General features: G+C 31.3%; 5 protein-coding genes, 1 non-coding gene and 1 pseudogene across 6 annotated transcripts; 4 read left to right on the top strand and 3 right to left on the bottom strand.

Moving 5' to 3' along the window:
- Nucleotides 1–5,475: 5,475 nt before the first annotated feature.
- Nucleotides 5,476–7,244, bottom strand: LOC110269016 (topless-related protein 1-like). Its single transcript, XM_088503794.1, has 8 exons — nt 7,165–7,244; nt 6,923–7,067; nt 6,697–6,806; nt 6,421–6,586; nt 6,193–6,302; nt 6,028–6,097; nt 5,852–5,925; nt 5,476–5,541 (listed from the first exon to the last, which is right to left on the bottom strand). The coding sequence occupies exons 2-8, from the start codon at nt 7,017–7,019 to the stop codon at nt 5,476–5,478; spliced, it is 693 nt and encodes a 230-aa protein (XP_088359920.1). The 5' UTR covers nt 7,020–7,067; nt 7,165–7,244.
- Nucleotides 7,245–13,510: 6,266 nt separating this feature from the next.
- On the bottom strand, nt 13,511–15,052 carry LOC107625853 (non-specific lipid-transfer protein 1). The gene is made up of 2 exons (XM_088503831.1): nt 14,614–15,052; nt 13,511–13,652 (listed from the first exon to the last, which is right to left on the bottom strand). The coding sequence occupies exons 1-2, from the start codon at nt 14,955–14,957 to the stop codon at nt 13,643–13,645; spliced, it is 354 nt and encodes a 117-aa protein (XP_088359957.1). The 5' UTR covers nt 14,958–15,052; the 3' UTR covers nt 13,511–13,642.
- Nucleotides 15,053–18,731: 3,679 nt separating this feature from the next.
- On the top strand, nt 18,732–20,547 carry LOC148575265 (uncharacterized; annotated as a pseudogene).
- A 2,219-nt stretch (nt 20,548–22,766) lies between these two features.
- Nucleotides 22,767–22,838, top strand: TRNAT-GGU (transfer RNA threonine (anticodon GGU)). Its single transcript has one exon. It is a non-coding gene; the product is annotated as a tRNA-Thr (tRNA).
- A 15,086-nt stretch (nt 22,839–37,924) lies between these two features.
- LOC107628504 (non-specific lipid-transfer protein 1) lies at nt 37,925–39,021 on the bottom strand. Its single transcript, XM_016331149.3, has 2 exons — nt 38,573–39,021; nt 37,925–38,252 (listed from the first exon to the last, which is right to left on the bottom strand). Exons 1-2 carry the CDS (start codon nt 38,914–38,916, stop codon nt 38,243–38,245), a joined length of 354 nt encoding a protein of 117 aa, XP_016186635.1. The 5' UTR covers nt 38,917–39,021; the 3' UTR covers nt 37,925–38,242.
- Nucleotides 39,022–51,280: 12,259 nt separating this feature from the next.
- LOC107628505 (cationic peroxidase 1-like) lies at nt 51,281–53,580 on the top strand. The gene is made up of 4 exons (XM_016331150.3): nt 51,281–51,556; nt 52,106–52,297; nt 52,373–52,538; nt 53,192–53,580. The coding sequence occupies exons 1-4, from the start codon at nt 51,332–51,334 to the stop codon at nt 53,578–53,580; spliced, it is 972 nt and encodes a 323-aa protein (XP_016186636.1). The 5' UTR covers nt 51,281–51,331.
- Nucleotides 53,581–55,404: 1,824 nt separating this feature from the next.
- LOC107628506 (peroxidase P7-like) lies at nt 55,405–57,694 on the top strand. The gene is made up of 3 exons (XM_016331151.3): nt 55,405–55,632; nt 56,175–56,369; nt 57,131–57,694. Exons 1-3 carry the CDS (start codon nt 55,405–55,407, stop codon nt 57,692–57,694), a joined length of 987 nt encoding a protein of 328 aa, XP_016186637.1.
- The last annotated feature ends 14,395 nt before the right edge of the window (nt 57,695–72,089 follow it).

A 72,089-nucleotide genomic window follows, 5' to 3' on the forward strand; every position in this document is an offset into this window, starting at 1 on the left:
CTTAATCATCAATGGTGACACTCAGGAACAACTGCAAACACTATGGTAAAATTTATGATTCTGAAAATCAGATTTGATTAACTGGTTGAACCAATCCAGCCATGAATCAAAAGTTAATTAAGACAGTTTAATCTGTATGGTAAAATTGGTGTCACTAAAATCGGCTATGAACTGTTGAATCGGCCGATCAGATCGGACTGAAAATCAGCCGATTCTTCCAAAACGACGCTATTTAATTTCTTTATAACAAAAAAAAAAGCTTCAATAATCAATAGTGTTGAGCTCCTTCTTTCTCCTTCTCCATTCTTCAAAACTCAACTCAACCTCAAAGTCCTCTCAACCAAAGATAAAGTTAAAAACCCTATCCTTAGCCGTCGTCCGTCCGTGTGTCGTTGAGCTACTACCGTCGTCTGTCCGTCAAGCCACTGCCATCGTTTGTCGCACGCAACCCTTCCCTCCTCGTCATGTTCTTGAAGTCTCCAACCCCTGCTCTCTCCTTTCGTGAGCTCGACCCATCCGTCGTCTTCATCTTCTCGCTGTCCTTCTTACCGTCGTGTGGTCGGTGTCGTTTGTCACGACAACACACCCTACTAAAAGACCCAGACTTCGATGGTCAGTTCACTGCTCACTTTTTTTGCGTTTTTTTTATGCATTGTTCAATGATTATTTAAATGTTTTTGTGTTTTAATTTTTTATTGAATGATTCTTTGATTACTGATGAGCTCTAATTTTGTTGTGTTGCTATTTTTTTGTGTTTTGATTTTTTATTGAATGAGCTCTAGTTCTGCCATGTTACTCTGGTTCTGCTGTGTAGCTATTTTGTGTGTTCTTAATTTTTTATTGAATAATTATTTTGCTGATGATTGATTATTCAAGGTCTTGTGTTAATTGATTATTGAATTTTGATTATTGATCATGATTAGTGATGTGCTGCTAGTTTTGTTGCGCTGTGTTTTACTGTTTTGTGATTTAATTGTGTTTAGATTGGGATTGTCTTGATCATTTATTGATTTCAATTATGGATGACGGTATCAATCAAGAAGTATTTACCGATAATAATACATATGTGTGTATTCATCATAAATCTTTTATCTCTATTTAAGCCTTAAAATGTAAGATAAATCTATTTTTCTCTACGGTCTGATTTTTATTTATTTATTTTTAAAAATATTTTTTTATTATATATTTTGCTATTTCTATTGCGTTGATTCATAATAGTCTGATTAATTTTTCATGAATTCTTTGTTCTATGGGTAAAGAAAGATTAAATTAAGGTAATTAGACGTATTATTTGTGTCATAAATCATAATTTTTTAATATATTAAAGGCTGATGTAGAAGAAATTGTGTTTAGATTGTGATTGATAGAAGAAGAAAATATGAATTTATAACTGATTGAATATGAATCTAAATTCAATAAATTTTCACTTAAATAGTTGTTATGTTTATCATCTAAATTTAATGAATTGTTGATTTATATTTTATTTAGGTCATTGAATTATTCTAAAAAATTTTGTTTCGTCCTTGAGCCATTGTGCTTGTTTGCATAGGATCAGAATTTTTTAGTTTTATTATTTCTTGATTCATCTATAAGTCCTACTAGTTATGTTTGGTGGCTGTGAAAAGTATGCTTCAGTTTTGTATATGTTACAGCAATAAAAGTTAATTCAGTCAAAAAAATTAAGTTTGAGATTCCTCACTTTATTGAGGCAATTAAGAATATTATTATAGTTTATTTATAATTTATTTATTATTTTATTATAAAATAATTTTTTGGTTAAATTATAATTAGACTAATAAAATAATAAATCAATAATTAAAATAGTTCAATAATCAGTTAAATTTTAGAATTTTGGATAAAACCGACCGATAATGACAAAAATTTAGTAGCGATTTTTATAACCACAACTAAATAGAAAGATTGCGGGAGTTTATCCGATGTTTTACGATTGTACGGTAAAATATCATGATTTAGTGACAATTATTACCTAACTGTCACAAAAAATTATATATTCGCACATAAAATACAAGAAGTTATTATCTATCCATCATTATCACCCATATGTAACTTCTGGTAGGTTGAGAACGAATATTTATTTGTGTTTGAATTATGATTAAAATTTTATTTATCATGTTTTACTAGTTAATTTTAATTGATTTTAGTACTTAGAAAAAAAAAAGTTAGGCAGGCTAGTTGTGTGGCGGTCGTCAATCCGCCTTAAAGCGAGGTGAGTTAGCTTTTTTAATATTTTAATTTATTTTTATACAATGAAAATAAGGTACATAATGTTCTTAGACTAACAAAGAAATAATACTGACTTTAGTCATTTTGGATCGGAAAAAGACAAAAGAAGTGCACACCACACAATGAGCAAGAGCGTTTCTTTCATTGTCAATCTGGTTGGCTGATTGATATGCTTTTAATTCCTTGCCCATAACTCTGCACACTTCAAACACATGCTTGGAAGAAAACAGTGCTGCCCCTTTAATTGCTACCTTACTAGTTACTCCTGTAGGTTAGGTTATTCTTGACTTGCTTCCATCTGTGGCAACTTTTTGAGCCTTGTTCATATACACATGTAGCAAATAAATTCTTAGCTTGTGTTTGACCAACGAGAAAGGACTCGTGTTTTCTTACTACGAAAAAATCATTTTTAATAGTAAATTTTGACTGTACTATAGCCAATGTTGTCAGAACCGGACCGACCCGGCCGGTCGGACCGGAAAACCGGTGAACCGGTGCTATAACCGGTTCGGGCGAGACATATAACCGGACAAGGAATCAAACCGGAATGACCCGGATTGAACCGGCCGGGTTTGGTAAGAACCGGAGAACCGGCGGGTTTCATTTAACCCGGGCCGGTTCGAACCTTTTTTTTTTTTTTTCCTTTTCGCTGGAAACGACGTCGTTTCCTAATAAAAATAAAAAGAGCTGCTGCTGAAACTAACCCTAGCCTCCATCCGTCTCATACCCTCATTCACTGCATCTATCCCCTGTTTCCCCCTTTCCCTTCCCAAACGGTTACTTTGGCCATGAGAGCTGACAGCTGAGAGATAGAGAGTCTGCTACTCTGCTTCAGTTCGTCGCCGGCGCGGAGACCCAGCAGCCAGCAGCCAGCAGCTTCAGCCAGAGTTCGTGCGCCACTCACCACCGCGAAGAAGCAGTCGCCTCCTCGTCGCCTACTGCCTCCAGGTCGTCAGTCGTGAGTCGCCACCTCCTGTCTCCCTCTTCTCTGCTCTGCTCGTCCCTCCATCCCTCCAGGGTCCAGCCGTCCAGCCGTCCAGGTATGTAGTTTTAATTTTTTTCATTTTTTGAAGTTAATTTTCAATAATTTATTACCGAACTACTACTGAATACTGATAGTTAGAAACTTATAATTAATTGATTATTGTAGATTGATTATGTATGCTGGTTTCTGTTTGATTTCTGTTAGAATTTACCCAAATTGGTTGTTCACATATGTTTGATACTTTGATTTCTGTTTGATTTTTGTATGTTTTCAATACTTCCACATGTTTTTCTGTTTGATTTTTGTATGTTGGCATTACTTTCACATGTTTTTCTGTTTGATTTAGTACTGATAGTCAGAATTAATTGATTATTGTAGATTGATTCTGTATGTTGGCAGATGAGAACATGAATACTTCCACATGTTTTTCTGTTTGATTATCCATTGTTGTTAGATTGTTATTGTTATCTGTTATAGTGTTATATATGTTGGTTGCTGTTGTATATTATTCTTAGTAGTTAGTGGATTGTTGTTGTGGATTATTCTTGGAGATTAGTGTTATATATGTTTGCACACACAGGACACTCCTTGATCCTGTTTTTTTAAGCACTTGTTTGGCTAAGCCTTTGATTGCAGTCACATATAGCTTGAGTAAGGTGTCAGAGTTCATAGCTCCAATTAGGATTGTTAGACTCACAAGGGATAGAAAACAAGATTGTGATTTGGTGTGTGGAAAACAGGTGACTTGATAGTATGTCCAGAAGGAACAACTTGTAGGGAGCCATATCTATTAAGATTCAGCTCATTGTTTGCTGAGTTGCTGATGAAATAGTTTCTGTGGCTATGAATGCTCATGTCAGCATGTTCTATGGGACCACAGCGGCAGGCTTGAAGTGTTGGACCCATCTTCTTCTTCATGAATCCTCGGCCATGTTACCACATTCACATTATGTTTATTTTTAGGATTTGAGACTTAATGTTTATTAAAATGTTATTGGAGATATGTTTTTTAACTGTTAATTTTTAAGTTTTTAGCTATTTTATACGTTTTACTTATGTGGGACCGGGTTAACCGGTTCAACCAGTGACCCACCGGTTGAACCAATAACCCAGTGACCCAGTAATCTGACCGGTTCGATCACCGGTTCGGTTCTGACAACTATGACTATAGCTCTGATTTAACTTATATTTTTATGATAATTATATATTTATTATTATTATTATTATATATTATTATAATAATAATTATATATTTTTTATAATTATTAAAAATTTTTTTATCGATAATTATATAATTACTATTAAAATATTTTATCAACAAACATAAGCCAGTTAGTTAATTAATATTTAATTATTGTTAAAAAATAATGTTTTTTAATAGTGCATTTTTCTTTTTTTTTTAATTAGAAAAATAGTCACCGGATAAATGATCAATATTATGTGTATGGTTATTGACTATGTATTTAGATATATAGGGTTTTGTCCAACTTCTAAAAATTTAGAAAAAATAATTATATAATATACACTACAACATTTTTAAGTTGAGGCAACACTTTTGGACCTAAGGCAACGTTTTTGGGCGGCGTTGCATATGCAGCCGTTGCCTTAGATCAAGACAACACTTTTTTGTTTCAAAAGCAACGCTTTTGAGAGCAACACTTGGTAAGTGTTGCCTTTGGTTGAAAAACAACAACACTTCAAAGGTGTGTTTGAGACAACACTTTTATAATGTTGTCTTTTCTCATATTTTGACCACTACTAAAAAATGTTACCTATTTGCAATAAAATTCAACCCTTTTTATGTGTTGCTTATAAGTTTGAATTTGTAATACTTTAAAGTGTTGCCTATTAGTTTTGAATATACAACCTTTTAAAGCATTGCCTTTTTTTTTTGAATATGCAACCTATACAAGTGTTGTCTTTTCTTTTGGATATGCAACCTATACAAGTGTTACTTTTTCTTTTGGATATGCAACCATACAAGTGTTGTCTAATATTCAAAATATGCAACTAATAAAAGAATTGCCTTTTTGATAAAAATAAAAATTACTTTTGTAATAAAAATACAAAAAAATAAAATTTACAATAAAATTTTTTGTTCATACATGTGTAATTATTTTAAAATTTACAATAAAATGGGAAACAAGTAACAACAAATTTCTAACACAATTTTTGCCACTAAGTCTAAAAACACGTTACATGAACATAAATCTAGGTGGTTTTCAACGAGGATCAAGAAATAAAAGCTAGATAATATTCACCCCTACATCCAGAATCACCAATCCACAAGACTCCCCAAAAGCATTATAAGCCTGTAACAATAATAGAAAATCAGGGGGGAAGTTATGTTCGTAATTCCACCTTTTTTTTTAATTCCAACTCTGAATAGTGCTATGTTTTTTTCATTCCAAATAATAATAATAAAGGTTTAGGGAATAGTACTAGAATAACATACATGCTTTTAGAGTCTTCCAATCAATGAAATTTCACTCCTTAATTAAAGGTACAGATACTTGACAAGCAATAAATAAATTTTGTAAGCATTGCAAATGGTTATAAGTAAAATCTAATGTAAGAAGATATAATTATCCAATGTGTATGCATGCAAATGTTTGTGTCTACCTCCAGGTGCTGTCGTACTTCACCGCCACCATGATAAGAGTATATTTGAACAATGTGCTTTGAGTAAGCAACTCCTGTTTGTTGAACAAAGTCATATTAATGATTGGTTGCGTTGACTTCAGAAAGTATACATTAGAGAATATCATAAACGAATAATTTAAAAATTTTCAACTTACCGAATAAAGCACCATCTGGACTCCAAATCACACGGTTGACAGAAACACCTGGATCTTTGATAAGAGCAGCCTGAATTACACATATATAGCTTTATTTCAGTAACTATAAGTTACAAGTATCCGGGCTTGGTATAAAAATTCATGTATAAAGGAGAAAAGGGGAACCTGAAATGGCATTGAACAGGCACTAAGATCCCAAACTTTGAAATTCCTCAAGACCAACCACTCCCTAGAACCCACTTCCCACAAAGCAATGTCCCCAACATTTGTACCAACTGATACATTGCATGAAAAGAAGGAAGAACTTATGTTTAGCTGAGAACAATAACATCAAATACACACAATTAACTCAAGTGAAAAACACTATTGAAAGGTCTTAGAAAGGCAGCAGACCAAGAAGTATAGTCTGTTGAACTGGATAGAAGTCCATGCTCATAGGAGATGAATCTTGGTTAAGAGTCCGCATAATAGTCTTTGGCAAGTCATATGGTGCATTAAAAGCCTGGCCATGACCATGACCTGGGAACGTGGCTGACAACACATTGACAGGAAGATTTACCTGCACAACATGATGAAAAGTTGATGCCAGAAATGTGAGTTGTAAAAATTTGTATAGATAAGAATTACAAGACCACTAGTGATTTTTTTCCCTAAGTGTTATCAGATTACCTCATCCGACATTCCCATTGGTCTTGTTCTCTTAGAGACATGATTTGAATCTCCAGATGGGTAGTCAACAGAAGGATTAGTTGGAGGGGTCCTAGGGTCCTTCAAAGCAGCTTAAATAAGACAATGAAACTTGTCAGAAGTAAGAGATTGAATTTAGAACCATAGCCAATTAGATGTTAAAACCACTACAAACTCGAGAATAGCAGGCCGCAAGAAAATGTATTACCAGGGATTGATGGTGCACCAAGACCTATAGCAGTACCAAGACCTATAGTGGCTCCTCCAGAAACTACAGCATGTGCTACAATGGTAGGATTTGACATCCAACCAGCCAGGGGTGTTGGCACAGGTGCTGGAGTAGGTTGAAAAGGCTATACACATTAACCACAGAATAGTCCAGCACCAAAATAAGAACCAAAAGATAACAATATGTAATGCCTACAAAACCAAATCAGTAAAGTAGCCCACCCCATGTGCACCAAGAGGAGGAAACCCTCCAGCCTTTGGCAAGGATCCTAGTAGTGGATTATTAGCAGGAGATGGAGCTCTTGCACCATTGGGTTGTCCACATGAGTGATCCACAAATCACTGAAAGGTGAAACTTGACATTTAGTTAGTTAGTATATTACTATATCAAGGATCATAAATAGAAAACCTTGGTACCAGAGCATATGGTCGTACAATGCAAACATTAAAACATATAAGAAGGGAAGGCAAAGGATAACATATCCACTGATTACCTCAGCTGCTACCACAAGTAACCTGCACATATACCAATGAAGCTTAGTTTTTATTATTGAGATGCATAAAATCTCTTCAATATAACAGTATTATCTTAAAGCTATACTGTTATAGAAAAGCAATACATTTTTTATACAAGTTATGTTCAATTAAGTTAATTGCCAAACACTTAGACCACTATATGTATATCACTTAGCTCAGAATTTAAGAAATTAATACCACTGAACCTGGAACTTGAAGATTTGTGCGCAAAATGAAAAAATCTCCTCAGTGTTTTTCATCAGAAGAAAGAAAACCTTGGCAGGAGCATCAGCAACTCTGAAAGCTTCTGCTGTTGCCCGTACTAACCACAAGCTAGGAAAAACATTGAAAATTCAGCACAAGAAATTCAGAAAATACACACATCATGATGATGAAAGTGAAAATAGAAAGAAAAGGAAAAATACACAGTACATACAGTTGTTTCTGAACATGTTTGGGCCTCGAACCTCAAAGCATAGCATTATATGCTAGCAACTCGAAAAAGCATATTCAATAAGCACATACACTAGACCCTCTCAAAGAACATATATACATCCTAAACACATTCCTCAATTTCCCCAATTTGAGAATAGAATTAGCTTCCTAAGATTACAGAGGAGAAAAAATCCTAACCTAAGACATGATTACAGCGAGCAGTAAGGATTACAGCAGAGACAGCTCAGGCAGAGCAGCGAGGACGTGAGGCATTGGCGAGCCGACGACAACCATCAAGCAGCGATGACGACCAGAGACGACTCAGGTAGCGCAAGGCGGAAAAGAGGGATTACAGCAGCGGCGGATCCGGCAGCGCAGGTAGAAATGGCAATGGCAGTGCAAGTCAGAGATTTCAAAATGGCAGAGAAGAGATTTCAAAATGGCGGAGAAGAGCAGAAGTTTCAGCTAACAAAAAAGCTTTTCATCAGCTTAGTAAAATGCCATACATGAATGTGCATTGTGAAGAACAGAGGGAAATCGATTCTCCCATAAAAATTAATTCATGTGAATTAGTTATATATAATTAGTGCACTATCAATATTTCCAAACTTTTTATTGATAAATAAACTGAAGATAACTCAAACCACTGATTGTGTAGAGGAGTAAGACAATGTTCTTAAAAATAAACAGAATAGAGCAAGTGCAGCACCTTGTAATCTTTTTTTCATCATTCATCTTTTTTTGAAGCTCACCATTAGTAACACTTCTTTGATAATCTTCAGAGGAAAACACAGAGCCATAAGATGCCTGTGTTCAAAGATTGGCAACTAAGCACTCCCAAACACAAAACAGAACAACAAAATACAAACCTAAGAATGCAATACTATTTTATAAAAATTATGAAACAATTAAACTATAATCACATTGCTAAATTGTGATTACTCAAAAAAGAAACAACAATTTAAATCAAACCTAAGAGGTATTTGAAGGTGAGCGACAAATCGGTAAAGTCTTTGTCCTTCGACATGATCGAGCTCGAAACTGCAAAAATAATGAAAAGAAGAAAAGGATTATGTGAGCTTCTTCAATTGATTAAACTGAAAGAGATGTGCGTGGAGAGAGAGAGAGATGTATACTGGAACTATTGTTATTAATTCAACTAAATTAATCAAGTAGTATGTAAAATCAATCTACAAGCCTTCAACGACGACGATGGAGGAAGAGATGCTGAGGACCAAGGCTGAGGCGAGAGGCTTGAGTGAAAGAGGAGAACGGCGGAGAGTTGTTGATTTGCCTGAGAGGATAGAGCACGGCACCACGGCGGAGCAGAGCAAAGGTTTCAGAAAGGCGCGAGCAGAAAAACACGACGGAGCAGAGCAGAACAAGGCGTGAGCTCGAGTAATGAGAAACATGACGACGACGAGCAGAGAAGAGGGATTACAGTAGTGGCAGATCTGGCAGCGCAAGGTAGAAACAACAACAACAGCGCAAGGCAGAGACGGTGCTGGAGGTGAAGAAAGTGGCGGTGGCAACTTCTCTCTCCGTCATCTTCTTCTCCTTCTTTCTCTTCTTCCTCGTTTGATGGCAGTTCTCCCTTTCTTTTCTTCTCTTTATCACTCTCTGTCTCTCTCCCCTCACCGTGCATTTTTTCCTTCTGTCTTCTCTTTTTCCCGTGCAATGGAGAACCCTAATCCTCTGATCTTCTAATCGTAATTAATTTTGTATTTTATTTTATTTTTTGTTATTAAGTTGGATTTGTTTTATTTTAAAATTGATAGAAAATGATAATCAAAGTTAAAATATGTATTAAAGATAAAATTTATTTTTTAGAAGAGGCATTAAAAACTTTAGACAACACTTAAAAATAAAGTTTAAAATAAATTTAAAGACAACTCTTATAAAAAGTAAGATATTAACTTTATAATAATTGCTTCTGTATATTTGATGGGGCAACACTTAATAAGTGTTTTTTAATTTATCAAAGACATCACTTATAGTGTGTTGATTTAAAATATGTTGTTATAGTTCTATTTTTTTGTCACTAGTATAAAGTATTGTCTATATATATTTTAGACAACATTTTTAAAGTGTTGTTTTGAACATATGTTGCAATAGACAAAAAATGTTGTAGTGATAATATTAGTATTTTTATAATTAAAAAGTTTAAAATGTAATCATTGTTAATCTCGTTTTTTTAAAATAAAAATAGAATCTAGTATGAGAAACTTTTATGGCATATATAAAGTTTCATACTGACTAAAAATAAAAAGTACGGTATCTTTTATAAGAGTGACATAACTTTTATTACTTAAGCTAATTTTTTAAGTTAATTATTAGGCATATTTAATTTATAATATAGTGTTAAAACAAAGTTAAAATTGGTATTAGGTCATCCCTATATACTCACACCATATATATATAAAAATAAAGTCGTAATAGCCTTGACAATCCTTATTAGTCAAGCTAGCTTTTGAGATTAGATTTATACACTTTTATCAAAAAAGTAAACTGTTATAATATAAAATATATATTAAAAATAAATAAAATAATATATTTATATAAAAATATATAGTGCTAATTTTTAGTTTGTTTATAAAACTTTTGAAAGAAAAAAATATATATAATGTTGACTGAAATACAAGATAATTTTAAAAAATATAACAGTGACTTAACATTATTTATATTTCATATATATAAGAAGAGATAAAATATACTAAATCAAACTTCAAAAGACTACCAATCATTTAAAATTTTATGGGCATAAATGCAAACTCTTTATTATATTATGATAATCTTTTTGGTTAAAGTTGTAAATTCTCTCATCAATACGACGATCATATCATTATAAAATGAGTTCAGAAGACAACTTTTAGCATATTTTTGTGTGCAAATAATAATTTATTGATTAATAATAAATTTTTAAATAAAATTTAGATCTATAATAAAATAGTCATTAGTTTATCGAATTAAAAGATATTATAAAAAATTTAATTGAATAAACCAAGTCAAAATAATACAAAATTAAAAGGATGAATTTTAGTTTGATTTTTAAAATTAAATGTGTATATCAATTTAGTTCCTAAAATTTTAAAATGTACAATTAAATCTACGAATTGAAAATCATAAATTTCGGTTAGTCCATATTTGTTCTGTCGCCTTCAATTTATTATTATGATGGAGTTTAAGTGTACGAAAATGGTCGGAAGTCAGTTTAATTGGGGTAAAAAACAGTCAGAATTTATTTGTTGTTTTTTTAATATTTTTACCAATTTTGGCTATAATAAGTATTGTATAATTTTAAATATAATAAATATATAATTACAAATACTATATATATAATTATAAATATTAAATTAAATAAAGTAATTTTCGTTATTATCTTATTATCGTAAGTGTATTACTGCACTCGAATAATGTAACTTCACGAAAATAACAATAATGTTTGAGTATAAAGTGTAATTTTCATGCGTAGTAACTTTCTTTTTAGCAAGGGTGTAACTTAGTCAAACTAACTAGAGTGGTTAATAGGAGCTAACTAGGATTAGAAATCTGTTATAACTAATTGGTTAGGTGGTTAATTATTAGTTAGTTGTAACTTGGCAGAGTATAGGTATGATTTGTAATACTCTTCATTCAATAGTTGATGTCTGTTTCATTCAATAGTTATTAGAAATCTTATACTTTTGATACTTATTCTTATGTTCTAATCATTTTAGAAAAGAGGTAACTACCAAATCGGTACTCGGAAGATTCTGGCGCTGACAAAATGGTACCTGACTTTTGTTATTGACAAAATAGTCCCTAAAAGATTTTAAAATTTGACAAGCGTGTCCCCGAGCTCGCCGGAACAAATTTCCGGCAAGCACAATGCTGACATGGCCACCGTATTTTGGTGACCTGGCAAGCCACCTCCCAAACCCTAATTCCTCCTTCCCCAACACAAACTCCCTTTCCTCTTCCTCCCCATCGCAGCCCACCCCCTACCCAACGCAACCCCCTCCCCCTCCCTCCCATCGCAACCCCCTTTTCTCTTCCTCCCCATCGCAGCCCTCTTCCTTCTCCCTCCCTCTCATATCATCTCATCTCATCTCATTTCTGCAATGAAGAAGAACAAAAATCTGATACCTCAAAATCACATCCCTTCACAGCATTCACAAACCAAAACGAGAATTTGAGAAGAAGAAGAAGAAAAAGAAGAAGAAGGAATAATGGATCTAGCACTAGAGGAGCTGCAAGACGTTCTACCTCATAACCCTAACCCTAATTTTTCCTCTCTGATTCGCAATCCTCCCACACTCACTCTTCACACACCCATTTCTCACTCAATTTCAGAACTCTTATCAGGACTCTTTCCAGGCTAACCATGAATGGACTCTTCTCCTCACAATCCAGTTCTGCTATCTTCTCTTCCTCTTCGCCTTCTCTCTCCTCTCCATCACCGCTGTCGTCTTCACCGTCGCTTCCCTCTACACCAACAAAGATGTCTCCTTTTTCTCCACCGTCTTCGCAATCTCCAAAGTCTTCAAGCGTTTTATTCATCACTTACCTCTGAGTCACGCTTTTGATGTTCATCTATAATTTTGTCTTCGTGATTTCCTTGGTTTTGCTTATTATAGCAATTGATATCCTTCTCTTCCTCTGCTGTTTTTTGCGGTTATTGTGAATGTGTTGGTCATTGTGAATCTGGATGTATGATCAAAAGAAAAGAAATTTGAGGGGTTTGTAACTGAATTTTTTTTCTTCTTTTTCTATATGTGTCTTTATATGATTTGCGATGAGAGGAAGAGGGAAGGGGGCTGCGATGGAGAGGAAAAGGGAAGGAAGAGTGTGCGTTAGGGGGCTGTGATGGGGAGGAAGAGAAAAGGGGGTTGCGATGGGAGGGAGGGGGAGGGGGTTGCGTTGGGTAGGGGGTGGGCTGCAATGGGGAGGAAGAGGAAAGGGAAAAGGGAAGGGAGAGTGTGCGTTAGGGGGCTGCGATGGGGAGAAAGAGAAAAGGGGGTTGCGATGGGAGGGAGGGGGAGGGGGTTGCGTTGGGTAGGGGGTGGGCTGCGATGGGGAGGAAGAGGAAAGGGAGTCTGCGTTGGGGAAGGAGGAATTAGGGTTTGGGAGGTGGCTTGCCAGGTCACCAAAATACGGTGGCCATGTCAGCATTGTGCTTGCCGGAAATTTGTTCCGGCGAGCTCGGGGACACGCTTGTCAAATTTTAAAATCTTTTAGGGACTATTTTGTCAATAACAAAAGTCAGGTACCATTTTGTCAGCGCCAAAATCTTTCGGGTACCGATTTAGTAGTTACCTCTTTTAGAAAAAAATTAAACTTATATGAAGACATTTTCCTTTAAGGAATTTTATTCACTTACCCTAATAAGTATTAATAATTAACCTCTTTAATGTTCAATATAAATTGTGAGAGAAGAACTAATAATAATTTGCAAAACTTAAAGCGAAAAATATTAGAGAAGAATTATTACTACTAACACATGTGACATTACATTGACCGAAAGAAATTAAACAAATTACATAGCACACCATGATGATAACTAAACCCAAATTCAAATGCCATGAAACACTGGGAAAATCTTATAGACTCACGCAAGTGGAGCCCACGTAATAACCTTTCCCTTTTTTTTATTCTCGGTAAATAAAGCATGCTATGAAAATGGTCATAAGATATATAATATAATCTCTCAGTAGAAACTGGCTATGATCCGCTTTCATTCTTCTCCATCACATATGAAACACTTGAGAATTTAATTGATGCTGCAATGTTGAAGAAACCCAACACACACACAGACAAAATCAAGTCAATTTATTACCAATTTTTTCAAACAAATATAATTAGTAATGATGTTGACTGAACATGTGATTAATAAGTAGAGTAATATTTTATGATGGTGACTATATATATATAGAAAAAGTATCATATACAATTAATGTTTTTTAAGATTTCTCAACCTAAATTTATTCATTCGATCATCATATTATATATTTTTTAAAAATTATTTTTAGTAGAAGGGAAATGTATATAACGGCTAAATATTTTATATATTAGTGATTATCAATGAATGAAATTCTTTATTCTACTGTGATGATAATGTAATAGACCCAGCATAAAAAGTAAATCTGTTTATGTGTGAATTCAGTCCGATTAATCGTACATATAAAAGGTCCACATCATTAAAAGTGGTTAAAATTTTATTAAATCGTTTAAAAGGTCACCTGATTTTAGAAAAAGATCTAGATTAAACTATTATTTTTCAATTTTAAGATGAAAATAGAAAATGATACTGTAGGTTTAATTAATAATTACAGAAATGTTCGAAGACAATAAAAACCAATGTAAATTAGTCTAAAATTATCTTATTTTAAATTTATTAATTATTTTTAAAATAATTTTAAATTATTATCTTTCTAGCATTTTTATAAGAAGAGAAAGTTAAGGTTTATTAAAATCTGACTAACACTTAATTAAGTAAAAAAGCGAATAATTTGACACTATTAAATATAATTTTATATTATTAAAAAAGGAGGAGTGCTAGAGGATCAGTAACTTTTATAATTTGTAGTCATCAATGATGATTTTAATGGTGTGAGATTTTATCCAATTGTTCATTTTTTTTTGTTGGTTAGTTACATGCTGGCCAGAATTTGAAAAAGTTGCTCACTCTAAATTTTTTTTTAAAATATTAATGATAATTAATTAGTGACTAATTATACGTACGTATTGCAGTTGGTGGAGGGGCTAATCTTGTATGGGATGTTAACACCACATTTGGAAGGGAGTGAGCCAGCATTGGCAAGATTAATGCCGGGGACTTGACCGGCCGATGTTTTAAGGCAAGTGCACACGGTCTTGCGGTCGGCGGGAGTCCTGGCACCGGCAAGGACATTCTTGACCCCTTGGCAACATGCCAGTGGCGGGGCTCCCCCGCGCTGCAGGTATGCGAGGCAAGGTGCCAAGGAAACGGTCACGGTGCCACATGAGATGGCACCGTGGACCATCGGTGCACTCAACAATGCCATGCACACCATAAGAACAACGCATGTAACCCTAATGCTGGCCATGATGATGAGTGATTGAGACTTGATAGAGAATGAAAAGAAAACAAGTGTTTTTTATTGAGGGTGATTGGTTGGTTGCACTTGGGTGAATGCTAGTGGTGCAAAGTGTAGGGTTTATATAGAAGGTTTTGGAGTGGGGGTTTTAAATGTGAAAGATAAGGCATGTAAATGAATGTGGTGGTGGTTGTGCTCAATTCAATGCTTTCTTTCGTACATGGTCTTATCTTTCAGCACCTGGCTTCATATTAGCCGTTCATTATGGTCATCTATTAAATTTGTTAAATATATAATTGTTTATTAATTAGTTTAAATTTTTTACATAAATAATTTTATAATAAAATTAGATAAATTATTACTGATTGAACCATACTCATAATTAAGTGTAAAAAAAATACAAATTCAAAAAGACATATAAAATATGGAAAAGTCTAGGAAGACAGCAACTTTGTTAAATTCTGGCCAGCATGTAATCAGTAAAGAAAAGTGAGCCATTAGATGAAACTTCACATCCATCTCACACCATTAAAACCATTATTGATAGCTATTTGATGGCTACAAATCACAAAATTACTGGCCCCTAGCATTATATATGAAGTATACTTAATCTTTTAAAATAACCATTATTATGTAAATTTTCTCTTGATCTGTAGACATCTTTAAAGATCAGATCTACACACACAAAAAAGTAGTTTGAAAAATGCATTATGTTTTTTTCCCAAACGAACTGAATATTTTTATTATTTGTAAGTACAAATAATAAATAGGTCAAATTGGATCAGACTTTATTTTTATCTGATCAGATTTGTAATATAGAAAATTATCTGATGAGTTTGATATGTAATATATCATATATAGGCTACTTTTTAGTATTGAGATTGGTTTGCTATATATGGAAAATTTAGTCTGATCTAAAGTTCATTAAAATGTCTGATATTTTTTATTTAAAAAAATTAAAAACTTCTATAATATTTTTTTAATATTAATTGTAAGTTGCTTCAAAATAGTACCAGTATCTAATTAATTTAAAATGGACGACATGTAGTTTCATTATCAGAAGCTTTATTTGATCGACAATACCATCGTTTGTTTTATATTATGGGTATTTTTTTTTATTTAAAATTTTCTAAGTCAAGTTTGAGTGTTTGACATAATGCGAAGTGTGAAGTCAGATAATATATATGGATATATATGTACAGAAAAGGAAAAAAAAAAGAAATTAATAGCATATATTTCTTGAATTGAAGTTGCAAGAGATCAGATCAATGCTATTATTGGTTTTTTTTCCCCTCACCGACGTGAGCAATAGACTCACTAGTTTTTACTAGTTAGCTACTGGATAGTCACTACTCACTAAAAAAAAACGGTTACCTAAAACCTAACTATCACTGGTTTGGAGTAAAAGGAATACAAATTAAATACAATGTGATTACGTGAATAATAACTAATTCAAATATAAATATTACGTATATAAAAAAATTAAAAATTAATTATTAAATCAGTTATTATATATTATTTTATATATTTTTTATTTATATTTTATATTTTATATTTTAAAATATATTTTATATGAAAAACTAATTTAATTGTGGACACATACTATAAATATTTTTATAATGTATTACTAAAATACACCATTTCCAAATGTATTTACAATAAATGTATAAATAATTGAACACATTAATTATTTAGATAGTATTTGTGAACTAAATTTTACTGCTATCTTTTCGTAATAAAGACAGTAATAGTCACGAGCTCGCTGTTCCCATCTTTGAATGACAGATGGAGTTGGGTGAATTATTTTCCCATCATGTTCCATCTTGATTAAATTTTTATGACATTTGATGTAAAATCACGCTATTTAATTTGCATATGGATTTATGAGTGGTGTTGGACTCTGATATGGGAGAGAGAGGTATTTCACAATTTTGTGGTGTCAGTAAAACCACAATTCGGATCCTGCGAGTTTCCATTACTAAACGTACGGTCCGATTTGATGCAGTCTGGACACGCATCGCAGCAGCTTCTCTCCTAACGGTGCCCTGAAACTAAACAAAGACTCATGCAATCCATTCTCATTATCCGGTTACAATCACTTTCAGATTTCACTTTCAACTTCGCTCCCACCTTCTTCTTCTTCCTTTCTCCGTTTAAATTTTTTAAAAAAAAATTTATATTTCGTAATTATAATTATTATTGTTAGGTGGCTAATTATTATTGTTGTGGTTAGAAATTGAATTTAGGAATTATTATCATTTTTATCAGATATAGGTTTTTTTTAATTTTTTTAATATTTTATAATTAAAATTATTATTGTTAGAAAGTTTATTATTATTGTTGTTATTGTTAGAAGCTGAATAGAAATGTGTATTATTTTTGTACTCTATCATTTAAAATAATACATTTTCAAAAGTACTCTATTATCCATTTTTCTTACTCTACTAAATAATAACAGAAATCATACTAACAAATTTTTGGGTTACATACCATGAAGGAGAAAAATACAAATGCAGAGAACCAGAGGAAGAAGACGAGCAAGCTTGAAGAAGAACACGGAATCTGATATTTTCAATAAACCTAAATCGGACCTACCATTTACTATTGGCAGATTCAAATTAATATTTAAAAAAGGGAACTCGGACCCTACGATTTCATTTTCAGCTTGATAAAAAATATATATATACAAAACGCACGGTCCGTTTTGCATTGTTAAAATTCAAATTCCAGCCATCAACAAGTCGTACCCTCAGACTTGTTTGTTTATTTTTGCTTAACAAAGAACTCGGACCCTCCAAGTTCTTTCACCTAAAAATGACATAAAGCTGCCCCACCTTCTTGTCTATTTCTCACTATTTCCATATCCGGAGAAAGCACACTAACGGGTTCCATAACTAAAAAATTGAGCCGTAAAATCATTGATATATCTTGTTTAATAACTTAAAGATTTAGAAAATTGCATTGGTTCATGATATGGGTTAATTTTTTTGGATATGGGATAAAAATTGGTGTAATCCTTTAATATTAGAAGTTATGGTGTTTTACAAAATTTTGGGGGTATAGAATTCGCAGAGTGCGAATTGCCAAATCAATTTATTTTTAATTTATAAAAACAATACACAGACTACGTATTGTATTATTTTAATATTAAATTATAATACGCGGTCTGCGTATTGTAAATACACAGTTTGCATATTATCAGTACAATACGTATTCTGCATATTGTGTTTGCCCAGAACAGCGTTTCCATAACACTGTAAAATTATATTTTTTGTAACATTAACGTAAAACTCACTTTCCTCTTTCATATTAAAATAAAAAAAATCTCATGATATTAAAATTTTACGTAAAAGGTATAGAAGAGTTGAATATTTCTTATCTCAATGTCTCTAAATAAAGAAAAAAAAAGGGTAAAAATCACAGATAAACCAATGGGGGAAATTTGTTACATGAATAAGCCAAACGAAAAAGAGATCCACGAATCAGCCAAACCCTATTTATATACAATTCGAACCTAATTGGTTCGAACCCTATTTACCCATAATTCGAACCTAATAGGTTCGAACTTCAACTTTATAATTCGAACCTAATTGGTTCGAATTACGTTCAATTACGTGCATCAAATAATTCGAACCTAATTGGTTTGAATTATGAGTGATTGTGCTATATAAGGAGTTCGAATCAAGCAGATTCGAATCACTTATCCTTTTTCATACCCCACCAAATCCCAGAGAAAACGACCCAGATTCGATCTGAGAAATAGTAGAACCGAAGACTCAGCTGATGGGGGACGATCCTGCAAGGCTGTACCGGTTGGATGGGGTTGCTCATATAGCCGGGGTCATCAACGACGAGGTTAGTACATAGAAAAGTTTCTGCACACGGTTTATTTGAGTTAGTGGTTTTGCATGTGGTTTTAGCGGTTCTATATGTGAGTGGTTTATCGGGGTGGCATTGCAAATAGTTTAGCTTAGAGGTTATTGCATGCGGTTTTGGGGGCGGTTTTTGGTAAGTGGGTTTTTGTAAGTGGTTTTATATGCGCTTCTGTGAATAGTTTATGTAAGTGGTTTATGTTAGGTGATTTTGTTAGTGGTTTGTTGTAGTGGTATTGCAAATGGTTTAATTTAGTGGTTTTGCATGCGGTTTAGTTGGTGGTTTAGGGTAAGTGGTTTATTGTACGTGGTTTAATAATGCGGTCCATTTAATGCGCAGCTACAGCGATGCATCAGGAGCATGCGGCGGCAACAAGGCATGCCACTCGATGAGCGTTATTTATTTGTGCAGTGTTCTTCCTGTTACTTTTATTTAAATAAGTAGACATCGAATGTTTCTGTATAGCCAGTTGGCGTGACAACATCGGTATTTATTTGTGCAGTTTATCTAGATGCCTTATAGCTCTCCCGAGGTACTTCAGGTTGTGCATCCGGAGGTGTTGGAGCCTCGACACATGGCAATGTGGCGTTCTGTCACGTCACTGATATACTTTGCCGTCGTAGAGTGGCATCAGGTTGACAGGGTGCTACCGCAGTTCGGTGGTGTGCAACCCCTCCCGCGTCCCGCCCTGAACATCGACTTTCTGATGTCGAAGGACGGGAGAGGCGGTGATCGTTGGTTCCCGTCCGCCTTACCGGATTGGCATATTCATTGGGAGACCCGTGCGGACCACGTCCTCCGGTTCGATGTTGTTGCCGATCCTGGACCTTCGCACGCCTATCTAGACTGGTGGAGCCAGCATGGGAAGAGGTACTTGTCACCCGATATTCATCTGGGGGATCCGAGGGGCATTCCTATTCCTGTCGAGGCGTCACAGAGAGGTCCTGGTCGAGTTCTTGACATGGATCGAGTCGACGACGTCCCTGATAGGCGTCGGGTTGAGAGGAGAGCTCGTGTCGGGACACGACGGAGCCAGCGTGAGTGGAGGTGGCTGGAGCGGGCTATCGACGAGGCTGATGAGGCAGGTAGGGGTGGTCATCGAGGACGAGGGCGTGGAGGCAGACGGAGGGCACCCGTCGAGGGCCAGGACGGTCGTGAGGCTGGTGGCCTTGGTGGACAGGGGTACGCCACCAGAGATCCTGCTCCCCATGCTGAGGCTGGACTTGGGGAGGTGCCGCTGGGAGATTACTTAGTTGGAGTTCCACCTTACGACCCCACACCTCAGGAGAGTAGGCCATGGGTGAGTCCAGGCAGCACGTTTTCAGACCTACTTGCCGGTGTTGGGTTTGACGGGGATCTTGGATCCCCCTTCTTTGATGACATCAATGCCATCATGCATGATGATGAGGTTGTCCCTGGGCGGAGTCAGACGACGAGGACACAAGCATCGTTAGATGTCGATCTGAATGAGCCGCCCTCCGTTCCTCCTCCTGAGTATTTCGCTTTGGGTGGTACCCCAGCGTCGGCACATACTGCTGGGTCACATTCAGTTGCCGGGCCGTCCTCATCCCGAGCGGTACATGTCCAGCCTAGGACGCCTGCACAGCCAGCCCCGCAGGACGAGGACGAGGACGAGGAGATTGAGGATCAGGAGCCGTTTATCCGGAGAGGTCAGAGGACACAGGTTCCACGTCGTTGGTTCACGGGGTCGCATCTTTTTAGATGATTTATGTGCCTAGTTGTATGTTACCCATGTTCGTCTATGTATTTTGTTACCAGTGTTACTTTGTATCCACCTTTAGATGTATGTCTGTGTTAGAGAGAAAACATTTGTACTTTGCATTTTGATGTTATTTAATTGCCGCATCATGTCTTCATAATGTAACTCGTACACTAATTTATTCTCATGCGTGTTCAGCATACATTTCGTTTAATACTACCTAAACAAAACGTATTCATAAATTCCGATCCCATGCACGTAACATATGCAGCTTCGTTCCTTACTAATTCGAACCATCTAGTTTCAAATTGCATTGAACGTAGTTCGAACCAATTAGGTTCGAATTACTTAAGGGACAAAATCGGTAGTAATTCGAACCAATTAGGTTCGAATTATAAAATTGAAGTTCGAACCTATTAGGTTCGAATTATGGGTAAATAGGGTTCGAACCAATTAGGTTCGAATTGTATATAAATAGGATTTGACTGATTGGTGGATCTCTTTTTCATTTGACTTATTCATGTAACAAGTTTCTCTTGATTTATTTGTATTTTTTACCCGAAAAAAATTATGTGAAATTATTTGGATTACGATCAAGAAACGCCAACGCAACACTTGCATCAAATATCAAATTTATTGACTAATAATAAATTTTAAATAAAATTCTAATTCCCAATAAATTAATTCTTAGATTATCAAATTGAAAATCCGTAACAAAGCGAAAAAACAAAAGGCTAAGGGTCACTTCACTTTCAAGTTTCACCCTTTGTACGTCATGCATGGTGCAGTGGTGGTGCAGAGGGTTCACGTCAAGTAATGGTCCTACGCATAGGTCCTACCTTGTTTGAAGTTCAGACTCGGTAGATCTCCAAATAAATGCTGTCATGTTTTGCAAATATAATTGCCACGTACATACATATATTTATTTAAATTTAATAACACCATGTGATTTCATGAAATAGTATCTGTACCATTTCTTATTTCTAGCTACTTTTCTACTACAGTTTTTGTGTACAATAGTAAAACCTCAGAAAATGCATGTGGACATGTTGGGTCATGTAACATATTTCCATCCTTTATCTTCAACAGTGTGTTCGTTAGTGATGTCAAATTTAACCGGTGGGGCAGTCACATAGTGAAAAAAAAAAAAAAAATAATCTCTTAATTTTAATTTTTTATATATAAATTATATATAAATTTTAGTTTAATTTTTTAAAAATTTTATTTTAATTTTATTTTATTGTGTAAATATTTTTAATTTTTTTAATATTTTATTTAATTCCATCCCTAAATTTACCGTATACACAAAATATTAGTTGTTAACTTAATTATTTATATAAAATAATTAAAATATAAAATATATATTAAAAATAAATTAAATGATATTTATATTTAAATACAAAAATATAATAACTGGTCTTTTATTTGTATATAATATTTTTGTTATTAAATTTAAGATCAAACGAACTATTCTCGATCAAAGAAGACAGACACATACATACACACCACATGATGAAATATTGGCCAAGTTTGTAGAAATTTTATTTAAAACTATTCATATGTATCTTGTATTTAAGCGTATAAGTACTTGGGAAAAATAATTTATGATATGATGATACTAAAGCATTTATGTATAACCAATATAAGATATATATATAGAGAGAGAGTTCAATAAAAATTACAAAATAAGAGTTGAAACCTGCAAGCGAAAAGTTTAGTGAATGTTTTTTTTTTCTTTTGAGCTTTGCTTGGTGAATGTTTGTGATGCCATCCGGGCCCATGAGGATATTCATTCCTTGTTTAAATTCTCAGCCCAATATCATCAGTGACCAGCGTGTTATATTGGATTTAACCAATTAACCACACACAAGTCCAAAATATCCCTACATGCATGGATCAATGCATTCATTCTTATGATGCACGGACACTGTCACATGACATGACTAAATATGACATGACATGAAAATTTTAAAATCTTATAAGACACAAAAATATTTATATATATCAATATCAATAAACTTTTTATATTAACTATATGTTTTTTCACTAGGTAAATCGAATTTTTTGTCCTTTAATGAGTCGATATGTAGATAATAGATATATCTATGTGCATATATTCTAACGGATATTCTAATAATATCTATATTAAGAAGTATATTCAGTAACAAATATCTGTATTAGACTCATATTGGCTTATTGCTGAATAAGGAATTGAATCAAGCGGAGCCCTTTTAACTCAGTGGTAGAGTAACGCCATGGTAAGGCGTAAGTCATCGGTTCAAATCCGATAAGGGGCTTTGAGCCCGACCCTTTTTCATTCTCATAAAACAAAACTTCAGCAGTAGTATTGGTCTTTTGTAGTTTTCGTATATAAAGTATTTTTTGATAAATTGTAATGATATTTTGATATTTTATTGATATTAAAATATAAATTAATTTTTTAATTATTTTTAATATATTATTTTAATTATATAAATTATTTAAAATATTTTTGTTTTAATAAATAATAATATATACTATTTCTAAATTTATTTAAAAAATATATGTTAAGAATAAGATTGGACATGTTGATACGTGATTGTATTTAGGTGTGTCCAAACGTGTCCAAAGAAAAATTTTTTGTTTTTTATTAAGACACAGTTGGATACAATAGACATGCGTATCGAATGAGTGTAGTGAGTGTCGTGTCTAAAATGTGCCCAACACACAGACACAACAACTCAGCGAAGTGTCCGTACTTCATAGATTCATAATGTTACCTAGATTATTTCTTTATCAATAATAGGTTTACTATTGTAATTATTTTTTAGTGAGAGTACATAAAAAGTACATAGTATATAAGGTGTAATAACTCAACAAATATTTTCTAAGGGGATTTTTCATTCTCTCCAACAATGAGAAAAACTTATTTCTCTCCCTCTCTTAATCCCTTCTGGTTCATCAAACAATCAACATCACAGCTTGAATAGCTTAGGGCATGAGATTTTCTTCATGGTGCGGTGAGCGTGGAGAGCAACCAAGCTGTGAATCAAATTATTAAAAAAAAATTGTGAATTAGGATCAATCCAATTTTGCCATTTTCTTTCTATCCCTAATTTTTCTTTCGATATTTTCTTTCCCCCATTCTTACCTCTTCCTTCAAACTCATCCAATAGAGTTTGATGAGAGGCTATTTTGCAAGATTCTTTCTTGGTGAATATAGCTGTTCCGATCAACGAGTTGGAAGGAAGAAGATCTGAATCCATATTACTCTGTGATTCATTGATTTCTCAAAATGGCAAACATGGCAAACAGATCCTCCCATTGCAGAGGTCGTGGAGCTACATTGGCTTGCTCTCATTGCAACAAGCAAGGCCACACAGAAAATGTATGCTATAAGAGTATGGGTACTCCTCCCATTTCTATCAATGGCAGCAACATAACACCACCATCAATCACGTGATCACTGAGGGGCATGATGATATACTTAGTGACAAACAATTCCAGCTCAATTGTCTCAAAGAGAACACTGGAATATCAAGATCTGGATTCACTCCAGAGCAAAGATTTGTCTTGTTAGAGTTGATCAAAAATAAAAGTGTGCAGCAACAACCTCATAATGCAAATCAAATTTTGACTACTTCCATTCAGACTTCTACTCCAAGTAAAACCATTGCATTACATTTTAATGCGAGAATTATGAGTATTATCACTCCAAAATCTGCACTATGGGTCATTGATTCCGGTGCAACAGATCATGTGACTTTTGACTTAAAAGATTTTGCAAGTTTTCAAAATATTGATCCAATCAATGTGATATTGCCAAATGGGACCAAAACTGTTAGCACCATCATCGGCACAATCACATTCTCTAAAAAATTTTTTCTCAAAAATATTTTATACATTCCTTCTTTTGATTTTAAACTGATATCTGTGTCAAAGTTAACCTCAAACTTACATTATCAACTGTTAATCAATGATAAGTGTTGTGAGATACAAGATAGATCCACATAAAAAATGATTGGCATTGCTGAGTGTATAGAAGGGTTATATACAATGAGTAGAGAACCAGAATTCTCTCACTTTCCCCCTCTTCCAACAAAGCAAGCTTCATTGGCGGCAACTACGACTACTACTCATCCCACCACACCTTCACACAGTGAGCACAACAACATTTGACATCTTAGATTAGGACACATACCCATGCATAAATTGATTTTTCTAAAGAAGTATTATTCTTTTATAGATTGTATTGCTTCAAAATTTCCTTGTGATTCATGTCATTTTGCAAAACAAAAGAAATTATCTTTTAATCTTAGTACAACTAAAATAAAAGATTGTTTTAACTTAGTTCATATGGATATCTGGGGTCTTATTTCTGTCCCTTCCAATGAAGGACATAGGTATTTTTTTATTGTGGTGGATGGCAAGAGCAAATTCACTTGGATTTTTTTTATGAAAACCAAATCTGAAGCATCACAATTGGTTATTAATTTTGTGAATTTTGTCAGAGTACAATTTGAAAAACAAGTTAAGTGTATAAAGACCGACAATGGGCCAGAGTTCACTCTAAAATCCTTTTTTGCATCAACTGAAATTTTACACCAACCTTCTTGTGTAGAAACACCAGAGCAAAACGGGATTGTAGAGAGAAAACACCAGCATATTTTAGGTGTTGCTAGAGCACTGCTATTTCAATCAGGAATTCCACATTGTTTTTGGCAATACGCAGTTGCTCACGTCATTCACCTAATTAATAGGTTGCCCAGCACTAACCTGGATAATGCTAGTCCTTATAAGCTTTTGTATAGTAACTTACCTGACCTCTCATATTTAAGAGTATTTGGTTCTCTTGCATATGCCTCCACATTAACAAATTCAAGAACAAAATTAGATCCAAGAGTCAGAAAAACAGCTTTTCTTGGTTTTAAATTAGGAACAAAGGATTTTCGACTTATTGATTTAAAATCAAAGGAAATTTTCATATCCAGAAATGTAATTTTTTATGAAACTAATTTTCCATTTTTACATTCCACTAGCACTGACATTTTTGTGGTACCCATTCGTACTCTACAATGCATTGATCTTTTTCAATATGATACACCATCCACACATCATTTGTAATCACCCACACATACCACACTCATAGATTCAAATGAACATTTCTCAAACTCAATGCACTCACCAATTTCTTCACACACTATTGCACCCATTACAACACCACACACTAACAATGCACCTGCATCACAACACTCTGACATCACACATGACTGCATTACTAGAAAGTCTGAAAGAGTCAAGAAACCGCCTACTTATTTGAAGGACTATCATTGTATGACAACCCACACAGCTCACTCTAGCAACGTTGCCAACTCTAACTCTTTATATCCTATCTCACAACACTTGTCATATGATAAACTAACCCCAAAATATAAGTCACTTTCTCTAGCCATTACCTTAAATCAAGAACCTAGCACTTATGAGGAAGCGGCTGCACATGAATATTGGAGAAAGGCAATACAAGATGAATTGACAGCTCTAGATAAGAACAGAATTTGGTGTCTCACTGAACTCCCAAAAGACAAGAAGGCTGTGGGTTGCAAATGGGTTTTTCGGGTAAAATTCAATCCCGATGGCACCATAGAGAGGCACAAAGCGAGGCTAGTTGCAAAAGGATTCACTCAAGTGCAAGGAGTAGATTATGGTGATACTTTTAGTCCAGTTGTCAAAATGACTACCCTACGAGTAATGTTAGCATTAGCAGCGGCAAAGAAATGGCATTTGAAACAGTTGGACGTCAACACTGCCTTCCTTCATGGAGATCTGGATAAGGAAGTTTATATGAAGATACCACCCGGTTTGGCTGTGTCACAACCAGGTTTGGTTTGTAAATTACAAAAAATCTCTATATGGGCTTAAGCAAGCAAGCAGGCAATGGAACATTAAGCTTACTCAGACTCTTGTGGATGCTGGTTATAAGCAGTTTTTTTATGATCATTCACTCTTCATCAAGAAACAATCTGAAAGCTTCACTGCCATTCTAGTATATGTTGATGACTTGGTTTTAACCGGGAACGACATTGGTGAAATTAATTCCATCAAGCAAGATTTGGATGACAAATTCAAAATAAAGGATCTTGGTGATCTCAAATACTTCTTGGGAATGGAAGTAGCACGCTCTAACTCTGGAATTCACATTTATCAGCAGAAGTACACTATGGACCTTCTCCGAGATTTTGGTTATCTAGATTGCAAGCCTCTCTACTCCATTTGATTATAGTCAGAAACTCTCAAAGGAATCAGGTACCATTTTAACAGACAACACTGTTTACAGATAGCTCATCGGCCGACTCCTTTACCTCACAAACACTAGACCCAATATCTCTTATGCTGTGGGACGTTTGAGCCAATTTTTGGACTGTGCAACCACTTCTCACCTACAGGCTGCTTTTCGTGTACTCCGATATTTAAAAGGCCGACCTGCAACTGGTCTCTTCTTCTCCTCTACTTCTAATCTGCATCTCACTGAATTTGTCGACGCTGACTGGGCTACCTGTGCCGATACTCGTCGCTCCGTTTCCGGTTATTGCTTCATGCTTGGGAACTCGCTCATTAGCTGGAAGAGTAAGAAGCAAACCACAGTTACCAAGTCCTCTGCAGAAGCTGAATATAGGTCTCTTGCTGTTTCCACTTGTGAAGGTAGTTAGTTATCTTTCTTAATGGATTTCATTGGCTTGCCGCTTCAAAAGTCTATCACTCTATTCTGTGACAACCAGTTAGCCATTCACATTGCCAATAATCTCATCTTTCATGAAAGAACTAAACACATTGAAGTGGACTGCCACATTATTCGTAAAAAGCATTTGTCTGGTCTCATTCATCTTATGCCAGTTCGTTCCAAGGATCAACTTGCTGATTTTCTTACCAAAGCTCTGCCACCGGGTTCTTTTCTTGCTAATGTTTTCAAGCTAGGATTGTTAGATTTACACAATTCTAGCTTGCGGGAGGGTGTTACCTAGATTATTTCTTTATCAATAATAGGTTTACCATTATAATTATTTTTTAGTGAGAGTACATAAAAAGTACATAGTATATAAGGTGTAATAACTCAACAAATATTTTCTAAGGGAATTTTTCATTCTCTCCAACAATGAGAAGAACTTATTTCTCTCCCTCTCTTAATCCCTTCTGGTTCATCAAACCATCAACATCACAGCTTGAATAGCTTAGGGCATGAGATTTTCTTAAGAAACATGATATATACAAACACCTAAACTTGGGTTGACCTCCAAAAAAAAAACTTGGGTTGGAAGCTTTCAGCATTGCTTCTACACTAACTTTTTCCACAACGCTCTGTTGTGGAGCCTTTTGTTTTGTCCGTTTATTTAGTCGAGTAAATAGTCATTTTAAATTATAAAAGATTCGAATGCTGATAAAATTGATCATGGAAGAACTAAATGAACTTTAAATCCATGAAAAATTAATTATATTCGACAAAAATATTCAATCGTTAAATTTTTATTAATTCTATTTAAAAATACATTAAATTTTAAAATTAACCCTACCACCAATCATCTTCAGTTCTACACAACCTTCAATCTCCTCTTATGCCTCTTTCTTCGTTTCTTCTTCTTCCATTTACAGACATAAAATGAAAAACAAAAAAACTTTTATTGGATTTGTTGCTAAAATATCGGTATTAAACCCGAAACTTTCGGCGGATGGCCAGTAACTCAAACAAAGGAAAGAATCGGTTACATTTTTCATATGATCTCATCTCCTCTTCTATTATGGATAGACTAATTTTCTTTCTATGATTCCGAATTTGTTTTATTTCGAATTTTTTTAATAATATTTATATATTAGTGGTCGATCAATTGGATTACAAAATTTCCCATAAAAATCATATTTTTTAGCTAGTTTTTTTTTTTCAATTGCAAAATCTCTAGTTGTTTTATTTTAATAAATAAACACTTTTTAAAAAGATTTCCTAATAAAGGCTCATTCCTTCTCGTCATGTAGCTGCACCTTCCCTTACACTAAATTCAAAGATGAACAAAATCCACTTCTATTATTTCAGCAAGGTTTTTTTTTTAAAGCTTCCAAAATGCTCTCTTTCATTAATTTCAGAAGCATCCCATTTTAAATTGAGCATTCAAAACAACAAGAAGTTCTTTCTCGTAGAAGTTTCTAGAATTATCATTGAGCTTGCCACGGTGAAAATCCTCTTGCCTTTGACCAAAAAGGGTCATAAGAGTTCTTCTTTTCCTTTGGTCATTGGCGTTTGCTGTTGATCCTCATGAAAGTACCCCTTTCTTCTTTTTGAATCCCACTTTTTCCTTTTCTCCTCAAATTCCGTCTCTTACATGTTCAAGTGCCATTGCTAATGCTAAAGCTTCTCTACTTCTTTCTCAAATTTTAAGTTATGCTTCTTATAACTAATTAAGTTATAATTACTATGAATGATTCCAAAAAAAGGAAGGAGGTGGACATATTTAAAAAGGAGGTAGATTTGAGTTTACAGTTCTTTTATTTTTTATTTTGTTTCTATATTGAAAAAAAGAGGGAGAAAAAGAGGACACACTAATTGAAGATGATTGTTAGTAGAGTTAATTTTAGAATTTAATATGTTTTTTTAAATAGAGTTAACAAAAATTTTAACAATTGAATATTTTTGCCGAACATAATTTATTTTTCATGGGTATAAAGTTCATTTATTAGTTTTTCCATGGTTAGTTTTAATTTGTCAGCGTTCGAATGTTTCATAGTTAGAAATGACTATTTTTGTCTATTTCGTCAAAAAAGATAGAGGTAGTTAGAGATATTTGATTATTAGGTGGGAGATAAGTTTCAAAGGAGTAGTTGTTTTCTTTTTGAAAAAGTATAGGTAAACAACTCCTAACCAGTCAACTTTAAATAACTGCAATTAATAATGATTAATTTTGTATTTTTATAAAAAATAAAATTTGAATAATCACTAATTAATGATATTTTGAAAAATCAGGATTACCAATTGACCGCTCCTCCCCCTTTCTTTTCACGCGAACGTATTTTCCATCATCAACCCCAACGTGACCCGCCCCCATCCTCAGACCGCCAGATCGCTGTGCTGGACGTCGGCAACCACGCCAAAACAAAGACACATCCACTCAAAATAAAAACATATCCACCTAAAATAAAGACACATCCATCCGAAATGTGACCTACTCCCTCCTTGGCCTGTCGAATAGCTGCGAATAATGCTTTCGTCAAGACCCCACACACCTCCACCTATACCCCACCCTAAGCGCCGCCCAAAACAAAGACACTTCCATATAACTCAAAGACACATCCCCCAAAATAAATACACATGCATATAACTCAGAGAAAAACATCCAACTAAAATAAAGACAACGCTGATAAAGTGACAGTTTGGGAAGGACTCACAATGGAGAGGGTGTCGGCGCAGTTACAGACCGGGTTGGGCCAATAAAGACGCGCAGCAGGAAGGATGAATAGCGCTAGTTTGAGGCCGTGGCAGTGGCCACGCTGGGAAGGGATGTCGCTCAGAACTCGCATTGAGACGCCGACAGTGACGATGCGTGGAACTGGGATGAGGCGGCAATGGATTGGTCGGCGCGGCATTGGGAGAACGCGTGGAATGGAGCGCGTGAGGGGCAGTGACGACGCGGAGACTCACATCCTATAGGTCGTGGGACATTGCCAGCTACGTGATAGGCGGATGGCAGTGGTGGCATAGCGACAATAATGAAATTCAGCGGAGCTTAATGGCGAGTGAGAGAGAAAGGTGAATGGGCGTGCTATTGTTTTTTGAATGTTGTGTGAAAGTGAAAGGTTAAATTAGGATTATAAATTTATAATAAGATAGGATTTTGGTTTTGGGATATATCTTGAGTTTTTTTTCGAATAGCCCCATTAAAATTGGCCGGTAGTTGGCTGATTGGGTGTTGGTTACTTAGCAGATTTTTTTTTTGTGTGTGTGTCTTGAATGAGTAGTTGTTGAGATGGGTGGTGTTTTATGCAAGATGATGGGTTTGGTATTTTGTATAGTGCCGTCTTGGGTTTTCCGGCCCAATCCAAGAACAAAAAAAAAAAAAAACATAAGTTGGTCAAGTGATTAGTTGGCTCGTTCTCTTAAGTAAATATTAGATATTCAATTTCGTCTTTTACATGTATGCAATAATCTATTAGTCAACAACAAATTTTTAAATAAAATTTATATCCACACCAAATTAGTTATTGTCGTGCCAAATTAAGAGATACAGTTAGAAATCAAATATATATATATATATATCCCTAAATGATTCTAACATTAATTCTTATTATTTTTTTAATTAGCTAAATTCTATGATATATGGACACGAGACATGATACAGAACATATAGATATACAAATTTTAAATTCTTATAAGACACGAAGACATGACATATATATAAAATATAAATTATTTTTTAGATAAATTCTAATGATATTTTGATATTTTATTGATATTAAAAGATAAATTAATTTTTAACTATTTTTGATGTTTTTTAATTATATAAAGTATTTAAAATATTTTTGTTTAAATAAATAATATATTTAAACTTATTTTAAGAATACATGTTAAAAATAAAACCGGACACACTGATGCGTGATAGTATTTAGATATGTTAAAACGTGCTTAAAGAAAAAATTCTTCTTTTTTATTAAGATACTATTGAATATAAAAGATATGCGTATTAAATAAATATCAATAAATGTCATATTTAAAATGTCTTTGAACAAATAACAACTTAATAAAATATTCGTACTTTATGGACTAAACCCAAAAAATTATTACGAGACATCAAAAGTGATGTATTGCTTGAGGCTTATAAAATTTGTGAATTGGGCTCAAGATTTTATTTTTGATAACAGTGAAAACTGAAAAGAGCTAGCCTTCATATTATTAGTGATTCAATATTTCTTAAACAGTCTTTCTTCTCAGTGTTAAGAAGTTTTTACTATTTTAAAGTTTGTTTTAAGTTTTAAGCATTTAAAAGAGTTTGATTATTAGATTATATTAGGAAGTTGACGCACTATATTAGATTCTACTAATATAGTCTCACCAGAGATGTTTTCCAAATTATATGTAGCCCTTAGCTTCTCTCTTTGAGAGTTAATTCAAGCACATATTTTATTAGTTTTTCTCAAAAAAAAAAAAAAAAAAAAAAAAACACTATCTCAATGAGGGAAAAAAAAAAAAAGAGTCAAACAACAACACAATCTCAAACTAACATCGCCAAGTAGCAAAGCAGAACTCTAGGGAACACTAGTTTTACATCACTATAATTATAAATAATATAATAAAAAAAAGGTTTATCAAACTTATGTTTTAAGGGCACATATTAATATGATAAATTAATTTTTTTAAAAATAAAAAATATAAGTTTTTAATGTATTTATTTTTTATTTATTAAATAAAAATATTTAAAATAAAATTAATAATAATCTTATCATGTACCTTTAGAATAAAGACACATTAGTTAAACCCATAAAAAATAACAGATAATTAATTCTTTTCAACTAATATTAATTAATTTTTTAAATTATTTTATTTATCTAAAATTTTAAATTTTAAATTATAATTTTTAAATTTAAATTATAAATTATAAACTAAAATATTAAAATTAATTAGTATTGACTAACAAAAATGACTTTTTTTAATAATAATAATAATAATAATAATAATAATAATAATAATAATAATAATAATAATAATAATCAAATAGAACACATAGTAACTAACCTATCATCCACACACTAATTAAACACATAAAAGAAATTTAATGAGTAAATCATTAAAATTGGTATCAAATAATTTTAAATTGAATATTTTATTTTTAATAAATTTTTATTAGATTTTAAAAATTATTTCTATTAGATAAATTAATTTTTTCATCAATTTGGTGATTTTGGTCCATCAACAACTAATTAAGTCTTCTGATGTGTAAGGTTAACACATGAATTTGAACATTAAAACTTAAAAGTGACATGTGGAGAGAGGTCAATTTGGTCCTCCTCAAATTAATTAAGTGCCCACAAAAACGACGCCATTGGGGCTAATTTGCTTGATAAATATAAATTTCATCGGGGGCTAATAATAGTTTTAGTTAGAGATCAATGTGTCATGCACGACTAATTGAACTCATTCCAAATGTTATCCTTAATTATTTTAAGGTTCTTGCTAACTTGTGCTAGGCTAAGTATATTATAAAAAAAAAATTATTTTATAAAAATTATTATAATTTTTTTTATTTTAAATATATTAAAAGTATTAAAAAATTTGTAAATTTGTATTATCATATTTTAAAAATATGTCATTAAGATATAAATTAGTTAATTTTTTATTTTAATTCATAAATGTTCAGCTTTGGTCTAAGTAAGAATTTTGCTCGTGATAAAATCATTTCCAAAGATATATATGAAATCCTCATACTTTGTGATAAAAAAAAATAAAAACGAGGATAAAAAAATAAAAAATATATAGCGAAAACACACAAAAAAAATAGATAAAGATTTTTTTTATTAAATCTCTAAAAGATATAATTTTAGAAATTTAGATTATAAGAATGTTTTTTCTACTAGATTTTTAAAGTATTTGTTCTTAACAACTAAATTAAAAGGCAGAAAATTGAAAAAGGTATCACTAAAAATTATTTTAGGCTGAATTATTTAAATTTTTTCATGTAATAAGTAAAGTAAATTACTTGATTACATATAAAAAAAAAAAAACATACATATTAGTATTCATAAAATTTATTCATCATAAAGTTAATTAGAATGAATTACAAAAAGTGTTTAAATAGGTTCCTAATAGATCAGCCTAAAAATGGGCCAATTAGATAAGATAACTTATTAATTTAGATAAGATAACTTAATTTAAATCAGATTTGACCTTATTAGATTAGATTATATTGATTTAAATTTAAAATTCCTAAAAATACTATTAAGTAAATCAGAATTAAATCAAATCTTCTAATAAATCCTAACAACAAAACAAACTAAAATAGAGACTACATAAATTCGAAAGTAATTACTAAATTTGTGTCTTTTACTAAATTTGAAAAATACTATTGGGTCTCTTGTTGTCTTAACTTAGTCCAATAAACCTTATGAATACCGTCATTTTAATATCACTGTTTTTAAGACGAATTATTGGTCTCTTTGATGTTCAAAACTGGCTTGGTATAATTCTTCTAGTATTCAGATCTTTGAATGTGACAAGATTAACATTCTGCCCTATAGTTCTAAATCGCCAAAAATACTCTTTTGAACACGTATCATTCTCTCCCTCTTAAAAAAAAAAAATCGTCCTCAAATATGCGTGTGTATATATATATATCAAAAAGAGAAAAATTAGATACAATAAATACAATTGGACCATAATACCCACCAAAAAAATTATTCTTGCTTGAATTGTTCTTGATAATCGCCAACACTTGGAATGGACCATCTTCTTTAGCAACAAGTGTTATTTTTCTTTAATAAGAAGCTCTTCTTTCCTCTATAGAATCTAAACCCAATATGATGATTTAAATATCATGGTTTGATGGCTCTTCTTTACCCACCGAATTGTAGTTATGTCCTTCATATATGCAAGTTCAATCTTTTCAACTTTACTTTCACAATCTAAAATAACACTATTACTTAAGGGTAAAAATAATAATTCCAAAGTAGTCAAAAACTTAAAAATATTCAGAGATTCATAAAGATAATATCCAACAGAGTTATAAATATCAGAATTATGAGGACGCTCAATGTTTCGCACAGAATTATCCAAAAGACCAAAACATGCTTAGCATGCAAGATATGAGCATTCAAACAATTAGCATAAGTTAGCACATAAACAAATTCTTTGAGAAATAACCAAGGTTCTGGAAACTGAGCTGGTCATCGAACCGCTCTAGTTATTAGTTTATTGGTTTACAGGTTTAATCCATTCGACCGTAATTGAACCGAAAAAATCGTTTTATAATAAAATAATAAATAAAATATAAATAAACACATAGAAACTATATGATCTTATCAATTTACAAACTCAATTTTTTTTAAACACTCTTAAAATATATGTTTCCAAGCACTTTTGTCATCATCATCTTTAGTTTTACACTCATCACTCAATTAAAAAATCCACAACTCTAATCCTCTATGATTTCTTTTAGAAAAATAAAATCCCATTCAAGAAGGAAACCATAGCAGTAAGTGATTGAGAATATTTGTGAGACTCATCACCAAGACATAGAACAAGTATACATATAGAGCAGTACCAAACAATCCAATTATCAATTCCATGAACCATAAACAAAAGGGTGTCTAAATATCCACAGAATCAATCAAATTCAGCATTAAAAAACATCAAAAATCAAAATTTGCAGTTAAAGAATGAAGTAAAAAATATTAGAAATGAGAGTGGCTTGAACCATCGTCTTCTGCGTCAGAGAAATACACTACCATCATCATCATTACTCCCAAGACCTCCAACAACAGCATCATCTTCATGATTTTCTTGCTCTAAATCAATAATATGGGACATCTGCTGTTTGTTAATTTTTTTGAAAGCATAGTTTAAAATTAAAATACAGCAACAAATAATCACCATAAACTCTGAAATCAATAAATCTATCAACAAAATTCAAAAACAGTCGCAGCAGAATAACAAATCCATTTTTAGCAATAATTTCGACAACGCCACAAAATCAATTTCTTTGATTGATTTCACATTCAAAAAATCACTAATTAGATTCATAACAGACTCAACAGAGCAATAACAATACAATCCAATTACAATATAAACATTATATTGTGGAGGAACAACGTCCAATAACAATAATCTCAAGTTCTCAGCAAACAACACCCAAAATTATTCAAAACTATTCAATAAACAACAAAATTCAGTAGTTCACACTTCATAGCTTAAATAACAATAATTATTCACAATTATTCAACAAAGTTCACAATTCAGTTCAGTAACTTTAGCTGAATCAGTTCATAGTTTGAGTTCCCAGAATCTTGGCTCACACTTCACAGTTCACAGAAAAATAAAAAATCAGTAAATCACATAGTTAATAAAAAAATTACCTAGAACTAGAAGCTAGAAGAATTAAATAATTATTCAATCATAGTTAATAAAAAAAGTATTCACAGAGCTTCACACTTCAATAAATCAGTAAATCAGTTCACACTTCAGTGACTTCACAGTTCACAGAGCTCCACAGAATCAAACAATGGTTCAATCATAGTTAATAAAAAAATTTACCTAGAAGCTAGAAGAAGCCTTCAACAGAGCATGCAAGAGGGAGATAGAGACACCGAGTGACCAAGACAAGGAAGCGTGGCTGCGCAATGGGCTTTGAACGGGACAGTGGTTGCGGAGGAACAGAGCTAGTGCCGGCGGCAGCGTGGCTGCGCGACGAAGGGAGTTTGCGATGGCTGCAAATGGAAGGAAAGGTTGATATCGATGGCTGTTGCGCGATGGAGGAAAAGTGAGTGAGCAGACTGTGGCTGCTCGAGGGAACGACGGCGGCGGCACGAGGCGGTGGCTGGACGGAAGTGAGGGACAGCTAGGAGCTCGATTGAGAGGAGCCCTGACCTGGACTAAGTGTGAGAGAGGCAGAGCGTTCTGGAATCTGGATCTGGGCATCTGGCACGGGAGGATGGAGTTAGGGCTAAGCTAAGTGCAGCCGGGGAAACGGCGACGTTTGGCTCCCCACTCAAAAAATCGGTCAGGTCACGGTTCGGTTCAATTGACCAATTTCTGGCCGGTTCACCAGTTCAATTGCGATTTTTGAAATCTACAATTTTGGCATTAGTTTAAATCGTTTTCCTCAGCAGTTCACGGTTCAACCGATTCAATCGACCGATCCGAACCGGTTTTCAGAACCTTGGAAATAACTCAGTAATTTGTGTGGAATCTTTAACATTTTGACTTGCAATTAGAAATATCATCACAGAAAAAATAATGATATGTTTATGTTTTTTTTCTTAGATAAACTAAATAGAAAATCTATAAAAATATCAATCCATATATAAGTAGGAATCAGCAAATAAATGTACAATATATTTGAAAAAGCTTGAGATTCAACTTTCTTACGTGCAATAAAATCCATCCACACTCCTACGTTTATGCGAGGCCAATAACAATATATAGATAACATATCTGAAATTTTTTTTTTATTATACTTTGGCACTTGAAATCCATAGATAACATATCAAATTTGATCTTATTGGATTAGATCATATTGATTTAATTTAAAATTTCTAAAAATACTATTAAACAAATCAAAACTAAATCAAATCTTCTAATAAACCCTAACAACAAAACAAACTAAAATAGAGGCTACATAAATTTAAAAATAATTGCTAAATTTGTATTTTTTATTGAACTTAAAAAATATTGTTCGGTCTCTTGTTATCCTGACTTAACCCAATAAACCTTATGAGTGCTGTCATTTTAGCATCACTATTTTTTAGATAAATTTTTGGACTCCTTAATATCCAAGACTAACGTGATATAATTTTTCTAGTATTCAGATCTTTAAATTTGACAAAATTATCATTCTACCTCATAACTTTAAATTATCAAAAATACCCTCTTAAACAGATATCATTTTGTTTCAACTAAAAAATTTGATTCTCATCGAACCAATGTTTGTCATTAACTATAACTATTAGTTTTAACTCTAAACTTAACAAAAAATTTGATATTTTTTTTTAAATCAATTTAGTTGTTTACTTTACTCAATTTGGGTGTTTTCTTTCAACTTTGATGGCTTGACCGGTGCACTCCAAAGGGTTATCTTTTGGATGAATTTCAGAGGACAAAAACATGTTTTTCTGTAACCTCAGATTCAGCGGTAGAAGATGCCAATATGCTGCTCTAGTTTCTTTTTATGATGATCGGTGGGTTCCAGAGCTTTGGTTTTTCTGTTTTCCTTTCAAATATCTTTTCAATAGACGAACTATAAATTAAAGAGAGTAATGGTAATTATTTATCTTAATTATTTAATTATAGTTTTTGTTAACTTGTATCTTAAAACATAGATTAAATATACCATTAAAAATTATTAAAAAATTTCTATTATTATACTTTTAAAGTATGGTCTTAGGAATTAGACATAAGTTAATTAGATTTTTTAATTATATACATAGTCATAACAGATAATTTCAAACTTAAAATACAATAAAATATAATAATATTAGAGAGATAATAATTTAAAATTATTTTAATAAATTTAGTATTTATAATTTTATTATGTAATTTTGTGCTATTTTAAATTAATTTTTATTATCTTCTAAATATTTTTATAAAAATACCATTAACAAAATATTTTATGCAAAAGAATAATTCACACATGGAGGTTAACAAAATTAAATAAACCATATATATGACAAATTTAATTTCATTTGGGATAATCCATATCATAGTGTGATATAATCTCCGTTACTCAGTACAGTAGATGCGTAATAACATGAACACTATACTAAACCTTCGAAAAAAAAAAACCCAGCTAATATTATATATGGGGAGTGACTGCGATTCAAGCAATAAACTCCCTTATTTTATTTGAAAGCATCATAATATAACTTCAATAGAAACACATAACAGTGTTTCCAAATAAACACAAATAAAGAGTAGACTATAACTCTTGCTCTAATAGCATAATTATTGTTTCTCGATTCATCATCACCGTCCGAATTTTCTTCACTTGATGCTGAAAAAAAAATATTGATAAAATTAGTTTCAGACATATAGACTATAAACACATTCAATAAAAATAATTATTGAATCTAATAGAATGATCACTCTTTTACATATAATACAAGTTTATAAGACAATATCATTTTTTTCACACCATTTTTATTGATAAAATTAACAAAGTTAATAAAAAATACATATAATACAATTTTACAAGTTTTTAATGTTTCATTGGGTTTCAAACAATATTATTTCGAATAAAATAGAACTTTATTGTGAATTAAAAAAAAAACATAGAAATGAGCAATTTGTAACAATAATTAAGCATGAGGTTACCTAGAACAGTTGATAGAGGTGCTAATCTTATAGGGAATGCTAACACCACATTTGCCAGGGAGAGAGGCAGCATTGTTAGGGTTAATTTGGCTGCCAAGACTAGCCGCGGCCGATTTCAAGCAGTTACAAACTGCTTGACGGTCAGAGGTGGTCTTGGCAGTGCCATTGATGTTCTGGATGCCACTACAACATGGTCCGGAAACAGTTCCTCCGCTTTTGAGGTAACCAAAGCATGGAGCTATACTCTTTGTGACAAAGGAACATTGGATGGCAGCTTTGGCGATGGGTGCACCCACTATAGCCATGCACAACATGAGAACCACACATGGTGCTAGCTTAGCCATTTTTCAAAGGGAAGTGTCACTAATTGAAGGGTTTTGGATTTATGTGTAGTGATGAATGCAAATGTATGCAATATTGCTTGGTGGAAAATGGTGTGAGGCTGTGGTGTTATATAGTGATTTTAAAAGTTTAATTGGGTCTTTATATACTCTTTATATATTTTTTTTGGTAATGGAGTTTTTATATTGCGTTTAACTTTATAAATAGATTTTTTATATTAAAAAATATTAAAATTAACAACATATTCTTTTTAAAAAAAATGTTGCAAATATCTATTAAAATTTTAATTGTAGGTATTTTCAATTTACGAAAAAATATTCTGTTAATTATGATATTTTTTATATTGACAATGACTTAATTACAAAATTAAAAGTATTGTAAAGACATAATTGAGAGGGAGAAAAATATAAGACTCTAATTATAAATTTAGTAAAATTATAGAGACTAACAAACTGAACATACTAACAAACGATTTTAAACAGTAGATTACTTTTTTTTTTAACCGAAACCCATTTATTATTGAAAAATAATATTATTATGTATCTATCTGACTAATCTAATTCAGTGTATATGGATCCCAAATGAAATTTTTAGGCATTCAAACAACTTTTTTTTTTCAAAATTTGAAGTTGATAGATATTCTTTATCTTATTTAAATCTGAATTCTAAAGTTTGAATCGTCCAATAAAAAAAATTTAATTATATAAGTGTTAAATCTAGCTATAGTGTGATGTTTTTATTATTTTTTAATTTATTATTTTCTTTGGCATATTTTTTATATATAATTAATTCAAAGTTATATTTATGTATAGATGATTCAGTAACTACAAATTAAAATCTTATTAATATATCAAACTAATTCGTATTATTATATATAGCTAAATATAGATATTTAATTCTGCTTTTGTTCTCAAACAATTGTATGTTTGGGCAAATAGTTATTCATATACTGAAAAACCAATGTATCTAAGTATCAATTAATGTTTTGGGTATCTCGAGAGACTTGAGATTTGGGTTTTACATGCTTTCTTCAATGTGCTTGGATTGGGACCATAGAATACAGTTACAATACAACAATCCAAATACATTCCGCAGGTCATCATGCCTCTGCTCTGCGTTATTTTCAACCCTAAACTCTAGTTTGGACTTTATTTATGTCTCTTTAAAGCTACGTACCGAATCCAATTTTCTATATATAATAAAGTTAGATGATTAATAAATATTATTATTTTAGTCAATATTTAATTTAAAATATATAATTTATATTTATATTTATATTTATTACAGTTTATATATAAAAATTAAAATAATTTATATTTTATATTTTTTAAAAATTAGATATATAAATTATTAAAATTTAATTATTGAAAGTAATTTCACATTTGTACCAACTAAATACAGGCCAAAATTAATAAAAAAATGCTATCCCTCAAAATTTTCTGTTTTATTAATATCCCAATACTCTTCCTCCTCTACATTTTATCTCTTTAATTTTTCGACATAAATAGGTAATGTTAAGGGTATATTTCTACTCTCAAAAATACGTTGGATCTAATAAAATAGTTCCTTAATTAAACAAAATGAATTTATAATTTTGAAATATAAAAAATTTGATAAAACATACTAAATGTCAATTTTTTTTATCGTTTCTATTGCCGCTGATGTCACTGTCAACATGACACAGAGAAAAATAGATAATGGAATTCGAATTTCTCATCCTTATTTAAACAAATGAGCTAATTATTCCACAAACTCAAGTTGTGTATTGTGTTTCGTTTTAGTCATGGGTTATGTATTCTATTAAATATTAGTAATAACAATTAACAAGGCGTTATTTGTTTGATATGTGTGAATTTATGGAATTAAAGAGCAAGTGGGAGTACATATTCCTCATCTAGCGCCCGACGCTCTGCTAGAATTTTACTATGCTGCCTCCATGGTTACACATTTCTTTGTCTTTTCTTCGTCAAACTCTTTTCCATCTTCTTCTACTTTCTTTTCTTAATTTCTTTTCCACTTAGCTCCCTAATTTTCGTTTTATCTCCCAATTCATTCCTCTTTTAATTCATTCCATTTTCTAATTCACTCATTCTATATATCTTATGTCTCTTTGGAATCATTGAATAATAATTTTGATTTTCTCTACACCATGAGCAATAAATCAGAGACTCAGAACCCTCATATAATTGCTATGACGGTGGAGGGTGTCAGCCTTCAAGTGGCACCCAAAGAAATATGAAACTGCTCTCGTGGAATTGTCGGGGTTTGGGGAGACCCTTGATCCACAATCTTAAAGGGATTTGCAAATCCTACTCCCCCGATGTTGGTTTTATCTGTGAAACAAAAAATCAATCTCGACAAGTTGAAGGAAAACTAAGATCTTGTGGTTTCAAGGAATGGTTTATTGTAGATCCGGATGGATTATCAGGGGGTTTGGCAATGGCATGGAGGGATGGTTGCACTGTTCAGATTTTACAGCATGCACTACCAAAAAGAAGGGGTTTAGCCACGGAAAAATCCGTGGCTAAACTCCAAAAAAACTGTGGCAATTATGCTTTTGCAACAAATGAACATCCGTAGCTAGGGAGGGCGACGCGTTTTTAGTTAGCCACGCTTTTTACTCCAATAGCCACGGTTTTAACACCCGTGGAGACATTTGGTTAGCCACAACTTTAGCACGTTTAGACACACTCTTTTCCATGGCAAAATAAAATATTTACCTGTGACAAAATTGATCAGGCCGGGCTTTTTTGCCATACTTTTTTCCGTGGCTAACGATAGAAGTTAAATTAAAAAAAAATATCATAATAAAAATGCTCTTTAATATAAAATTACATCATATAATATTAAAAAAATTAATCACATTCCTATACATATTATTCATAGTATAAAAATATAAAATTAACAAATACTTAGTATTGAAAAGCAAATATCCTAGATTAATGGATTTAATGTTAAAAAAATATTCAAATAAAACTATTACAAAATAAATATCAAACTTTGCTAAAATGATACACATCTTGAAAGTATCAAAATAATGAATTTATCAAGCTCTCCATTTCTTGTTACACAGACAATCCACATACAAAAATATTTTCGGGTAAATAGTAAAAAATACGCATAACTTCGGCCACTAAATTATACACCACTGAATTATACACCCTGTCGATACTCCAGTTGCTTTGTGTACTTCAATAAAATCTGTTAAGCAAAATAGAGATCAAGAATTAAGCTAAAAAATTAATAGGTCATGATTTGACTCCTTCGAAGATGATAAAAAATTAAGGTACAATACTTACTTTTCGGATGTAATTTGCAGCTGCTTTGTGGCCTTCAATTGTCAGTTGCATAACATCTTTCAAAATGCCAATTGGTGATTTAGAATCTATCTACAACCAGTAACAAAAGAAAGAATGCATGTTGGAATTAAAAAAAAAAAAGAGTCTAAAATTAACTTTCATTGTTGACTAAAAGAAATATAAAAAACAAAATGATGTCATGAAAATCTTCTTCGCGATTCGGGTTTATAGATAGAATTCTGATTCCACCGATTTTGCTTGCTTCTTCGGCGACTCAAACTGACGGTACTCGAACTGCAAATCATGGTCATGCTCTTTCACAGAACGTCCGGTGTGATCATACCTAGAACCTAAACAGGAACGTCTTGAGCGAATTGCTCTGAAGGTTAGCTGAATTGATCTGAGTGCAGCAGTTAAGAAATTACGATCGGGAGAAACGGAAGAAAATGTTATTAACGAAAGGGTTGACTGCATGTTATCAAACTTGAATTAATTGCAGGAGCTAACAAATAGGGATTTTGGAAATAGTGGAAGGAAGTTATTGTTAAGACTGGATGAGTGGGCTACTTAATAAAAGTTGCGCTTAACATTGCCGCTCAAAATTTCATTCATCCTATTATAGATGTTAATTTGAATTTTGTTTAGTGAACTAACTATAACTTTTTAATTTAGAGTAAAATTTAATTTTAATAAAAAAATATCAAATTGTAAAATTTACAACTTTAAATTATATTAAAAAATTTTACATATTAATTAGAATTTAAAATTTTTACTCGTTGAATTTAAAAAAAATGGCATCAGTAAAAATTAAAATAAATAAACTTAAAACTTAAGAATTTGATACCTTTAAATTGAAGAAAAAAAATTTTATACATAATTAAAAAATGAACTCCGATAAAAATAATTTTAATTTATTTTTTAAATTAAATTAATAAAATATAGGTATAAAACTAATATTCTGAATTTTAAAAGTTAAAATTCTGTTTATTAATGTTGCCATAAATTAAGAGTGAGTAATTAAATAATGAATAATTAAATTAGTTATTATTTTAATAAAATCATAGTTAGTATTTTTTACTTTCTAAAATTAGTTAGAACTATTTTATCAAAGATAAATATGTACTCTTTTTATAAGTACTTTTTTTATAATTTTAACATTTATTTTTAATTGAATCATTTTATTCTATCACCAAAATCTCTAAATAATGCATATGGTAAAATTGGACACTGAAACTGCATTTGACCAAAAAGAACACGCACAAAAAATGTAACAACTAAAATATAAATATTGAAATTGTATATATATAATTTAGTCTTTTTGGTTACATTACAATCTGATTTAGTAACAAGTAATGAATAATACAACCACGTTAAAAAACTACAGTTAAATCAAAAAGAAAAAATTAATCAAATCAGCGCATAGCTAATACTAAGTAAAAAAATACATGATTCAGAGATATGGCCAAATTCAAGGATCATACGAAGGGAGAAAATTATACATCATCAACAATATCTAAAGTCAAACCATTAGCATACTTTATTAATTTTTCATGGCAGCACTCAAAAGGGGGAGAAGAATTCAACAATTGAAGAATTGAAAAAGCCTGCACATGATAAATCGAATTTACCTTTAAGTTACGGTTTAAATTTTAAAAAAGTAAAAACTGCATAAAAATATTTTGAGAGGGATGGAGGACAAAACCAAATTAAACGCGGAATTTAAAAGTGAAAATCGTTCGATTTTGTCACGATAATCATTGAGTCTGTGGTCATTGAGAGAACTCATCTCAAGTTAGCCACGAACAAACAAAATCGTCGAAAAATTTCACAAAATTTGGCCACAGAAATACAAGACGTTGCAAGTGATTACCACGATCATATAAATTTGCCACTCTTTTTAGTTCGTGAGTATCTTCCCGTTGGTAATGTCCGTATTTCTGGTAGTGATGGTAGATTTTTCATTGCGGCATCAGTTCTGACAGCTGGTTCTAATGATCCCTATGGTGTTCTAGGTGTTTATCTCAATTCAAATGATCAATATAGAATGGCTCAATTTGCTGAATTAACTTCAGTCACCCAACAATTCGATGGTAAGGTTGTGTTAATGGGGAATTTTAATGTCATTTCTAATCAATTGGAGAAAGAAGGTGGGGGTGCTAAATCTCCTTCTTCTATTGAAACCTTTAATAGTTTCATTGATGATAATTCCCTGATTGATATTGGTATGGTCGGAAGACCATTCACTTGGTCAAATAGACGGAGGGGTGATGAGTTGATACAGGAAAGACTGGACCGATTCCTGGTAGGAGTTGATTGGCAGCAACTCTATCCCAATGCAACAGTTCTTAGACTGTCAGAATCAGGCTTGGATCATGCCCCTCTTCTCCTAGACTCTAATCCGAGAACTGAGAGATCTAAACGCCGATTCAAATTCCAAGAAAGATGGTGTTCCGATGATGAAATAAGGCAGATTGTTAGAGAGGTTTGGCATGAACAGATTGATGGTTCAGCCATGTATATCCTAGCTCAAAAAATAAAGCGTTGTCGGCATAAGATTGTCAGATGGCAGCAAGAACACAGATCTAATTCGAAGGTGGAGATTGATTTACTACAGTCGGAATTAGAGGAACTTCGTTTAGCAGGAATTCATGGAGGCGACATCATTTCAGAAATAGAGGACAAACTTGAAAAAGCATTACAAAATGAGGAATCTTATTGGAAAGATAAGTCTAGAGTCAAATGGCTCAAATCTGGTGATCAGAATACAGCTTTCTTCCATCAGAAATTTAGAAATCGAACCCGAAGGAATAGAATTTGGCAACTAACTGGCAGTGATGGTGAAGTGGCTACTTCAAATGCTGGTATTGCTTCTGTGACTGAATCTTATTTCAAGGACATCTTTTCCTCCACTTGTCATGAGAACCCTGAACCTCTGTTTATTGATTTTGAACCTAAGGTTACAACTCACATGAACCATAGGCTTCAAAGACCAATGACTATGGAGGAAGTGAAACGCGCAACATTTAGCATTCATCCTCAAAGTGCTCCAGGAGATGATGGTATGACAGCAAAATTTGTTCAAAGCTTTTGGAACATACTTAGTGGTGATGTGTTTCGAGCAGTTAAGAGCTTCTTTTCTGGGGGCAGAATCTTAAAGGGTTTTAACCACACTCAGATCTGTCTTATTCCCAAGATTTCTGATGCTAAAGATATGACTCAGGTAAGACCAATAAGCCTATCTTCAGTCTTTTACAAGATTATCTCCAAAGTATTTGTACATAGGCTTCAGGGTATGATGAATAGACTAATTAGCCCTACGTAGAGTGCTTTTATTAAAGGCAGATTAATCTCTGATAATATCCTAATTGCTCATGAGTGTATGCATTACTTGAAGAACAAAAAAAGGGGTCTCGAAAATAAAATGGCGCTAAAATTAGATATGAGTAAGGCATATGATAGGGTGGAATGGCACTTTCTTTGGTTTATATTGGAGAAGTTTGGTTTTGACTCCCGATGGATCATGTGGATTCGAGAATTAGTGACAACTGTTTCTTATTCTGTTATTGTGGAAGGACAACCTTATGGTTTCTTCAAACCAAATAGAGGTATTCGACAAGGAGATCCTCTATCCCCCTATCTTTTTCTTTTTTGTGCAGAAGGTCTCTCCTTCTTGCTACACAAGGCAGAACAAAACAGACTAATTCAGGGTCTTCAGATACATAGGCGATGTCCCAAGGTCAACCACCTCCTGTTTGCTGATAATTCCATTTTATTCTGTAAGGCTAATCCTAAAGCATGTTCAAATATCCTGCATTTATTGAATTCTTATGAAAGCATCAGTGGCCAGAGGGTAAATCTTAATAAATCTGCTGTATTCTTTAGCCACAATACTCCGTCCACTACTCGTACACTACTAGCTAACTCTATGAATATTAATCATATTGGGGCTCAGGATAAATACCTTGGTTTGTCTTCTATAGTCTCTAAATCAAAAAAGGCTTCTTTTAAAATACAGGCCAAAATAATTTCACATTAGTACCAACTAAATACAGGCCAAAATTCATAAAAAAATACTATCTCTCAAAATTTTCTGTTCTATTAATATCCCAATACTCTTCCTCCTCTACATGTTATCTCTTTAATTTTTCGACATAAATAGGTAATATTAAGGGTATATTTCTACTCTCAAAAAAATGTTGGATATAATAAAAACAAAATAAATTTATAATTTTGAAATATAAAAATATTTTATAAAACATACTAAATGACAATTTTTTTTATCGTTTCTATTGCCGTTGATGTCACTATCAACATGAGACAGAAAAATAGATAATGGAATTCGAATGAAAAATAGGTAATGGAATTTAAATTTCTGACATTTGTTTAAGTAAATAAATGAGCAATTTTTTTTTTTTGTTTTCTAGGATATTTCCCAATTCGATAAGTCAAGGACTAATCTATCACAAATCTGAGCTCCATTTAAAAGTCTGTCGTTGGTTAATGAGTTGCTGCATGCACTTGACCAACCCAAATTGGTTTAATAAATGAGCTAATTATTCTACAAATTCAAGTTGTTTTTTTTTTTTCACGGTATCCCCCAATTCGACAAGTCAAGGACTAATCCATCACAAATTTGAGTTCTATTTAAAAGTCTGTCGCTGGTTAATGAGTTGCAGGATGCACTTGACCAACCCAAGTTGGTTTAATAAATGAGCTAATTATTCTACAAATTCAAGTTATGTATTCTATTGTTTTTTTTTTAGTCATGGGTTATGTATTCTATTAAATATTAGTAATAACAAGGCGGCTTTTGGTTTTGCTAAACTCAAAGCCCAATTTCTAATGACGGATAATTTTAAATACATATACAAAAACGAATCAAAGCCCAAAGTGAAGATAAATCCCATCCTAACACTTACAGGAATCTGGAGGATGACAAATAATTGTTGAATCCTTCGGTCTAAAGAATAATGTTATGAAGTGTTCAAAAATTAAGTCCACTAACATTACTTTTGTTTTTGGTCATGCACTGCAGACCCAACTCTATATGAACTTATGAAAATGACTTCCACTTGACCAAAAAAAGAAAAGAAAATGAAAATGACTTAATCTGTTGGAGCAGAAATTAAAAAAAAAATTAAGATTAAAATTAAAAAAAATTACAATAAACTTGCTCCCCACAAAAAAAAAAGTTGGATTTTAAAAATTAAAGTTTTAATAATTTTTTAAAAAAATAATTTTTTTAATTTTATAATAAAAAAAGTTTTAGAATAAGAAATAATTTTTGGTGAAAACAAGACATGTTAGACTTTATTTTAACAAACCAAACCTATAATATATTTAACTGGCCTAAATCTAACTTATAGTTTATTATAAACTTTATTTTAAATATTAAGTCTGCTCTATTATTAAATTTGACTTGGCCTGATAAAAAGTCTAATATATATATAAATTTTTTATTAAAATAAAAATAAAAAATATTTTAAAATTAATTTTCTTTTAAAAAATATTTATATACAATATACTAAATGATTCTTATGATAATATCTAAATTTTTAAAGTATTTAAAATTTGGATAAAGTATATTTTTTGTTCCTGAAGTTTGACAAAAATTTTTAAAATATCCCTAAGTTTTATTTTGTTTCAATTTTGTCCCAAAAAATTTTTATTTGCATCAAATATACCATCGACGGCTAAATTTTCAAAAAATTTAAGATTAATCCAACAATAATGTATGAAAATTATAATTGATTTGCTTGTGTTGAGGGTTGTTCTTATAAAATTGTTGTTAAATTATTTTTAAATTTTTTAAAAAAATTAGCCGTCAGGGGTATATTTGATACAAATCGAAAATTTTTTGGACAAAATTGAAACAAAATAAAACTTAGAGGTATTTTTAAAACTTTTATCAAACTATAAGGACAAAAAATATACTTTACCCTTAAAATTATTTTAATTATAAAAAATTATTTTTATATTTATTTATATTTTAACAGGTTCAGACAAACCTGACAAGCCTATTAAACTATTTTTTCAATCTGAACTTAACCTATAAATAAAATTAGATTTTTAAATCAACATAGCATAAAACTATTTTATAATAAGACAGGTCAGACCAGACCGAATGCAGATCAAATTGCATATTCTTAATAAGCCGTCTAACTTATTTTTAACAAGCCAAACCTATAATATATTTAACTGGCCTAAATCTAACTTATAGTTTAGTATAAACTTTATTTTAAATATTAAATCTGCTCTATTATTAAATTTGACTTGGCCTGATAAAAAGTCTAATATATATATATATATAATTTTTTTATTAAAATAAAAATAAAAATATTTTAAAATTAATTTTTTTTAAAAAATATTTATATACAATATATTAAATTCAATTCTTATGATAATATCTAAATTTTTAAAGTATTTAAAATTTGGGTAAAGTATATTTTTTATTCCTGAAGTTTGACAAAAATTTTAAAAATATTCCTAAATTTTATTTTGTTTTAATTTTGTCCCAAAAGATTTTTATTTGCATCAAATATACCATCGACGGCTAAATTTTAAAAAAATTTAAGATCAATCCAACAATAATGCATGAAAATTATACTTGATTTGCTTGTGTTGAGGGTTGTTCTTATGAAATTGTTGTTAAATTAGTTTTAAATTTTTTAAAAAATTAGCCGTCAGGGGTATATTATTTGATGCAAATCGAAAACTTTTGGGACAAAATTGAAACAAAATAAAACTTAGAGGTATTTTTAAAACTTTTATCAAACTACAAGGATAAAAAGTATACTTTACCCTTAAAATTATTTTAATTATAAAAAATTATTTTTATATTTATTTATATTTTAACAGGTTCAGACAAACTTGACAGGCCTATTAAACTATTTTTCTAGTTTGAACTTAACCTATAAATAAAATTAGGTTTTTGAATCAATCTAGCATAAAACTATTTTATAATAAGACAGGTCAGACCAGATCAAATGCAGGTCAGATTGCATATTCTTGACAAGCCGTTTAACTTATTTTCGCCCCTAGAAACTTATTTTCGCCTCTAGAAACAGCTGAGGGCCTGAGACTTAGTTGGAATGGCATGTCATGTGTCTCTTAATGTATGAGAGTATGTAGTGTGACTCTGTGAGTGTATTATGGTGTTATAATATTTAGAATTGAAAATTGTTCAATCAATTTAAAAAATAATAAAGTGTTAAGTTACCATAGAAAATTTTCAATCACTAAGAAGATTTTAAAAAAGTAAGAGAATATAAGATAAAAAAAATACTACATTCAATTTAAAATCTTAAAATGTCAATTTAATAAATCTTTCATCTTATAATTTTTTTATTTTTTTTATGTAAGGTTAATTTCATACATTTGTCACATTTATAATATTGACAGAAAGAGGAACGAGCTCATGTAACAAGAGAAGTTATCTCAGGTTGAAAATTAGCATTGAATGAATGAAGTTTTAAAACAGTTTTGCAGTCCATATAATAAAAAAATGAGGGTAAACGATGACCAGTTGTAAGTGATTTGCTCAAATGTTATGATCCAATCAATTTAGGTTAGTTGGTTTAATTGATAGATTATTAGCGTTGTTAAATAAATTTAAAAATTTAAATTTTGTTTTTTATATGCAATAACTTATAACCCAATAATAAAATTTTAAATGAAGTTTTGATTTATATTAAATTAGTCTGGCACACTTAGCTTCTTTGAGTTCTTTCCACCTAGAAATGAACTCCGGAAAAAACTGGAGATTAACATTGACTTTTTGCCCGATGAATACACGATGATTTATTTCTAGTAGACTTAATTAAAAAAAAAATTAAGAAAAGAAGTAGGAAAAACAACAACAAGCTGGCTAGGTATCACGACAAGTATATTGTTGGGAAGATTTCTTTAATCATCACAATAATAAATATTAAATATAGAAAGAGAAAGGTTCCAAAGAAAAATCGACGAAATAATAATTAACTTAATCTTAAAAGATGAGATATTTTTTAAATTCATCTATAAATTTTTTCTATCAAATTAATTTTTAAAAAATGATAAATTAATTATATTTATTTTTAAGTCACTCGAATTAATAATTTTTTTTAACAGTTGATAATGTAAAATATTAATTAATAATAACATGATACTTGATATGCTTAATTAGATATTGATTATATATATGTTTATAAAAATATATTAATTTAGTCTATTTTTTTAATTACATAAACCATATTTCCAATATGATCTCACTATCGATAGATTTTCATAAATATATTTGATCAACTAGATATATTATGCGTCATGTATACTTTCAGTTAGCAGTTAGCATTTTACATTATTAATCGTTGACAAAAATTGTTAGTGGTGTGACGGAAGAACAAATACGATTAATTTATAATTTTTAAAAAATCAATTTAATTAAAAAAAATCTTTTAAAAATGAATTTAAAAAATGTTCTATTTTTTAAAAAAATAATTTAAATATTAGCCCAAAAATGGACGATGCAAAAACATAATAAAATATCAACACCCGCACTACCTTCATTGTTTTATATCCTTGTAGGGTATTGGTCATTGCCCTCCAAATAAATGTCGTAAGTGATTCTTAATATTTTGTCATTTAAAATTTAAGTCTTTAATAAGTCTTTAAATTTAATAATATATTATTTTAATTTTTTAATTAATTATGTCTCTTATTTTTAAAAATTCATTATTATTTGTTATTTATATACTATGAAGCATGCATAGTGCCACAATTTCAGGATCTACTCGTTAAAATATCCTTATGGCAACAAAATAAAATACATACCAAACTTAACAACTAAACTAACTATGTCTTTATACGTGACATATTGGAATTCAAAGGCCAACATCTAAAATTAAGTTCAAAATTTGTTAGTTGTGTTTGTTTAATTAGTTTTTTCGTTCCAGTTTCGTGCAGGCACGCACGCACGCAGCAGAATGTGCTGAATTCATTGTACAATTGGTACAACAATATTATTATGTAGTCAAGGCTAAGCATCATCATGTATATAAATAGGTGACACATCTAAAGACCTTAACCAAGAATCACAAACTCTATCATTGCTAGTTGTCAAAGAAGAGTTCCATTAACATACATGGCTGCAAGTATGACAACACTTTCTTGCTTCAAACTAAGAATATGTTTGTCGTTTTGTCTTGTAGGGTTAACACTAGCACAGTTACAACCTAGTACCTTCTATGACAATCGGTGTCCTAAAGCCCTTGTTACCATCAAAGCAGCAGTCAATCTTGCTGTCTTGAAGGAGCGTAGAATGGCTGCATCCTTGCTCCGTCTTCATTTCCATGATTGCTTTGTTCAAGTGAGTTATATATAAATATCGAAAACGTAATTATTCGTGTGTCTTCTTCTATCAGTTTAAATTTTCACAAGAAGTAATTTTATAACGTGATATTAAAATTTTTATAACTCAAAAAGTTCAGAGTTTAATTTTGTTGACTTCTAAAAAAAGAATTTTAATACAAGACAAATAAAAAAAATAAAACTTCTACAAAAATTTATGTGTTTACTTCTATTAATTTAAACTTTAAAATAAATTAATTTCATGACATTTTTTATTATTTATTTTAAAATTAAATGTATGAATAAATTTATTAATAAAATTTAATAAATTTAATTTTAATACATTGATAGTATAAAATATTTTATATAATTATTAACGAGATACATGTCTTTAGATAATTTTTTATATAATAAATTTAAAAATTAATTATTTTTACTAATATATTAATATGCGAATAATTATTATTGTAAAATTATTTTATATTAACAATGCATGAAATTTAAATTTAAAAGATTTTCATGTATATAGTAATCTGAGGCTAATTAAAAGATAATAATAATGTTATAGGGATGTGATGCTTCAGTGTTGCTAGATGACACAGCAAATTTCACTGGTGAGCGATCTGCTTTACCGAATAGAAGCTCTCTGAGGGGTTTCAATGTTATAGAGAACATTAAATCCGCACTTGAGTTTATTTGTCCTGGAGTTGTTTCTTGTGCTGACATTCTCGCCGTTGCTGCAAGAGATTCAGTTGTTGCCGTAAGTATCTACATTATTTTTGTTGCTTAATAATATATAAATATTAATTAATTTTTACTTTATATATATATATAGTTGGGTGGAACTTGGTGGGACGTGAACTTGGGGAGAAGAGACTCAAGAACTGCAAGTCTAACAGATGCTAATAACGACTTACCTGCTCCTTTTTTGGACCTTGGTAACATTATCACTGCTTTTAGTAACAAGGGTTTCACAGTTCAAGATATGGTTGCCTTATCAGGTAACTCAATCTTTGCTTCGCATGTTATTTTTCGGTAAATAAATGTTAGAGAGACAAAAAAAAATTTAAATTTTTTTATAGCAATAATTAATAAATATTAAATAAGATAAATTTGAGTAGTTTTAATTTTTAACTGATTTTTTTGTTTCTCAAATATTATTGTTATTATTTATTATCAGGGATTATAATTTTTTTTCTGAAATAAAAAACACTTGATCTCAACATTAATTTTTTAAAATAAAATATTTACGATTTTAATTAGTTTCACAATTACTAAAATTACATTACATACGTTTAATTAATGAAATGGCCGGACAATTTAACATGCCTATATATATAATGAAAATAAAATAAAAATTAGATTATTATTTGTATTATTTTTTAATTTGTATACACCTCTTCAAAAATACTATTTGTAAATACATGTATCTTCATGTATTTTTTTATTAGTTTAAATTTTTGAAAAAAATTATTTTATGATAAAATTAACCACTATATTTATATAAATATATGTGTTATTTTATTAATTTTTAATGTATATTTTATATTCTAATATGTATGATTAATTTAGTAACTAGGGTTGTGTGCAAAAAAGAAGTTAATAAATTAATATAAAGTCAATAAAAACATATAATATTTCTCTTATTTTTCAGGTGCTCACACAATAGGGAAAGCACGTTGTACAAATTTCAGATCAAGGATTTACAACGAAACCAACATAGATCCCTCTTTTGCGAAATCCATGCAAGAAATTTGTCCAATTTCAGGTGGTGGCAACAACTTAGCGTCTTTGGATGTTAGCACTACAATTGATCAATTTGACAACAGATATTTCACAGATTTAGTGAATAAAAAGGGTCTTTTGCATTCGGACCAAGTACTCTTTAATAACGGTTCCACAGATTCACAAGTTCAAAATTATGTGAACAATCCAACTCTCTTCCAAACTGATTTTGCTAAGGCAATGGTTAAGATGGGACAACTTAGCCCACTAATTTCACCCAATGGTGAGATTAGAAAGCAATGTAGTAGAGTCAATTGAGTTATTACTTAACAAAATCAGCAATCAATTTTTAAACAAAACTCATCAGATCTGTAATGAAATAGTCTTTTGTTTGTCGAGTTAAAAGATAACGTGAGAATTTAAAAAAAAAAAAATTGGTGTTTTGAAATTAAATAAATTATTTTTGTGGGTGTATAAATATTTGTATGTCTTTTAAGTATGTTCAATATATGTTTTAAAAATATTTGCAACCACTATTATCTTTATTTTATGATATCTAAAATTAACTTAGATAAAATTTTAAGAATTATATTAGTGGTTGTAAATATTTGAGGTTGATTATTGTTATTGATGTATACCTTGTGAAGTATTAAATAATTATGAGACGAATATTATTTACCGTTACATGTCTGTATTTTTATAATTTGATTGAGTAAAAAATTATATTTGTCTTGTGATTGTCCTTGTTATTACATACCTATTATGAATTGTTCTAGAGACTAGAGTAGTTACAGGCTTTATAGCGTGAATAAAATAATAAACCATTTCTCAGTTATTAATTACCTTGGTCAACTAGCAAGGATACAATATAGTTCAATGCTGTGGTAATATTATAATAGAAAGTAATACTAAGGAGTTAATTTTTTTATAGTTAACATCAGTTAATTTTTTAAAAATTAAATTTGTTTATCTTATATTCTAGATTTTATTATATTATAAATCTTAATTTTAAATTATAAATTTTAAAATAAACTTAATTAATATTAACTAACTATACATTTATATATGAATTAATGTATAGTTAGTTAATATTAATTAAGTTTATTTTAAAATTTATAATTTAAAATTAAGAATATATATATATATATATATATATATATATATATATATATATATATATATATAAAGGTGACAAGATCGTATGTCCTAACTGGCTTATACTGTTCTTTAACAAATTATAAGCATAACCATAATATTTTAATTTGACGCAGTAATTTTTTTGACTTGTTCTGAATTTCTGATAGGGGAATGGGAGAGTTACCTTGTCACGTCTCTTATATTTTCATGTTTTAAAATCCAGTTATTAACTTATTGTGTACTCGAAATTTAAAACATGCTTTGTTTTAGTATATAAAATAAAATAATACTAAAAAATTAAAAATTTCAATTAATATTAGCTAATTTTTTAAAATTATTTTATTTATCTTAAATTTTAGACTCTAATTCATAAATTTTTACCTTTATATTTTGAATTATAAATTTTAAAATCCTAAACTTAAAAAAAAATTAATTAACATTGATCAACTAAAAATTAATTTTCTATATTTTTTTAAAAAATATTTAGATCTAAAGTAAATTTTAATTTTATGAGACCAAAACTAAAATTGATAATGTTTTCATAGAAAAATACCTTATCCATGCCAAATAAATAAATTCTTCTCATTACTCTTGTACATAAAACCCAAATTTATACATAATATCATTATTTTTTTTATTTATTGTGGTTGACTTTACCCTAATTAACAACTCCGAACCCATAGACCTGATCAACCAAGGACGAATACTTTTCCAGATTTCTCACACGTGATCAATTCTAGCAAGTTAAATGCTAATTACCTAGTTAAGTAATACGCATGAAGAAAATTTCTTCAGGCGAAATGGTCATTTCCATGGCCAAGTCCATCAATAATCACTAGGATTACAATTGCCTTTTTATAAATACTTTGAACTAATTAACTCTAGCAACCCAACTAAATTCTCATCGTAACCTCAATTGTCTCTAGCTATCATAAGTTTAATCTACCTAAATATATTCACTACTGATTAATCATCGGTTATAGTATAATATATTGTATTAATTAAATGGATTTATTGCGTGGTAATTTCTTTGTTTTTCTCCAAGCTATGATGTTTGCAGCTCTTGCTACAACATCTTTGTCATCAGCATCATTATTATCACCAAATTACTATGGTCATTCATGCCCTCAGGCTTTGAGCACCATAAGAAGAGTGGTGGAGAATGCTGTTCAAAGAGAGCCACGTATGGGTGCTTCTTTGTTACGCTTGCACTTCCATGATTGCTTTGTTAATGTAAGGTTTTTGGCCTCTTTCTGTTTTTTTTTTATCCGTTTAAACTTTTGACAAAAATAATTTCATAACATAAGATCTAAAATTTAATCTTTGTTGTCCTCCAAAAACAAAAATATAAAATATAAAAAAATACCTTAAAAAAAAAATCTTACTTGAGGTCTCAATGAATACTAGATTGATCATCAACACTTGCTTCTTTTAAATAAGTCTCCCTTAAATTGAATTTTGTGAATAACAAAAATTGTTAGATTATATTTAGGTCAAGCAATAAAAAGAGTTATTTATTCAAAAGATTATAGAGGAGGATAATTTGATGTAAAAAAATTATATAAATTTTATCCTTAAAATTTTTTCACTTTATTTCTACTCACCAACCAAATATACCCTGCTTAACATATATTATTGTTTTGGATAAGTAATTAAATTAGGAACATTAATCATCATATTTTCTATAATCTATCATAGAATGAATATGAGTTTTGCATTTTCTATTCGCGCATGCATTCATATATCTGAATTTCTGTTGACATGTATGATTTCAGGGTTGTGATGGTTCAATTCTTCTAGACCCCACATCCACCATTGATAGTGAAAAAAATGCATCTTCTAATAAAAACTCTGTTCGAGGATTTGAAGTGGTGGACGAAATAAAGGAGGCAGTGGACAAAGCTTGTGGAAAACCAGTTGTTTCTTGCGCTGACATCTTAGCCGTTGCTGCTAGAGATTCTGTTGTTGCGGTAATATACATTTTTGTGCAGTCCTATATATAAATATTATTTATTTTTGCTAATAATAATTTATATTCATATTTACAAAAATTTTGTACATAAAAAATATATAATTTGTATTTATATTTATCAAAATTTTTATACATAAATTAATACAATTTGTATTCATATTTTTTAGTATTTACACACACATAAATTAATAAAATTTATTTATTAAAAATAATTTAATATTTATGCTAGTTAAATAATAATAAAATTATTAAAAATTACTAATCACAAAAATTTCTCTACTATTTTATACTACAGAAAATAAAACTCTTCAAATTTTAATAAAATAAATTCCACAGTATATAGATTGTGTCTCACTAAAAAATTTTATTACTAAAATTTAAATCTAATAAAAAAATATTCCATAAATAAATTTAATAAAATATATATATGAACAAATCTTACGTATATAATTAGTTCATTTATCTACTTAAATAAATATTAATTGTTCAACTTTTTTTGTATATATATATTTTAAATAAAACTTAAATCCACAACAAATTAATTATTAACTTATTGGATATTGAAAGACACGGTGTGAGAAAAAAATTTAATCGGAAATAACGATAACATAAAAAAAACATAACTTTGATGATGATAGCATGGCTTTTTTTTTTTTTTCATAAAAAAGAATATGACTTTTTATTTTTAGACCTATATAATATAAATAAATTAAAGTATAGATATTAGTAACAATTATGATGTGCTTGCAAAACTTACAGTTAGGAGGACCAAGATGGAAGGTGAGACTTGGTAGAAGAGACTCAACCACAGCAAGCCTTGATGATGCAAACAACAACCTTCCAGCACCATTTTTTAGCATCTCTCAACTCATTTCAAACTTCAAGAACCATGGCCTAAATGAGAAAGACCTTGTGGTTCTCTCCGGTGCCCACACCATCGGTTTTGCACGTTGTTTTTTCTTCAAGGACCATATCTACAACGATACCAACATCAACCCTAAATTTGCAAAGAAGCTCAAGTACATTTGCCCTAGAAAGGGTGGAAACCCTGATATTCTTGCCCCATTGGACACCGCCTCGGCCGCGAGGTTTGACGCCGCCTACTATGGTGACTTGGTTCACAAGAAAGGGGTTTTGCATTCTGATCAAGAATTGTTAAATAGTGACTCCACGGATGGATTGGTCAAGAAATATAGCTATGATGCTGAAGGATTTTATAAGGACTTTGCTAAATCTATGGTTAAGATGGGAAATATAAAGCCACTCACTGGGAATCATGGTGAAATTCGATTGAATTGTAGGAAAGTGAATCAATATCATTAAGAAAGTATATATAGCATTACATATCAGGTTACTATGTAATGTAAGTAGGATTAATATTATTTTTTTAGATATATTTTAAATGGTTAAAACCAGGGACGGATGTATGTATATGAGTGTGGGGATAATCGCCCCATAGATTTAAAATTTTTTTTAGTAGTATATGAACAATAATATTTATTTGTTCTTATTAAATTGTTAAATTTGACCCATAATAATTTTTTACTTAATTTTTGGTATTTTATAGTCAATTTAAAAATTTCATATTAGATATCATTAGAATTAGATATCATTAGAATGATCAATTCTCAATTTAAATAAAATTTGTGTTTTTCTTATAAATTAACTCGAAAAAGTGTTATTTATCTTTTTTTTATATTAGTTTTAATTTTTTCTATAATTATATTAATTGAAATAATTTTTTCATCTATGAATTTCAATAAAAATTAACTTCTAATTGTATAAGAAGTAAATTTTAAATAAGTATTTACTTATATATATAAAAAAAAATACTACACATCTAAATCTTTTTATGAACTAAGTTTAACCAACTTAAACAATAAAATTTAAAATAATATTAGTTATAACTGATTTTTGTTGTCTTAGACAAATTTGATTGGACTTGCATTGGTTAACAAAAAAATATGAATATGTAGCATTATCCTACATAAAAAGATAGATATTTATAAGGGTAAAGTATATTTTTTGTTCCTAAAGTTTGACAAAAGTTTTAAAAATACCCCTAAGTTTTATTTTGTTTCAATTTTGTTCCAAAAATTTTCAATTTGCATCAAATATACCCTCGGTGGCTAAATTTTCAAAAAATTTAAGACCAATATAACAATAATGCATGAAAATTATGCTTGATTTGCTTGTGTTGAGGGGTTGTTCTTATGAAATTATTGTTAAATTGATCTTAAACTTTTTGAAAAATTAGCCGTCAGGGATATATTTGATGCAAATCGAAAACTTTTGGGACAAAATTGAAACAAAATAAAATTTAGGAATATTTTTGAAACTTTTGTCAAATTTTAAGGATAAAAAATATACTTTATCCTATTTATAAATAATTATTTTAATGTTTTAATTTGTAAAATTAGATATTATAAAAACTAATCATGTTATATTTACATAGAAAATAACTACATGTGTAATGTGTATATATATTGAAATAAAAAATACATATTAAAAATAAATTAAACAATACATATATTTATATACAAATATATAATGATTAATAAATAATTTGATAACCAATTTTTATATACACATAATATTTTTATTATAACATTTTATATATATATATATATATATTTCGTGCACTATCAAAATTTTCTAGATGCTCACTGTTAAAACCCTCTAAAAAGAGAAAAGTTAAAGCTAAGAGCGAGTTCTTAAAAATTTATATTCAATATAGTGGATGATCTAATGTACAATTATCGCATAATAGTTAAATGATTAGTTAAATGATTTTGGCAAAGAACGAAGGAGGTGTTGGGCAAACCGTGGGAAGCTCTCGACTATCGGAGAGATTTCGGGAAAGAATCAAGTGAGATAACATAAGATAAGAAGATACTACATCCAACTCAAAATCTTAAGGTGTTAAGTTAATGGGTCTCTCATCTTATAAACTCCTCACTCTTTCTTGCTTTCTTTGATGTGGGACTAACTTTAACACTTCTCACACTTGTAACATTAACAATCTCCATCAACTCCCCCTCTTTCTAGCTCCTCCGCCACGAGTATTCGTCCATCACACCGTCGCAAAACACCACGGGACACGCTGCCCGGACCACCCTTTGTCGGGAAGACTTTCGATGCATACTCCTTAAAACCAGACCGATTAAACCATCGGCTCTGATACCACTTGTTGGGCAAACCATGGGGAGCTCTCGACCATCGGAGAGACTTCGGGGAGGAATCAAGTGAGATAACATAAGATGAGAAGACACCACATCCAACTCAAAACCTTAAGGTGTTAAGTTAATGGGTCTCTCATCTTATAAACTCCTCACTCTTCCTAGATTTCTTTGATGTGGGACTAACTTTAATACTTCTCACACTTGCAACATTAACAGGAGGTAGGTTAAGGTTTGGTTTGGTAAAGCTTTTTGAAGAGGTGATTATATTTTTTAAAAGTTTAAATTCTTTATTTTGTGTTTAGTAGATTAAAAAGATCATGTGTTTACTCTTATAGCTTTTAAAAGATCGAGGTACTTTTGAAAGCACCTAAGATAGAGCTTTTTAAAGTTGGCTTGTATTTTTTAAAATTTAAAAATTTAATATAACCTCATATGTTAACTAATTTTTAAATTTAATACTTACATTTATGTCTATTATAATATTTTTAAATTTTAAAAGTTATTTCACCAAACGCAATTGATGTTACTTTTTTTTTATCGAAAATATAGAGACTCGAACCCGCAACCTCTTAATTGAGTATGAGGAAACTATGCTATTTGAGTTATTGATATTACTTATGTTTATTAAAAGATTTTTTTTATTTGATTTACTAAATATAAATATTACAACTTTTAAAAAATTATTTTTTAAAAGTTAATTTTTATAAATTATTTTTAAAAAATAAAAATTTTACCAGACTAAGCAGAGGACTCGAAAATGTAAAGTCGCATGCTGGCTGAAGAGGAAAACCAACATATGTCATACAAGAAGATAGATACTTCATTTTGGAGATGTATAAGTTTGTAATAGCCCAACTTATATGCTTGTGTTTTGGAATTTTGAGCATCAGAATTTTGTTCTTTATAAAATGACAGAAATTATTCAACCAATTAAAACTAAGGTTGCGAGAACCGAACCGGCCAATGAACCGATCAAGTAACTGGTTTAATGGTTCAATAGTCCAACCGAGGTTCAACCGGAGTTGAATCAGTTAAGTTAAAATATAACATAAAATTATTAAAAATTCAAAGTGGCATATATTGCGAGATAAGGTGAAGAGCAATTAAAGCATCGTATGAGTTAATATTGGTGGAAGCTTGGTTCTTTCATCTAAGTTTCTCAATCTTCATGTATATATAATACATTAGCAACTTTTAAGCTTGGTCAAACAATATCAGTTCCAGATATAACAGAAGAAAATCATCCGTTATAGGCTACCTAAATTTGAGGCCCAAAATTTTAGTATGGTGCAGGGAGAAAAACAAATCAGTATAGTTTTCAATTTGAACAAGAAGAAGCAATTCCACAGCACAGTAAGAACTAAGAAGCTCAGAATACACAAAAGCTGAACAATTAAATTAACTAAACAAAAAAAACACAATATAAAAGCATGAATAACTTTTATAAATTAGGTTTCCATTCCTGAATTTTCCATTTTTATAAATTAGGTAATCTTTTTTTTCTTTACTCCTTAACTTCATTCTTTTTTCCTATGAGTAAACTATCTCCTTGGCTGAACTTCATCCAACCCTTATTTTAAAGCCATATAGAAAATCCAATGCAGAATTGTAGCAATGTTTCTCTTTTGAATCAATGACAGCAAAATAACAAGTAAAACAGATTGGATTTATAACTCAATCTCAGTAGAATTAATTCAATATCAATCTCAGCATAATTAATAAATTAAAAAAAATAAATTTATAACTCAATCTCAGCAGAATTAATTCAACATCAACTGACTGAACTCAAATAAAACTTCAGAAATGAATATCTCAAAACTCAGCAGAATCATCAATAATATATCATATGTATATCAGAACAAAATAAAGAAGAAAACAATGTAATACAATTACAACAAATTGAACATTATTGAAGAGGATAAAGGGGAAGTTTTACGTTATCCGAATTGCCAGCGATGGAGAGGAAAAGACAGCATAGAGCCAGCGAGACAGAGAAATTCAAATTGGAAATTTTGGTAACGTGAAACAGAGAAGCAACGGCGGTGAGACACGGTGCGGAGAGACTAGAAGGGGCCACAGCCAAAAACGACGAGGAGGTGAGAAGCAGAAACGACGCACGGCAAGGAGGGAAGCGGCGACGACGACCCACGACGAGGAGCAGAGAAGCGGCGACGACGACCCACGGCGAGGAGCAGCGAAGCGGCGACGACGACCCACGGCGAGGAGCAGCGAAGCAGCGACAGAGATACAAAGAGCGCGACAGAGAGAGAGAAGGGAGAGCTCGGCGACGAAATAGGACGCGGTGGTGGTTGCGGCTCTCAACGCCGTCGCTGCTGTCGCTGCGGGATGCGGTGGCGATGGCGGTGCTGAACTGCTGATCCCAGATCCCTCTTCTGGCTTGTGGAGTTGTGGGTGATTTCTGCTGAAAGGATTAGGGCTTCGTTTAGGCAATTAGGCGTTTAGCCTTTCTTTTCTCTTTTTTTTTTTTTTTTAAGGAAAAACGACGCCGTTAGCACATTTTCTTTCTTAACCAAAAACCGCTAAAAAACCGGACGGTTCTTTCGGTTCACCGGTTAACTGCTGATTCGACCGGTTTTTTCACCGGTTTTTTGCCAGACGGTTTCTGACCTTACCCGGACCGGCTAGATGACCGGTTCCCGGTTAATCCGGTTGAACCGACCGGTCCGGTTCGATTTTCAGAACCATGATTAAAACACGTCATTCAGGCGGTATTTGTAGAGATAAGTGAAGTTAGATTTGGTCAAAATTTTTAAAAAATAAGAAAGTTAAGAATAGTTAAGTTTCTATTTTCCTGTATAATTATTGATTGTTGAGTCTTTAATTCTAAAACTAATTAATTAGAAAGTGTGTTATATTCATTCTATTGCTAATAAATCTTCAATAATTCTATTCTCTTTTCTCTATTTGTTCTGCTTTTTTTGGTGCTTTCTCTATATTTCATGCTGCAGAACCAAACATTTTCATAATCCCTTCAGCTACATATTTTTATATGGTATCTTTCTTTTTCCTCTTCAAATGATGTAAAACTTTATATTTCATTAAATTTAGTAATTTTAATGGCAAGAAATCTAACATATACATTAAATATCTAACACATTAAAAAAAATAACATAAAAATAGTTTTTAAAATAAAATACTAACATAAACGAGGATATTATAATAAGAGAAAGTATAGAAAATTAATTTTTAGTTAATCAATTTTATAATTTATGTTTATAATTTAAGATTTAAGATTAAAAATTTATTATTTATGATTTAAAATTTAAAATAAATAAACTAATATTGACTAAAAAGATTAGTCCTCTAATATTACTCTTGTAGTAAATCCATTTTCACGGAAATTTAATAGATTTCTGTATGGTGTGTACTTATATCCTTGGCCGTCTCTGTTCTATTTATTTGTGGGGACAAGTTTCCGGGTCCTTAAAAATTTTGTGAGGTCTCGTTTGCGAAAATTAGTAAAACTAATTTAAAAATAAATAAAATAGTTAAATAAAATAAAAAATAATAAATAATCTTACTTTATAATTATAGAATTTTAATTGTTAAAAAAGAGAAGACTATATTCTTCTAATTAATGGATGATTTATATTGAAAAAACTTACTTATAAATTGAATTTTTTTTTAATTCATTTCAATCAATTCATCAAACAAAAATAATAGTAGCATTAAGTTATATAGAAAATTTTTCTTTCTTTGAGAGATTTTCTCCTATATTCATAGAGAGGTGTATTCTCCTTTTATTAAGAAAAAGTGTTATTGTAATATCCTTGTGATAGAGAGAAGTTATAATTCTAAAAAAAAAAATTATTTTATACAATTTTTAATTTTTTCATCTTTATATTTTGCTGCGTCATTTAATTTGTATGGTACCTAATAGTGGTATTAGAGCCAAAGACTGTTGATTAAAATTTTTTTTCACTGCGAGTTACCATCTAAAAAATATGACAGCAAACTATGAGATTTCAAAATTCTATGGAAATAATTTTTTCTTATGAAAATTGATTATAAAAGAAATTATGAGGAAAGACAATTGTGTGACAGCAATTGAAGGTAGATCCACTGGAATTATAGATAAAATGGAAGGAGATGGATGACAAAGTTGTTGCAAACTTACACTTGGTATTCGGTGATTCAATCTTGTCAAGTATAGTAGAGAAAATGACAACAATGAAAATTTGGGATGCTCTCGCTAAATTATATGAAGTTAAGTCACTTCACAACAAGATATTCTTAAAGAGAAGACTTTATACTCTTCGAATAACTGAATTTGCATCGGTAATAGATCACATCAATAATCTAAATACGCTATTTTTTCAACTCTCATCGTTGGATTACAACATACTAGAAAATGAATGTGCAGAACTTCAACTTCAAAGTCTACCAGATTCATATGATTAGCTCATCATTAACTTAACCAATAATATTTTGACAGACTATCTTTTCTTTGATGATATGGCTGCTACAATTCTTGAAGAAGAATCTAGGTACAAGAATAAGAAAGATAGGTTAGAGAGATCAAAGCAAACAAATGCATTGTTGATGATGAGAGAGAGATCAATGAAGCGTAGTTCCAGTGGAAGTCAAAGTAGACTAAAGTCACAAGGAAAGAAGCAAGTTAAATGTTACAATTGTGGCAAGAGAAGATACTTCAATAAAAATTGTCAGAATAAGAAGAGTATAGAGAAGGTTCCAAAAGAATCAAGTTCTCAAAGATGTATTATGAGTACCTCTGATGATGGAGAAATTCTGTATAGCGAAGCAATAATTGGTTCTAAAGACAGCAAACAACTCACTAATGTCTGGAATGTTGATTCAGGAGCAACTTGGTACATGACTCCTCATCGTGATTGATTTTGTACATATGAACCTGTCTTAGAAGGATCTGTGTTTATGAAAAACGATCATGCCTTAGAAATTATTAGAATAGGTAGTGCCAAAATAAAAATATTTGATAATTTTATTTATTCACTTCGAGGGTAAGACATGTGAAAGTCTTGAAGAAGAATTTGTTGTCAATTGGACAACCGGATGAACTTGGTTGCAAGACCCATATTGAAGGTGTGATATTGAAAGTTGTTAAAGATTCTCTTATCGTAATAAATCAGAAAAAATTGTCGTAAATCTATACATGCTTATGGGAGATACTTTTCAAGAGGCAGAGGCATTAGTTGCTTCAGCAAGCTAAGAAGAAATGACGATGATATGGCATCACAAATTGGGCCACATGTCAGAGCGAGGCTTGAAAATTCTTGTGGAGAATAATCTTATTTCCGGGATCAAATCGATAAACTTACCATTTTGTAAGCACTGCATTACAAGCAAGCAACATAGATTGATGTTTGGTAGATCAATTGCTTGAAACAAGCGCATATTGGAGTTGATTCATTCTAATATGTGGGAATCGCTGGAGATGTCCCTAGGAGGATAAAGGTATCTTGTATATTTATTGATGATTGCTCTAAGAGGCTATGAATGTAACCGATAAAAAAAAGTTAGACGTGTTTGCGACGTTTAAAGAGTTCAAAATAAAGTTGGAACTTGAATCTGGAAAGAAGATCAAGTGTTTAAGGACAGATAATTAATGGAGGAGAATATATCGATGGAGACTTTCTAACATTTTGCAAGCAAGCAGGTATTCAACTGTAATTCACAGTTGCATATATGCCTCAGTAAAATGGTGTAGCAGAGCGAATGAATAAGACTCTCCTAGAAAAAGCACGAGTTATGTTGCAAATTGCATGTTTAGCCAAGTCTTTTTGGACAGAAGTTGTTAAAACTGCCTGTTATGTGAAAAATTAGTCACCATCAACTACAATTGAATTGAAGACACCAATGGAGATGTGGCAAGGTAAATCACCTAATTATTTTTCTTTACATATATTTGGTTGTCTTGTGTATGTGATGTACAATTTTCAAGAAAGAACAAAGTTGTACCTAAAGTCTAGAAAATATATATTCTTGGGTTATGCTGACGGAGTTAAGGGATATCGCATGTGGATCCCACTGCCTGCAAGGTAGTTATTAGTAGAGATGTAATATTTGCAGAAGATAAATTCCAAAGAAAACAAGAAAATAACAGCACTATTAAAGAAATAACCACTATTCAAATAGATAAAAATGCAGAAAAGGTGATCTTTTTGAAGTAGAACTAGAGCACGAAGAACAAGAAGAAGAAGCCAATGACATAAAAGTTTGTCGATCCACTTGACAAAGAAAAATACTATCATGGTACTCAAATTATGTTTTGACAAGTTATGATGCATATTGTCTTCTGACAGAAGATGTAGAGCCAATAACTTTTATGGAGGCTATGTGCAATCTATATGCTTCTATGTGGATGATAACAATGCAAAAAAAAAAAAAATTGAAGCATTACATAGGAACCATACTTGAAAACTTGTTGCACTTCTAGTAGGTCGAAAAGCCATTGGTAACAAATGAGTTTACAAGATCAAGCGAGATAATAATGATAAAATAGAACGATATCGTGCAAGATTGGTGGTTGTTAAAGGATATGCTCAGAAAGAAGGTGTTGACTTCAACAAAATATTTTTTCTAACGGTGAGACTAACTACTATCATAATAGTTTTAGCTATGTGTGTTACATTTGATTTACATTTAGAGCAATTAGATGTAAAGACCGATTTTCTTCATAGAGAACTTGAAGAAGAGATATATATGCTCCAACTAGAAGGTTTTAAAGAAAAAGGAAAAGAAAACTTGGTTTGTAAGTTAACTAAATCTCTGTACGGTCTAAAGCAGGCACCAAGGTGTTGGTACAATAGATTTGATACTTTTATTATTAGTATTGGTTATAATCGACTTAGTTCAGATCATTGTACCTACTACAAGAGGTGTGGTGATAATGATTTTATCATTCTGTTGTTGTATGTAGATGACATGTTGATGGTAGGTTCCAATAAAGATTAAATTCAAGAATTGAAAGCACAATTGGCTAGGGAGTTCGATATGAAAGACTTGGGACTAGCAAACAAGATTTTAGGGATGCAAATCTACTGAGACAGAAAGGACACGAGGAAGATTTGGCTATCATAATAGAATTATTTAAAGAAGATCTTGCAACGCTTTAACTTGTAAGAATGTAATCCAATTTCAAACCCACTTCCTATGAATTTTAAATTATCTTTAAGTATGTGTCCTAGTAGTGAAACAGAGAGGATAAAAATGTCTCAAGTACCGTATGCATCAGCGGTCACTACAAAAAAAAAGAGTTTAAAATGGCATTGACATTACGGCGGTTTTAAAGAACCGCCGTAATACCCGGTTATTATGGCATTTTTGGTTGCTACCATAATTAACTTTGTGTTTGCTGGCGGTTCTGGGTGATCATGGCGGTTTTGAACCACCGTTTTCACACATATATAAAACAAAAGAATTGCAACCCTAGCCTTAAACGAAACATAGTATAACGGTGCTCTCGATCTCTCTTCTCTCTCCCTTTGCTCTCGATCTCCGACAACGCCGTTCTTCCCTCTCGGCTTCTCCTCTCTCCACCGGTTACGATTTCTCTAGGTACTTCTCCCTCTCCGCCAGTTACTGATTTATTTCTCTGCAGCTCCCTCTCAAGTTCTCTAGGTACCTCTCCCTCTCCGCCAGTTACTGATTTCTTCATTTTTGGGGGATTTTGTTTCTCTGCAGCTCCGTGATTGGAGCTTGTGTTGAAGTATTCCATTGACGTTGGTGTGGGGGGTGATTGACGCCGATCGGGTCTTGTGTTCAACTAGTCGACGATATCAGATTTTGGATTGACGGTAACTTCACTTTCTCTTTCCTTATGTATTTACTTCGATGCATGTGTCAATGGTTCAATTGCTGCCACTCTTATTATTGTTTTGGATTTTGCTAGTTAATTCATTCTGCTATTTCTTAATATAGTGAATTGATGAATGAGTTCAGACTGAATAAGCTTAGTGAAGTAGGGCTCTGTTCTGTGATTCTGTTCATAATATCTATCACTTTAGTTAATTATTTCCGCGGTTAGTAAAGAATTGAGTCACTTTAATCACATGAGCTGATTCCTTGCCTTCTTTTCTTTGGATTTTGATTATAGTACATGTTATTAGTTGTAAGTTATTACCCTATTAAATTGTTGTAAAACCACTTTGGTTGCTCTATCTGCATTTATAATCATGATTTAGTGTAACCACACTTTTCTTTACTGTACATAAGTGCCTTTTATTCAAAATCATCTAAGAGATTCTCATCTTGGAAACTGCATCATTGAGAGAATCACACTGTTTTGGTTGATTCAAAATCCTTCCTTCCTTTCTTTTCTTCTCCTCTGTCTTTTGCTGTATTCATTGATTTCTGGCCGTTTGATTGTGCTTGTGCCTGTGGCATTCTGTTCATGGAGTTTAATTGCGTTCTTATTGCTTGAGATTATCCTGAAAAAATAGATCATTAACTCTTCTTCTAGAATGATGTTGGGGCTGGAGTTTTTCTTTATTTGTTTTTTGGTTTTCTCTGCTCCTATACTTTGTTCCTGGCATTCTGCTTGGAGAATTTCTGAGCAACTTATTGGTCAGGGTTATGATATTTGGTAAATATGCTTCTTAAGTTTTTTTCCTTATTTTTCTGATGATGGATAGTTTATGTGCTAAGTTTATTCCTGGTTGATTTAAGTGGTTCGTACTTCGTGTGCCTGATTATTGTCATGTTCTTTTGTTTCATTGTGATTTCTCTTGGGATATTGTGGAGTATTGTGCAGATTTCTCATTGTTGTGTTGGTTTTAAACTTCAACTCCTTTATGTTTTGGGTCAATTTGTCGGGTTAAATTCTTTGGATTAATCATGTGTTACCATTGTGATTTTTAATTGGGTTATGGCCAAAATTGATGAAATTATAATTTCTGATGGTCATTTCCTGCTCCTTGATTGTGCCTGTCATATTGTTTCTGGACTTTCCTTGCCTCTAAATATTAGTAGAGCTGTTTAAATATATGCTGGAACATCAATGTCATCCTAATTTATTGTTGCATATACTGATGGGTTGCTGTGTTGCTGGAACTTATTTGTTTATTTGTGTCAATGTCCAAATTAAATTTTTCATGTACCTACCAGTAGTATAATTGCAGCTTCAATTTTATGTTTTAAGCTGTGTAGCCCACCCAGGTCCCATCATGCTGTGGATTACTAATTTTTAGTATTACAGTTCAACCAGTTCTTGATTTGGATGTGTTTATGTAACATTTAACTTTTTTGAACCGGCTGATTTGTTACAAGTTGAATTCTTTTTATCCTCTTAGTTCTATTGAAAATGTAAATTTTTTTCTATTTGCTCCACACTACTGTGTCTTCAATTTCAATCAAGTATGGTTTGTGTTGCAGAAAGTCATGGTTGAAGAGCCTCCAAGACATGATCATTCATTAGTTGAGACTTGAGTGCTAAAACAAGAAAGAAACAATTAGGCTTTGATTTTTTTCATTTTTATTTTTCCCCCTCTTTCAGTGTCATCTTCTCTCACTGAACTCTTATAGCTTACTATTGGTGTCTGAGCCAAATTATTTTCGGATTGCTCAGATTAATAAAATTGATAATGGCGGCACATGTTTGGTTGGTCTAAATTTCAGCTGCAAAGACAGTGTAGTTGCTAATCTGAGAGGTTTAGGTCAGAACGACGAGACGACACCGTATGGAAGCAAATATTATTTATTGCAGAGAAGCTGAAACTGAATCCATGAGAGAGAGAAAGAGAAAGAACGGGGATGAGGAGATCTGGCAGAGAAGAAGGAGGGGGCCCCACTCTGAGAACCTAATCCAAATTTTGAACCCAACACTCCTTAATTATAATTATGGGCAAGGATGGTTCATTTATGATTGTTGTGGTCCAATTGAGCCCAAATCATCATTTAATATTGGTGATTAGTGAAGAGTTTAAATGGAAGACTAGTATTCTTTCAACTGATGATGATGATGGTGATGCTTGATTTCTCCAAAAGGGAACAGAAGCCTCCCATTATTATGATTATCATTATTCTCTACTTGCCCACCATTACTTCCAAGCCCATCAACCAAAGAAAATCCAAGACTGGGCTTAATCTCTTGCATGGGAAATTCAAAAATGAAGAATTTGTCATTTGAATTTGGCATCAATGAAGAATCCCTTTTTTCTGTGCCCTGCATGGAGAAAATCTAAAGGATCAAAATTAAACCAGAAATCAATAAGTTGGAACAAAACTTTCTTGTTTTTTTACTATTCAAGTTGTCATGTGTACAAAAAAGGTTTTTAAAGTTGTGCTGAGTGCTGTTACTGAAAAAAAAGATTTAATTTTACTTTATACTATATTTTTTTAGTCTCTAAAGTTTGACAAATATGTGTTCTTTTATATATGCCTTTTCTTATAAATTAAATCAGACTTAAAATGTATATCAATATATGCCCTTTTCTTACATTTCTTGTGCTCATAATAATTATATTTTTGTTATAGGGATTGGATCAGGAGAGTGAGATTCCATCACCAAAAGAGTTAGGAAGTAGGTCTTCTGGAGCAAGCAACAAGGAAGCATGACCATGCTTAATATGTTAAGACGTATATTAAGAATTATATGTTAAGACGTATTATTAAAAAATGTTACTTTGATACTTTATTTTTGGATTATGACATTTCAATTATGACTTGGATTATGACTTTTGGATTATGTATGAATTAAAAATCATCTTATGATATTTGATTTATGATTATGCCTTCTGGTTATTACGAGATTTTTAAGTAAGTTTTGAAAATATCACTTTAAATTGGTAGTTTCAATCTTATTTTAAAAACATAAAATTATCATCATAATTAGGTACAAATGGCGGTTAGAAACTCCATTTTAAATGAAAACGATGCCATTATACGCTGGTAGAAATGGCGGTTAAAAAATGTCATTTTAAACACAAAAGATGCCATTATAACCTGGTAAAAATGGCGGCTAGAAACTACCATTTTAACACAAAAGATGCCATTATAACTTGGTAAAAATGGCGGTTATAATGGTAAAAACGGCGGTTTCCAACCGCCGTTTTAAACAGAAGTGATGTCACAACATCCTGGTAAAAACGGCGGTTACAGCCGCCATTTTAAACATATAAAAAACCGTCATTTTATCCGGAAATATTAACCCTCAAAAAACTGCCGTATTATCTACAGGTTATTACGGCAGTTTTCTGAAAACCGCCGTAATAACCAGAATGGCGCCCAGAATAATGGCGTTTCTTGGAGGCGCCAGTTTTGGCCATAATGGCGGTTCTAACCGCCATAATTCCCCAAAATAACCGCCGTTTTAACCCTGTTTTTTTGTAGTGGGTGGAAAGTCTTATGTATGCCATGATCTGTATAAGACCAGATATTATTCAAGCAGTTGCAGTGGTAAGTTGATTTATGGCAAATCCGCGTAAAGAGAATTAGAATGCTATTAAGAGGATCCTGAAATACATCAAAAGGACCTCGAATGTTGCATTATGTTTTGTAGGATCGGAATTCATTGTCAATGGATATATCGATTTAGACTTTGCAGGTGATCTTGATAAACAAAAATCTACTACAAGATATGTATTCATGCTTAGAAGAAGAGATGTGAGCTGGCTATCTAAATTACCGACTATTGTAGCTTTATCTACTACAGAAGCTAAATATATGACAGCTACACAAGTATGCAAGAAAAGCTATTTGAATCCAAAGGTTGATGGAGGAACTCGGGCACAAACAACAGAAGATTCTTGTGTATTGCGACAGTCAAAGTGCCTGGCACATTGCAAAAAATTTTACCTTTCATTCAAGAACAAAACACATTGGAGTACAATATCACTTTGTTCGAGAAATAGTAAAATAAGAGAGTGTTGATATGCAAAAAATTCATACTAAAGATAACCTAGTAGATGTCATGACAAGACCAATCAAAACTGAAAAGTTTGAATGATATAGATTCTCGTATATATGGTCTATCAAATACATGAGAAAAATGAATTTTTTAAAAATTTACCAAAATTAGTTTTAAGTGGGAGATTATAAAAATTAGTAAAGTTAATTTTAAAAAATAAATAAAAAATAATAGTTAAATAAAATAAAAGGTAATAAACAATCTTAATTTATAATAAAAAAATTTTAATGGTTAAAAAAAAGAAGAATTATATACCTCTAATTGACGAATGGTTCATATTAAAAAGACTCATTTGTAAATTAAATTTTTCTTTAATTCATTTCAATCAATTAGTCTAACAAGATAATAGTAACATTGAATTACATAAAAAAAATTTCTTTTTCTCTGAGAGATTTTTTTTCTATATTGATCAAAAAAAAGTGTATTCTCTTTTTATTAAGAGAGAATGTTATCATAATCTCCTTGTAATAAAAATAAATTATAATTAAAAAAAATTATTTTATATAAATTTTAATTTTTCTATTTTTATATTTTACTACGTCATTTGTGTAGTACCTAATACCTGTTATCTCTTCGTCATAGGTATTTCTCGCTAATACCTGCTTTCGTTGGTTTTTTTACCACTGTACTC

This window comes from Arachis ipaensis, chromosome B2, assembly GCF_059453495.1.
Source record: "Arachis ipaensis isolate K30076 ecotype BB chromosome B2, ASM5945349v1, whole genome shotgun sequence".
Classification (NCBI taxonomy): domain Eukaryota; kingdom Viridiplantae; phylum Streptophyta; class Magnoliopsida; order Fabales; family Fabaceae; genus Arachis; species Arachis ipaensis.

Excerpts from the sequence above, each read along its gene's own strand:
- LOC110269016 (XM_088503794.1), bottom strand. The coding sequence starts at position 7,019 with ATGTCAAATCCTACCATTGTAGCACATGCTGTAGTTTCTGGAGGAGCC. Across the intron at positions 6,587-6,696 it reads CAATGGGAATGTCGGATGAG|GTAAATCTTCCTGTCAATGT; the intron begins GTAATCTGATAA and ends CATGTTGTGCAG. Across the intron at positions 5,926-6,027 it reads TCCAGATGGTGCTTTATTCG|GAGTTGCTTACTCAAAGCAC; the intron begins GTAAGTTGAAAA and ends TTCAACAAACAG.
- LOC107625853 (XM_088503831.1), bottom strand. The coding sequence starts at position 14,957 with ATGGCCAGCATTAGGGTTACATGCGTTGTTCTTATGGTGTGCATGGCA.
- LOC107628504 (XM_016331149.3), bottom strand. The coding sequence starts at position 38,916 with ATGGCTAAGCTAGCACCATGTGTGGTTCTCATGTTGTGCATGGCTATA.
- LOC107628505 (XM_016331150.3), top strand. The coding sequence starts at position 51,332 with ATGGCTGCAAGTATGACAACACTTTCTTGCTTCAAACTAAGAATATGT. Across the intron at positions 52,298-52,372 it reads CAAGAGATTCAGTTGTTGCC|TTGGGTGGAACTTGGTGGGA; the intron begins GTAAGTATCTAC and ends ATATATATATAG. Across the intron at positions 52,539-53,191 it reads AGATATGGTTGCCTTATCAG|GTGCTCACACAATAGGGAAA; the intron begins GTAACTCAATCT and ends CTTATTTTTCAG.
- LOC107628506 (XM_016331151.3), top strand. The coding sequence starts at position 55,405 with ATGGATTTATTGCGTGGTAATTTCTTTGTTTTTCTCCAAGCTATGATG. Across the intron at positions 55,633-56,174 it reads TCCATGATTGCTTTGTTAAT|GGTTGTGATGGTTCAATTCT; the intron begins GTAAGGTTTTTG and ends GTATGATTTCAG. Across the intron at positions 56,370-57,130 it reads CTAGAGATTCTGTTGTTGCG|TTAGGAGGACCAAGATGGAA; the intron begins GTAATATACATT and ends CAAAACTTACAG.